Source organism: Podarcis cretensis (assembly GCF_951804945.1).
Source record: "Podarcis cretensis genome assembly, chromosome: 11".
In the NCBI taxonomy this organism is placed as follows: Eukaryota; Metazoa; Chordata; class Lepidosauria; order Squamata; family Lacertidae; genus Podarcis; species Podarcis cretensis.
In genome coordinates, this window is record NC_137180.1 from 45784776 (window position 1) to 45856864 (window position 72089).

The 72089-nt window shown below is 43.2% G+C and overlaps 1 protein-coding gene across 1 annotated transcript; it reads right to left on the minus strand.

Annotated features, from left to right (window-relative positions):
- Positions 1-21909: 21909 nt before the first annotated feature.
- MRPS30 (mitochondrial ribosomal protein S30) lies at positions 21910-28721 on the minus strand. The gene is made up of 5 exons (XM_079995006.1): positions 28112-28721; positions 26765-26910; positions 25066-25171; positions 23734-23910; positions 21910-22410 (listed from the first exon to the last, which is right to left on the minus strand). Exons 1-5 carry the CDS (start codon positions 28704-28706, stop codon positions 22142-22144), a joined length of 1293 nt encoding a protein of 430 aa, XP_079851132.1. The 5' UTR covers positions 28707-28721; the 3' UTR covers positions 21910-22141.
- Positions 28722-72089: the final 43368 nt, after the last annotated feature.

The window sequence follows — 72089 nt, forward strand, 5'->3', positions numbered from 1 at the left end:
GGAAAAAATACAGTGATTACCAGAAAAAGCAATGTCCACATATTACTACTTGGACTTGTTTTAATTAACTTTTGCAAACTGATTTATAGTTAGAACAAAATAACCAAAAAGAAATATAAAGGGAGTTAAAAAGACGATAAAAGGAAGCAGATTGCTATGGTTGTTATTAGACCCGAGTAGAGGATGAGGGAAGTCAACAAAGAAAATGGATTTGAAATTTGGTTAAAATATATTGCCCATTAGAGTATTTTTGAGGTATGTTTTTATTTTTGCTTTGGTTCTTTTTGTTAATATTGTTATTCCTTTTTTGTTCCTTTCCTTTTTTTATTTGTCATAAAATGTATGTCTGTATGCTATGTTTGTCTGTCAGCACATAAAAAAAATAAAAATATTGTGACACATCCCGAAAGTCTGCTGGTTGCCACTGAAACGTGTAACTGCGGTTATCAGGGAGAACTTGTTGGACAAGGAACATCAAAGCAACCTGGACCTGAGCTGACGGGAGGGAAAACTGGATCTGAACTGAAATTCTTCATAGTAATGTGGAAGAGGGTGGTGATGACCCCCAACTTAGATGGCTTTCACAGAGACATAGACATATTAATGGAGGATAAGACTGCCAATGTCTACCAGAGACAAAGACTATGTTCTTCCTCCATCACCTGAGGCCGTGTGCCTCCAAACACCAGTTGCTAGAAATCCACAGGTGGAGTGAGTGCTGTTGTGCTTGCAGGCTTCCTATGGACATCTGGATGGCCACTTTGAGAACAGGATGATAGACTATTATTTTCATATTATTTGTTAAATTTCTATACAGTGGTACCTCAGGTTAAGAACTTAATTCGTTCTGGAGGCCCGTTCTTAACCTGAGTTACCACTTTCGCTAATGGGGCCTCCCGCTGCCGTCGCGCCGCCGGCAGACAATTTCTGTTCTTATCCTGAGGTAAAGTTCTTAACCTGAGGTACTATTTCTGGGTTAGTAGAGTCTGTAACCTGAAGCGTCTGTAACCTGAGGTACCACTGTACCCCCCTTCATGCGAGGATCCACGTTCGAAACTCCCATTGTTCCAGGCGCATTTTGCGACAGGGAATGTCATTAGTGTGAGCAGTTTCTGAGCTCTGGGTGCAGTATTTACTCCTAAGATTTCAGATTAAAACTGCAGAGTGAAAGGAAAGGAGGACCTTTTTCTGTCTCCCCACTTCCAGCTACTCTCTGAAGACAGGGTCTGAAGAGACCCTCTTAAGAATATTAGGGTGGTGGGCAGGGGAAGGACTAGACCATGTGAAAAATGAACATAATATTTTAGCTGCAGTTCATTCATTTTCAGCTTTGTTATAAAAATGTGCGCCTAGACACTCCATTGTTGTGCCCATAACCTAGATTTAAGGTGCCATTAGGCTCCTAGCTTTCATATCTCAGTTTCTAACACTGTCAAGGATCACAGGACGGTTTACAATATAAAAACACAAAAATACATACCATAGTAACAAACAAAAACAATAGCCCCAAATGAGCTCTATGACCTGAGCCAGGAGAGCTCCTTAATCATTAGGTGAGCTGCAGTCATAATGGCATCTTCTCATGCACCTCTAGTCTCTACTCCTCCACGGAGTGGATCTGTGATTGGTGGACAGTGGTGTTTTTCTACTCCTGTCCCCACAGTATGAGAAAGTTTGCTTTAAAAATCTGAAACTTGCTTTGGAGGATCTTGCCATATGGGATGAACTTGGGGTGCCTCAGGTGACAAATTTGTGTCCACTAGGAAGTTCTCTTTTATAAGCCTCATTGAAATACAGTGGTACTTTGGGTTACATACACTTCAGGTTACAGACGCTTCAGGTTACAGACTCCGCTAACCCAGAAATAGTACCTCGGGTTAAGAACTTTGCTTCAGGATGAGAACAGAAATCATGCTCCGGTGGCGCAGCAGCAGCTGGAGGCCCCATTAGCTAAAGTGATGCTTCAGGCTAAGAACAGTTTCAGGTTAAGAACGGACCTCCAGAACAAATTAAGTACTTAACCCAAGGTACCACTGTAACAGGAAACTGTGCCAGAGCAGCAGTGTGTTCTCGAGCAGCTTCCACTTATTTCAAAGAGCCTTACGCAGGATAACATCCTGGGAAACCATGTCCCATCTTGCTTAGCATGTGCACATGTGGAGGATACCGTGCAAATTTTCTGCTCCAGGAACCAAAATGTCTCAGACTAGCCAGCCCTGACTTTCCCTTTTTCACGTGTGCTACAGGTATTGTAACATGTTCAAAGGTGTACCTGCTTTTGTCACGAGCCTGAAGCGTCACCCTCAGAATGTTTGCCCCATATGTGCAGACAAGCTCCTCTCTGTGTGTGTTCTATGGTCAGTGTACTCTAAGCATCTTTTAATAATAATAATAATAATAATAATAATAATAATATGCACTTTGAAGTTTGTCCCTGACACCCTTTCCACATTGTATGCTCCTGAGGAAATGGGCGCATAAAAATGTATATTAGCTTAGGAGATGTGACTTGGAGAAAGCACCAGTGCCAAATGGAAGCACTAATCTCCTACTCTATCAATCTCATCTTGCTAAAACCTGATAAATCCCTTTGCTTCTGCTCTTCTAATCAAGAGGTTTAGAGGGTGCAAAGGTTGCTTTTCACTTCATTACAATTTCCTTCTAATCTTTTATAATCTCTTAGCACGGTGCACAGACACCCATCAGAAGCTTATTTCTTCTCATTTAGCAAAAGGGGAGAGTTTTGCTGTGCATCCCATAATTGTTGTAATCTGTGCCAGACCATGACAAAAGGAGATTCTAAAAGACTGGTGGTGGCGATGAGGAGGGAAACCTAAATATCTAATTTAAATAATGCAGTTTCTGTTCTGATTCTCCATCCATGTTTATTTTCGTACAAACAAGTATGGCATATCCTATCTTCTTTATGCAAATAAATACTACTAAATTAGCCATTTGCAAACGGTTCCTTTGAATTGCACTTCTGACCGCTTTCGATCAGGGTGAGTCTATCTAATTCACAATTTCTCAGTTGCCATACTCTACATAGAATATGTGGTCGTCTCATGTACGTTAACCTGAGCTCCTTGGCAAAATAGTGGGATTGAAATAAAGGATAAATATTTGTTTTATGGTTAACCTCATTACAGAGGCATTGAAAATATATCTGGAATGTATTTGATCCTAGTGGGTGAAAGAAATGAGAGTCGCTTCCCATCCTTAGTCTACTACAGTGTCTCAAGTACCTAATCCTAGTCACATTTCATGGGATTCAGTTCCATACTTAGAATTGAACATAGCAACATAGGGTCATAGAATTGGTTCCAGAACAGAATAGCGTTGGAAGGGACCACAAGGATAATCTCATACAACCCCCTGCAATACACTGCAGGAATCTTTTGCCCAGCGACCCTGAGATTAAGAGTCTCATGCTCTACCGACTGGTGTGTTTACGATCAAATTGCAAACCAGTTTAAAATCCAAGTATTTTCACTTATCTGATTTGAGCATCACAAAGCAATAGGCACGAAGCCCTTCTGCCTCAGCAGTACAGAATGAGTCTAAATGCTGTCTTTATGAGTTCCCTGAAAGATAAATAAATTATAGGTGGCTCCTACCCATTGTTTCATTGCATGTTTCTTTCATTATCAAAATGACTTTTTCATGACTTGGCTGCAGATATCATAATGTCTTGCATTCCACATGGCTGTGCTGTTGAATTCCCTACTGCTTCATTCATGTTCATTAAATTCTCATTACGGACTACATCACATGGATGGTGCTCTTTGAGAGGAAGGCAAGGCTGTAGATGGTCCATTTCCTCCACTGGGATACACTGCAATGCTGTTGTTTTGGCTCCTGCACCTATAACAGAAGACTCTTGTCCCAAGCCCTGTGCTTTGAGGGTTCTCGTGTATGCTTGCCACATTTTAACCAAAGCCCCCATGTCACTGGTTGAGATGCGCTTGTTCCAACAAAGTGTGGTAACAGCAAGACTTTCCTTGATCAGACTTCTCAAGTCTACCCTCTCCCAGACTATCTCTGTACAGCAAAAAACGGGAACCTGCAGCCCAGTTTCATAGAGAATATACATACAGTAATACCTCTGGTTATGAACCATCCTCCTTGCGAACGCTTTGGGTTATGAGCTCTGCTAACCCAGAAGTAGGTCTCCTGGTTGCGAACTTTGCCCCAGGATGCGAGCAGAGGTGCACGCGCAGTAGGAAACTCCATTAGCGAAAGCGCGCCTCAGGTTAAGAATGGTTTCAAGTTGAGAATGGACCTCCGGAACAAATTAAGTTCATAACCAGAGGTACCACCGTATACTTGTGATATTTCAACTGGGTTTGGCTATAATCATAGCACTTGTTTTCTTGTATGACTTCAAGGGCTTCCATTCCAATATTTTCCAGGTAGATCTTCTGGTTATGGCTTTAACAATTGTAAAAATGTCCCATTTTAGTAATCAAAGTGCTTTGGAATGCATGTGTAGTGAATTTCAGCTCTTTGTCTATTTCCTTTACCCTTGGTTTACTTCTTCTTTTTAACGTATTTTTTATTAAAGATTTCCTGGTTTACAAAAGTATGTGCAGTGTCTCTTTTATCAAGTTACATTTTCTACAGATCAGTTTCATTTGTTGAGACATTAATGATACATTAGGAAGAAAAGGGGGGAAGAGGTGGAGGGGGCCATGGTGAGTGGGGGGGTGGGTTCGGGTGGCGATGTTTCTATTTTACTTAATGTATGTGTGAGGTTTTGTGTTAGCGTCATTTGTGCAGGTTCTCTTTGTTATTCGCTTGTGATCCTTTGGTGATGAGAGAGGTTGGGGTTGGCTTAGGGTGTGGTGGTTAGTTTGTGATTGGCTGTGGCAAACTTTGTTTATATGTGTGAGTGGCGTGGGTGGGTGTTTTTGAATCAGGTTAGCCATATTGATTTGTATGCTGTTGGTGGATTCTTGTCGTTGTCTTGTTGGGCTTTATATGTGATAAAGGGGAGCTATACAGGGGCGAAGGCATCTTCTTCTATTTGCCCCCGTGTCAGTTTCATGGGACATGGGTGGTGCTGTGGGTTAAACCACAGAGCCTAGGACTTGCTGATCAGAAGGTCGGTGGTTCGAATCCCCGCGAAGGGGTGAGCCCCCGTTGCTCGGTTCCTGCTCCTGCCAACCTAGCAGTTCGAAAGCACATCAAAGTACAAGTAGATAAATAGGTACCACTCCGGTGGGAAGATAAACGGCGTTTCCATGTGCTGCTCTGGTTCGCCAGAAGCTGCTTAGTTATGCTGGCCACATGACCCGGAAGCTGTACACCGGCTCCCTTGGCCAATAAAGCGAGATGAGCGCCACAACCCCAGAGTCGGTCACGACCGGACCTAATGGTCAGGGGTCCCTTTACCTTTACAGTTTCAGTTTATTGGTTAATTTTTCTAATAGGGCTGTTTCCCATACTATTTGGTACCACTGGTCCATGCCTACTCCTGACAGGTCTCTCCAGTGTATGCCTATGATGTTTCTGACTGCTAAGAGTAGGCTGCTTATGAGTAATTTGTGATGTGAGTGGGCATTATTATCTTGGAATATGTTTAATAGGGCCAGTTCTGGGGTGACTTCTAAGCATTGGTTTACTTCTGTGAGTAAATGAGTCAATCGGTCAAATCAAAGCAACTTTCTATATGCTGTGATGACTTTGGTCACCTTATGCTGAAGTTTAAGCTTAACAATTCTTCCTCCCTCAGCCTTGTAAAATCTTGCACTTGATTTCCTTTCCTGAGATGAATGGTTGTGACTTCCGCTGCCCCCTTCACCGCTGTTCCCTTAAACCAATCTGCTGTCGGGGTGTTTGCCGAGGTGTTTCTGCTTCTCCTTGTCCTGTTCATCCTCCGGTCATAGTGATTGCATGCACAAAGGCAAAATGTCACCATCATACTCTTGACATTTAAACCTTCTGCTCCAACTGCTTCCAGCCATTTGAAAATGATGGGGGGGGGGAGAGAGAGTGGAGAGAGAAGAACTAAAAAACAAACAAACCCCAAGAAGACTATCTGAGCTGGGATATTCCAAGTTCTTACTGTCTGCACTCCTGATGACATTTCCTTTTTTAAAAAGTCTGACAGAAGAATCTTTTTGGAAGGCAAAAGTCCACTAGCCCTGTCATTTTGCTTGAAGAAAAAGATGAACTGTTCTGGCCATGTGTTAGATCAGTCCATATCTGGGGAACTGCACTCTGAAGTGACAAACAGGAAAAATTTGGGGATGATTCACTGGGCCTGGGTGGTGGCAGCGAGAAATAAAGTGGTGGCACAGGGATCAATAGACGGTGAAACGTCCAGGGACCCTGTGTGATCACCACAGCAGTCTCCACCATTTTTCCTCTGCCCAGTCTCTGACAGACGCCAAAGCTGACAGACTGGCCCTCCCTGCTTTTGAATGAACAAGTGTAAGGCTGGACTTGCCTTTCACTTATGGATTCACTTCAAACAGTATGAAGCTCCAGATGAGTGAGACTGGAAGGTGCGCTGAGTGCCTCTGAGCCAGAAGACTCGGGAGGGTGAACCCTCCCTACCAGTTAGACTTGGGGACACTTGTTCCTAATGCCAACTTTGAAAGAGTTACAGGGTTTAATAACAGAACCGGCTTCCTCAAACTGCGACATCAACAATTTCACGTGAGGAAAGCAATGTGCAGTTTGTGTTGCTTTTTTCTGGCCTAATTATTAAGGGAATGAAAAGGGAGGGAGGGAAGGCTTATGAGTACACACCTGACTTTTCCCTGACCTTGAACACGTCTTTACACCTGGACAGCACAAGGTGCTTAGAAGTGATATCCTAATCAATTCATGTATTTAGGGTATTTTTAGCCCCCTGTTCAATCCTGTCAGATTCCCAAAGTGGGACGCAATTAAAAGATTTTGAGAATGCAAAAAAATAAAAATAAAACCAAAACAAAGATGACGCAAATGCTTCCTTCTAGAACAGGTTTTGCCTTCGCTTTGCATATTTGAGCTATGTTGTGATGGCCTGGGAATCTGATTCAGAGGCTGAACCTGAAGAATCCCAGCCTGCACAGGAGTCTCCGCCTCCAGGGCCAGTTGAGCCAGGGCAGGGGCTTGAATCTGAAGGGCCCGCACCTATGCCGGATCTTCAGGAGCAGACACCAGATGAATCCACTCTGGCTCCGGAGGTGATTGAGAACCCGTTGCCTGCAGGTGCTCTTCTCCCAGCCCTGTCAGGGGAAGGTGAGGCTGCCTCTGGGTCCAGTAACCCTCCAGCCTCTCCTGAGCTGCAGAAGCTCAGGGCAGAGAAGCGGGGGGAACTAAGTTCTCTCAGGAGGAGTGCTCACCTTAAGGCCAGGAGAGGCGAATCACCTGTGGGCCGGGACCACCCTAGGCCCCAGAGGAGATAAAGGCCAGTCAGCCCAGTCCCAGGTTGCAGGAGCAACATCGCTGGAAACCTGTTCCTGCCAGCACCCAGACCTGCTCTTCCGGAGTTCCTGACCACGCCCAGCTCCTTGCCTTGGACCCCGCTTCGCCCTTGACAGACAGCCTCCAGACCCTCGACCCAGGACCGGACTCAGACCACGCCGGGCGGTAACCCCCCCCCCCCCCCCCGGGACCAGCACATATGTGTACACAAAGCTTGCATGTGGGAAAGCAGATGGTTTGCATTCAGAAGGTCCCAGGTTCAGTCCCTGGCATCCCAAGGCAGGGCTGGGAGAGGCCCATCTCTGAAACTCTGAAGAGGTACTGCTACTCATTGTAGACAGTGCTGAGCTGGATGGACCAATGGTCTTAGTATAATGCAACTTGTATGCTCCAATGTTGTGTAAAGTGCATGGAGAGTTGATCTGTGTCCACATTTGACCAAAATGTCCACATCAGGGTCTGCAATACAGGGTTGCAACTAAAATCCAGTGACCACATCATGTGCTTCTCCTACATTTGTAATGCATATCCAAAATGAAATATTCATTTTATAAGAGAGGAAAGCGAGTTATCATATTATGCCACCTTTCCTGAAATTGATACTTCCTATGTTTTTGTGGGCTTTGCAAATCAACATTAAAAAGCTAGCCGCACATAATGAATAAAAAAGGATAGAAGAGAGCAATGTCACTGTTAAGATTCTTTATGGATTTTTGAGTTGAGTTCCTAAACAAATATTTGAAGTGGTCAATAATAATAATAATAATAATAATAATAATAATGGCAATAAAGCATGCAAAGGATCAAACAGGTGAATAACAAAGAGTTTGAAATTTTGGGAGGCTGGATAGTTACAATGAATAGTGGTCTCGGAGGTGGGGTGCACTTATTTTATTTTATTTTTACTTGTATTATTATTACTTTGTTTAAAATAAAAAAAAATAGTTATAGCCAGCTAATGTTTACTCAGAGCAGACAATGGAAACTGATGTGCCTAAATTAGTCATGTCCATTCATTTCATTGGCAGGTTTCTGTTGCCACATTACCAGGTGAAAGGGGCCGAATGTATATGTAGTTACCAGAGTGTAGGGATTTTAAAAAGGGAGCGATTGTCACCTTCACACCCTCCTTGTGAACTTCCAGAGTTAACAAGCCAGCCACTGTTGAAGTCATAATGCTGGACTTTGCGGACACTTGATCCATAAGGACTAGAGAGAACACAGAGAGAGCACCCCGTCCTCTTGGTCAATCCTTGTGGGAGCCATGCAGCCACTAGTAGCTTGTAATGCTAGGTAGTCCCTCACTGAGCTCAGTGATGCAGCAGTATGACCATATATGGAGTTGTGTTCCCTCTCGGAAGTAATCACCTTTTATGGTGATGGTGTCGTAAAACCATGATCGGGCGATGTAACGTGAGACATTGGCATGATGACCATGCTGGCTGTGAGACAAAGGATAATAAAAAAAGTTACCGGAGAGGGGAGAAGGAGAAATGAGCTGCTCTCCACCCCTGAAGATACGTTGCTGTCTTTCTGTGTCTTTTTTCTATGCTATGCACCATTTTTATGACGGCTGGTCTCCGTCAAATCCTGACCACATTTTCTCCTATGCAAGCTTCCTGGGGTGCCACATGCCAGTGTTGGAGGCAAAAGTGAGCAAAGCCATGAATGTGAATTTTACTTTTGCAAAGTAGGCTACATTCTACACACCCTCACACAACCCTCACAACCCTCCAAGCGTTATTATCAGAGTTCAATGACACATTCACTCCAGGGGGGGAAAATGTTCAAGGAGGGTGTGAGCTCAGTAAAGGGGAGAGGGTATGTGGTGTGGGGAGGTGCCCATGTCCAGATAGTCACATTTGGTCCTTAGGCCTGAGATTCTCCACCCCTCCAATAGGAGGGTAGATACTGGAGACTTGACCCACTACCCACCATTCCTTTTTCACTGTAATCCACCTGCCAGGACTGTTAGCTGACAAGAGTTGTCTATATATGTTAAACATGGCCTTTGTCAGCATTTGCCAGACACAAGACACACAGACAGTAACTGCTATGTCTTCATGTATATTAGACTCCAGCCAATACAGCCAGGAGTTCAGTCAGCTGCTCTTCTAAGTGGACCAAACTGCAGTAGCAAATTGGGTTTGCTGCTTGAAATCCATCACCCGGCTGGAAATTACAGTATTTAAACAGCAGGCCGTAACTATATTCTACCCACCACAAACTATTTGGAAACCGGCAACAACAAAAAAGAGAAACGCAAAGTGTATCAGAAAATAACAGACACACAGAGCAGTTCCCCCTCTAATGGGTCTGCTCTGCCACAGCCTGTTGTCAAAGCAGTTGCTTTTCACCACCGAACCATTTTTAACTGCATGGATGAAGATGCCAGTCTATTAGAGTTTGAGAAGAAGAGCTATTTGTGGCAAAAACAACGATGACAAAAGCTGACCTCTGCTCTTCTCTTGTGCTGTGTGTGTTTTTGTCTACCTGGAGCTGCATGGGAGAGAGAAAGTGGTACATAACTGGCTTTTTAATATTCAGCTTTGCACTAAAATGGCCAGAAGGATCTTCTGCTGGAAAATGGGAGGGCAAACCTAGAATCCTTTCCTGCCCATCGAAAAAACAAAAACAAAAGACCCCGAAAGGAGAGCATGAAGCCGATCAGCATTCTTTGTGGTCGCAGGTAGAACAAAGGATATGGCACTTCAGAACAGTGGCGTAGCGTGGGTTGTCAGCACCCGGGGCAAGGCAAGTAATTTGCGCCCCCTAACCCGTGGATTTGCACCCCCTAACCTGTGAATTTGCACCCCCTAACCCTAACCCCCAGATGTTGCGCCCAGTGCGGCTGGCCCCCCCTGCACCCCCCACGCTACGCCACTGCTTCAGAAGGGTAACATTTCTAAGCAGTTGTGGGAAAGAAACAGCAGGGGAGAGCTTTGATTCTGGGCTTCCTAGAAGAACCTGGATGGCCACTCTGGGATGCTGAAAACAGCTCTGGGCACCACAGTTTAAGAAGGGTGTTGACAAGCTGGAGTATGTGGAAAGGAGGGAAACCAAGATGATCAAAGGTCTGGAAACCAAGCCTTATGAGGAAAGGTTGAAGGAGCTGGGTATGTTTAGCCTGGTGAAGAGGAGACTGCGAGGAGGTATGATAGCCATCTTCAAATATCTCAAGGGCTGTCGCATGTTTTCTCCTGCTCCAGTCGGTAGAACTTGAACCAATGGATTCAAGTTACAAGAAAGGAGATTCTGAATAAACATCAGGAATAACTTTCTGGCAGTAAGAGTTGTTTGATGGTGGAACAGACTCCCTTGGAAGGTGGTGGACTATTCTTCATTGGAGGTTTAAGCAGAGGTTGGGTGTCCATCTATCTGGGTTTCTTTAGCTGTGATTCTTGCATTGCAGTGGACTAGATGACCCTTGGAGTCCCTCTACAATCCCGTGATTCTGTGATTACATGGACCTTTGGTCTGATCCAGCTGACTTTTCATCTGCTTCCCTTTTAAGCAGGAAACTGGGAGAGTGGCACATCATTGTCATAGAATCATAGGGTCCAACCCCTTGCAATGCAATGCTAAAGCATCCATGTTTTAAGGCAATGCTGCTTATTCTCATTTTCCTGCAAATCCTGGGTCTACGGTAACGAAATCCAAATTCTGAGCTCAGAGTCAAGTACATGAAGGGAGGGTTAGATTAATTTATTGGTAAGGGTCAGGGCAATCAATGTAAAAAGGGATAAAAAGAGAGACATTAGTAACTTGGAAAATGGGTAGCCAAAAACAAGTGGGGGGAGGGTTTTTTTACTAGCAGAAAGGGGGTTAAATTTTGGGATAAAAGCTACAGCCCAAGCCACTGGAAAAACTTGCCCAAGTATCATGAACTTCCTATGATTTCACAAGTTAAATCTCCCATAACTCCATTGCCATACCCAAAGCTGTAAGGGTGATGAAAAGAGGAAATGGAAGAAGTTAATGATGAAGACTTCTGCAGAGGGCTTCTATAGCGCTGTGCCAAGTGTCAGATGATGTTCTTGTTAGAGAGATGAGCAAATTCCCCCTTGTCCAATTTGGAAATAGTTCAGATAGACCAGACTGTTTACTCAGCTGTCCGAGCTAGGCCTGAATTGGCACTGAACCCAGCACTGCAGTTTGTAAGAAATGTGCCCCAAAGCCTACTCTAGTGTATACACAGAGGATGCTGGAAGCACATATCTCAAGTCAATTGCTGCTTCAGTGTGGTCCAAGCATTGCACCCCATCATGTTCTCAAAGCCACTCCTATTCGCTTCTGCTGCCCTGGCTCTGGAGGCTGCAAAGTGTCTTGGGTCAGCTGTGATACTAGGATGGAAGCAGCAGATACGAAGAAGATTCTGATTATGTTGATGGTGCTGTTGCAAGCTGGAACAAGCGGTATGTATCAACTAAGATGGAAAAATAGGAGTCTCACATAGAACTTAAAGCACTTCTTTGTTGCCACTGGCATGAGGAAACCAGTGGAGTAGAGTGGTCGACATTGTAGGCAGCCTGGGAAGTCCTGAGTTCAAAACTCTAATCAGCCACAAAAGCTCTCTCTTGACCAAACCTATGTCACAAGCTTATTGTAATGATAACCTGGGAGTTGTCATATAGCTCTTTAGCTATGAAGGCTGGAATTTTAAAAATCATTTTAGCAATTTTTTAATTTTTTTTTTTTTTTTACTGTTAGGAAGAATGAGAGAAAACTAATATGACCTAATATGGCCTAATATGTCCTAATATGACAGGCCTGGACAAGAGGAGACTGAGAGGATATCTTCAAATATCTTAAGGGCTGTCACGTGATTGAGCAAGCTTGTTTTCTCCTGCTCTGGAGGGTAGGACTCGAATCAATGGCTTCAAGTTAGAAGAAAGGAGATTCTGACTAAACATCAGGAAAAACTTTCTGACAGTAAGAGCTGTTCAACAGTGGAACAGTCTCCCTCAGGAGACCGTGAACTCTCCTTCCTTGAAAGTTTTTAAGCAGAGGCTGGATGGCAATCTGTAAGGTATGCTTTAGTTGAAATTATGATTCTATGATTCTAGACCCTAGAAACTGAGGTACTACGTACACAGTTCCTATATCTCTACCCCATGATTGGGTTAATGCCAGGGCAGCCAGTTTGTCTGGGTCAAATGAGTTGTGGTAGGAGGCATCAGGAATATGTGTGGGAACTTGAAAGGGGAAAAGCTGACACAAAAGAAACTGTGGGGGTATCTGTTATTTCCCAAGGGTACTTCCCCTTTCAGCTAGTGCACTAAAGCATCAGCTGAAAAGAGCCTGATGCTTTTTCATGTGGCTAGACTTTGAAGAACGTTAATGAATTTTCAATTAAAAACCCAAGACAAGAAAATGTTGCTTAGTCAAACGACTTCTGGGAGAAGAGGCCACCAGTACATTGTTGTCCTGTTTTGTTTATTATAACTGCTTGATATATGAGAGCCCTGCAGGTGCATTCCTGCTGCGCAAGTATTTTCCACTTCTATCGTCAGGTGGCCAGAAATGCAACCCTGCTTGCCTCATTGTGCAAAGCATGGCAGAGAGGACAGGAAGAATATTTCAGTGCTCTGGATATTTCAGCACTTTAAGTTTTTGAACGAACACTTTGCATCTTTGGTAGCTTTGCCAAAGAATCAATTTCAAGTACTTTTCAAAAAAGCAATTTGGTGGCACTTCAAAATAAATAAGTACGTTCCTGGGCTTTATTCCAATCATAAATGCAGTTAATTTGGGGGTTAACAACCTCAACTTCAGCATCACTGGGCTTGAAACTGTGTCCCAAACTTGTGAACAACCCAAATCTTCTTAAAGGCAGCAAGATCATGACCAGAGCATGATTTCATTTACAAGTCCTAACATAAACTGGAACGTCTCTACAAACACCAAGCAAAAATACTTTTATTTGAACGAACTGGGTTTTTAATTTATGCTCATAGTTTTTAACCACACAGATTTCTTTGGTTTAATGTCATAGGAACATCAGAAGTTGCCTTATCCCAGGTCACAGAATCATGGAATTCTAGAGTTGGAAGGGTCCCTGAGGATTATATAGTCCAGTTTTTCAACCTTTTTGAGTCTATGTATCCCTTGACCAACTGCATTCTTCCTGTGGCACTCTTGTGGGGCTCAGGAGCCCAGTGATGTCACCCCTTGCCTGCAGAGCTGGCAGCCTCGCCAATATGGCGATTGAGACTGCAACCTTGGTGTTATCAGCACCACGCTCTAACCAACTGAGCTACCATCCATCTAGTCCAGTACTGACTAGCAGTGGCTTTCCAGGATTACAGACAAGGTTCTCTCCCTGCCTATCTGTAGATGCCAGGGGGTTGAAATTGGGGCCTTTCTGCATGCAAGGCAGATGTCCTACCACTAAGGTACAGTCTTTCCCTAATGTCACTTTGCTACAAGTTTCTTGAAATACAAGTATTTCAGTGGCAGCGGTGGGAAATCATGTCTATATTGCTCTTAAGTGCAGGCACCTAGGGCAAAACAGATGTGCAAGTGAGCACTGCAAGTAAATCTTGATACCGAAGCGCTTTCAGAGTAGTGTTTGATGCCCTCATATTTCCATTTCTGCAATACAACCACGGAACAAGTTGTACAGAGGCAATTCCGACTGAACCCAACCATAAGGCATCTCCCAACTAGTCATGCAAGGTGGTTGCTTCAGGCAGAAGTACACTGTTCCCACATCATCACAAGCTCACCTAAGCAGAGGCTGGAGGTGCTGCATTCTGTGCTGTGGCAAGCAGTTACTTTGCAGAGATTGTCATGAGCTGCTGCAGGCTCAAAATGAAGAGGCCATTGCCTATTCAGGTTGTCTTTGTGCACACATCTGTATTACAAGTAGGTTATGCTGTTTCAAGTTAGAGTCCCTTCAGGGATAAGGCAGTAAATATTTACTCTTGTTCATCTTGCAACTAGTAGCAAGGCACAACTTTATCCCTAGTATGTCTTGTCGGATGAAGTCCATGGAAGATACAGTGTGAAGAGGAAAGGCTGAAATACTACCCATAGGATAGTAAGTTTAAAGCATGTAGGGCCTCACTTGAAGCTCAATTTAACAGAATTGCATAATAGTTGGAGGGTTTTAATGCTGCAATTCTCCTTTGTTATTCCCCAGTGTATGATTGGGAACCAGCAGCAAGGATTATACTGAAAGCAATTCATTTATACCTGCCAACCTAACCCAGTGCTCTCGATGTTTTGAGACTACAGCTCAAACCGGCATAGGAAGGCTGGTTTATATGGCTTGTTGAAAGGCAATTGCCCACCTCAAAGTAGCAAGGCTTTTGAAAGGGGAGTTCCGAACAGTTTCTTATATGGCTCTTGGAGTGGCAAGTTGCAGTTCAAAGTGCAAAGTGTCAAAACCTTTGGGATTTAAGTAGCTTGCTGGATCCTAGTCATATTAATGAGATTAAGAGTCAACTACTGAAAATTGCCCAAATCACATGTACTCTTTATCTTTCACTCTTTAAGACTATAGGAGCACCGCAACCAGCCATTAAGCATCTCTTTACCATTGCAAGGAGAATCATAGCGCTGCTGCATTTATCAAACTGGGTTGGCATCTGAACTATAGCATGCTTTGGTTCTCACTATGAAAAGTGGCAAATTAAGGAGGGCAATGCACACTGAAGGACTTTTCACTCTTTGAAAAATACACTGTGCAGCTTTAAAAAAACCCTGTGTATTTTCATCAGAGCTTCAGTGTGCAGTATGTGCTTTCTTCTGTGGGAGAAATAATGGAAGATGATAATAATAAGTCTACAAAAGCATTAACTGAAGTACCCATTCTATTTTCATAATGAAAATACTGAAGAGACTGCAAGTTAATTAGATAAGTGTTAAATATGCATAAACAGAAATCCTCCCTAAACGCCATTTCCCAAACAAAGTATTTATCATGGGAGCTCTCAATTTGAAGTCATTTTTCTATGGAAAACAACAGAATGGTAATTTTGCAGTTTTAAAAAGCAAGCCATTTTAACACCAGGCAGACACACTGATGTATTTCATACAAAATTGTAAACAGTGCCATCTGCTGGTTAGCCTTTCCGTTCGTTTAATCTTCTACCTACCAAAATCATGTCTGATATCAAATTAAGTTTTAATATGTTTGTGGCCAGAACCCAAAGAGCACCTGAAGTTAATGAAAGGGGTTTTTACTACAATGGTGGAATTTTTTTACTTTCCCCCTTCACAGATGCCTAATCTGCAAGTCAGGGGTTCCCAAACTGTGGTTCATGGACCACAAGGAATCATAAAATTGTAGTCACCTTCATTCTGGTAGTCCATTGTGTGTCAGTGAACTTGTAATAATGCCTTACAATACATTAGAAATTTTCCCAAGACAAATTAAAGAGAGTAGAGGTCAATAATTGTGGCAGCACAATCTGTGTACCACAGCGAAAATGCACATGCTTGAGACGTATTGCTTTAAATTGTAGGTAGGGGAGCCTCCCATACAAAAAAACCCACAACCAGTTTGCCAGTTTGTCCACAACACCCAGCATAAACATATCACAACTCAAACCAGTGTAAGTCATCTTTACCTGAAAGCAAATACCACACTGGCAACACCTGAACACTGCTTCCCAGCCACAGAACTGTTGATTTGTAGCATCCAAGTGCACAGCGGAATGATGAGGAATACGTGCCAACATGCTCTGTATTGCTTTATTTACATTTCATAGCTGGTAGATTACAGAAAACCATCTTGTCTCTGCCGAAGCAGAAAAATGCATCCTCTCTCCTCTGAAGCACAGAGAGAATCACACTGAACAGTGAAAAACAGGAAACCAGTGTACGTCACATCCAGTCTCCTTTTCCCGTGGGAAAACTCCAACAGTAACTCTGTGGAATGTAAACATTGTCTTGTGACAAGCCTTTCGCTGCACAGTGAAGAGAGCAGAAACCAACATCCTCCCCCTTTCTGTGAACACCACTGGGCAGCGTGTTCGTACAATATCAGTACAAACCCAACTTCTGCACATAGGTACAGTGTTGATCCCTTGATACAATCTTGGACAATACATCAGCAGGAATTTCATTACCTGGCATATAGGACACCGTTACGAGTCCCTTCTGAATGCGTTCCCTAGCATGTTGCAACTTCAATTGCAAGTGCTTCGTGCTTTGCTTACAACCTTCAGAATTCAGCAAAGCCAAACATGCTTTGTTGTCCTGGTAAACCTGGATTGGACATTTGACAGGAATTTTCATGTCTTTGCACAATTGTAACAACCATTCACAATCCTTAAGTGAATAAGACAGTGCATTCAGTTCAGCTTCACAAGTACTTAAGCTAACTGTTGTTTGCTTCTTGCATGACCAATCAAATAGACCCTGATTGTACATGTAGCAAACTCCAGACGTGCTTTTCCTGTCTGTAGTGTCACTTCCAAAACTTGCATCTGCAAATATCTCAAGACCACCAGACTTCTGATTGTTAAATCTCAGTCTGTAATGCATAGTGCCTTTCAAATACCGCGCTATGCGTTTCAGAGCTTTCCAATCCTTAACAGTAGGACTGTTGACTTGTCTGCTTAGCAAATTACAGCTAACAGCAATGTCAGGTCTTGAACATCTGGCAATGAAGTTTAGCTTGCCTAGCACACTTCTGTACAGTGTAGTGTCAGAAAATGCTTCTTCAGTGTCATCTACCTGATAACCTGTTGTCATCGGTGTGTCTACAGGGTTAGCATCCATCAGGTTTAATTTGCCTAACACATCAGCAATTTTCCGCGACTGGTGTACTAGAATGTTACCATTTTGATCTCTCTCTATTTCCAGAGACAGGTAGTTGTTTACCTCACCAAGATCTTTCATGTCAAAGTGTTCTTTCAGTTGAGCTAGGGCGTTATTGTACATTGTGACATCTTTCCAAAAGAATAAAAGATCATCAACATAAAACAAACAATACAGTTTCTTTTGCCCCTCCTCTTTGACAAATACACATGGATCAGCTTTCCCTTGCTTAAAACCTAGAGAAAACAATACTTCAGTGAGTTTTGTGTGCCAACACCGTGCACTTTGTTTGAGACCATAAAGGGACTTTTTCAGAGCACAAACAAATCCCTGTTTTACCTGTACGCCATCAGGTGGAAGCATATAAAGTGATTCATCTAGAGATCCGTACAGAAAAGCTGTATTCACATCATGGTGACTAATGTGTAGATTCTCCTCTGCAGCTAGCTTGAGCATAAGCCTAATGCTCTCATACCTCACTGTGGGTGAGTAGGTCTCGTGATAGTCTTCACCTGGTACCTGTGCAAAACCTCTGGCTACCAATCTGGCTTTGTGTCTGACTATCTTGCCATTTTGATCAGTCTTCGCTTTGAAGACCCATTTGCTTCCAAGCAGTTTCATTCCTGGAACTACTGGAACAAGTTCCCATGTTTTGTTCCTTTCCAAGGAATCAAGCTCAGCCTTCATGGCATTTAACCATGGCTCAGCTTCCTTTGAATCCAAATCCTGGATTTCTTGGAAACTTGAAGGTTCAAATACCTTCTTGGAGCTTTTAACAGTTGTTACTGCTATCTTAGCAAACTCATCAGCAAATCTCTTTGGAGGTCTGCCTTTTGTTGCTCTCTGTGACCTGCGAATTAGCCTTAAGTCTTCAACACTCTCCTCTTCCTTCTTAGGAGAAAAGCGACCTATTGTGAACAATGGTTCCTCCAATTCCTGATCAGAGCTTTCAGAGGGTCGCATAGAGGCTTTCGCACTCTTGAAATCCTCTGAATCACCTGATTCAGTTTCAGAATCAGAATCAGAACTTTCATCAGTGGGTGTGGGTTGTTGTGGTTGCTTTTGACTATCCTCAGTCTCATCACTGTCATCAGGATAACATTGGAAAATTCCCACATTCTCCCCCCACTTGGCATTGTACTCAACACTTCTTGTGAGCTTAATAGTCTTAGAGTCAGTCATCCTTATTCTATAAGAACCTTTCTCATAACCTAGAAAGATACCATGCAAACCACGCTTGTCTAACTTGGAGTTTTGTGGTGAGTGAACCCACATGTCAGAACCAAAAATTTTCATGTGTTTGATGTATGGCTTCTTGCCAAACATCTTCTCATAGGGGGTACAACCAATCGCTGAAGATAACCTGCGATTATAACTGTAAGTGAAACATGAGAGAGCTTCGGCCCAATAACTCTCTGGAAGATTTGCATCATATAGCAAGGTTTTTAACCCTTGAAGCAACGTCTGATTTGCTCGTTCCGCAAGTCCATTCTGCCATGGCGAGCGAGGACTAGACAAATCGTGTTGAATTCCTTTCTCAGTCAGAAAAGCTTCAAACTGCTGAGAAGTGAATTCTCCCCCGCGATCAGTGAAAAGAATTTTTATCTTCTTACCATGCACATTTCCCAACCAAGCACAGAATTCCTTGAACCTAGGAAAAGCCTCTGATTTCTGCTTGAGATTGTACACATGAATATACCTGGAAAATGCATCAATGAGAACCATGAAGTACCTATTTCCTCCCAAAGAGGGCGCTAGTGGTCCAACCAAATCAGCATGAACAATTTGGTATGGTTCTGTAGCTTGCCTACTAGACACCTTACCTTTCGCAGCCATTTTCACCTTGTTTGCTGCGCATGCCTTGCACTTCATGTGGTACCTGCAGGGTTTAATAGTCATACCTTCAACCAAGGCAGGCATTTTAGATACTGCCTCAAAACCCAAATGACCAAATTTTCGATGAAAATCATGAATGCATTCTGCATGCAAACATTTGTTAGAACCTGCAATGCAACAAGTGTCATCCTGCACAACATCATCATAATACAAAACATACAAACGATCAACATATTCAGCATACAATACATAATCATTTTTCTTTGTGATGATGCACCTTTTGTTCTTAAAGGAAACGTCAATGTTCCGCTCATTCAGCTGTCCAACGCTGAGCAAATTATGTTTGGCATCTGGCACATAAAGTACATTCTGTATCGATAAGTCCAAACTGTGAAGAACAACAGTTCCGTAGCCTTTACTGGGAATTGTGTGGTCATCCGCCTGGTGAATCGCACCTTCCTGCGGTGTAAAAGACACGAACAGTCGCTTATCGTTGCACATGTGGTGGGTTGCCGCTGAATCAACAACGAAGAAAGATCTAGACGTCTTCTGGACCTCTGCAACTTTTGGAGTGAAGCGTGAGACCATTGCTTTGGGCTGCGTTGTCCTGGACACCGGACCTTTGCCTCTGCTTTGGCCTTTTCCACGCGATGAGCTTTCGCTGCGCTGCTCTGTCTTGGCCCTGGGATATTTGCATTCCCTCTTCATATGGCCTAGACGTCCACACGAGTAGCATTTCACTGCCTTCAAAGCTTTGGCGCCATCTGGTGGTTCCACTGCACTCTGGGATGACGTCTGTGAAGACTCCCCCTTTCCCATGCAGCCAGCACCCCGGCGATCTGCTTCATTTTGAATCACGGCAGTAACATAATCCACTGTCAGCTGAGCGGTAGGCTGTACAGCAATCTGAGTCGCAACAGACTCCCAACCTGAACCCAAAGATTGTAGTATCATGAAGGAATACACAGCCTCTGGAAAGTTGAGTCCTCTCTGTTGCAGCTCATGTCTCAGATTCTGCATCTCCATCAGATGTGTACGCACATCTCCACCTTCAGCAAGAGCCATATTATGCAGCTTGTTAAAATAAAACATAGTAGATCCAGCTTCTGTCCTCATGTGAGCCTCCCTCAAAGCGTGCCAAATTTCTCTGGCTGAGGTCTTATCACGCAATAGACAGAGCTCTTCTGGGGATACTATCAACGTAAGAGTTCCCCTTGCTTTGGAATCCTTAGCTTTCCATGCATCTGTAACTGGAGCTGGGGGGGGGTGTCTGTAATAACTTCAAACAGACCCTCTTTCCGCAGAATAGCCTCTGCATAGATAACCCAGTCCGTATAATTTTTCTTATTGAGCTTGGGAACCCCACAAGCATCCTGAAGGGCCATCATGACTCTGGCATTAGCCTTCTGCGTCATCTCTGCTGCTTTAAACAAGCTGCTTTATACAAGCTGCATCTCTGCTGCTTCAAGCCTCATTCCAAAGGCAAGTTCAAAAGTGCTTTCTCTCTGCTGCCTTTAAAACAAGCTGCGTCACAGTTATCAGCAGCTGCTTCAGCCCAAAAGTTACTTTCGATTTCCCCAGCATAGGCATAGCCGCTGCCTGTAACCGGCAAACGGACATAAAAGTTCAAAGTCCAGCCATAAAGCCATTAATTAGATGCTGGCAGGCTGCCCGGAGCAGTAGCACATACCTCATCAATCATCTTGACGCGCAGATACCGTCCGATCCGTCCCTCTGCATTCCGATCCTTTTGCCGGCATGACTGCGTCTTCTGGGCCCATAACCAAAATGTTGATTTGTAGCATCCAAGTGCACAGCGGAATGATGAGGAATACGTGCCAACATGCTCTGTATTGCTTTATTTACATTTCATAGCTGGTAGATTACAGAAAACCATCTTGTCTCTGCCGAAGCAGAAAAATGCATCCTCTCTCCTCTGAAGCACAGAGAGAATCACACTGAACAGTGAAAAACAGGAAACCAGTGTACGTCACATCCAGTCTCCTTTTCCCGTGGGAAAACTCCAACAGTAACTCTGTGGAATGTAAACATTGTCTTGTGACAAGCCTTTCGCTGCACAGTGAAGAGAGCAGAAACCAACAAGAACAACAGACCAAGTCTGTTGCAGGGAAACTACTGTGCAGAAACTTGGGAGCAAGGCAAATGATCAAGTACATATGGAACATTTCAGTCAATTCGTATCTTAATGCAAGTACAGGGTGAGTCCTTTAAAAGAGGCCTCGTGGATACAGAGTACACATGTTCTATGGGGCCTCTTTTAAAAGACTCGCCCTAACAAGGCAATTCACTCAAACACATTGCCCTTGCCTTATTAGAGGTTGTATTCAAGAACGTATGAGAGATTTGTGTATGTATGTGCTTGTATTACTTATCGGGGGGTGGGTGGGGGTCAACCTGCAATATACTGCCTGTATTTTAAAACACTTGTATACGGTTTTGCCTTTTAAACACCAATTAAAGCTCTGTAGCACTGCTCTGCTTTGATAAATTTTCTGTTTTTATATTTATTCTCAAGTTTTAGCACACAAATTCTTAGGAAAATGTAACCTCTGGCTGCAGATTGCATAACCTGGAACATGGAAAAGCAGGACTAAGACTATGGAAAAGCAAAGAAAATATATATGTTTGTATGCATGTGTGTGATCGCTCTGTCTGGGAGCAGGGGTATGGCTCAGGAGAGCAAAGAGAACAACAACAAGAGGGTGATATCCATGGCACTCTCTGAAAATGCTATTTAACTAGAGAAGATACAATGTAACAAAGTATCTGGAGTGAAATCTCCAGCTAGTTTCTAATGGTTGTGGATTTAATCTGCGTCCTCCTTTGAGGACAGAACATTTTAACACAACACACACAGAAGAAGTCGGTCTTGCTATTTCATTTAAATAGCAACGTAAATGTGTTTATTGCCATACAAATAAATCAGCCAAAGCATTTAAAAGCACCAGCATTGCTCTTGTACAGCTCTCACTGACCCAAAGAGCCAAACATAGGAATAGCGCTTACGATTGATTGCACTTTTGACAGTCCAGACAAAATTTCACTTTAGGCATTGGAGTATCTTGAGAGGATTCAGGTGTACCTGAATTTCATGTTATACTTCCTTTGGTCTGTTTAAGAGAAATTTAACCAGTTGAACTAGAATTTCATCATTAAATCCTTTCACATTGTTTTCTTCGATTGCTTCGTACAGCGGCCTACTTTCAGTTCCCCAGCAAATATTCTTTCTTGGGTTATTTTTATCAGAATCAGCAGATAGAGCCAAGGTATTCAACTGGTAACAAAAGAAGCTGAAGTATCTTCCGTCGGTAATCACAGCCTGCGATACAAAAGGCCGGGTCACATCTGCTTCACTCCAGAATCCTGGGAGAGAGGGGAGGAAAAAAGCAGCAGCTAAACAAAAGCATTTTCCTATCAACAACAACAAAAAAAGCAGCAAGCCTTTAAAAGCCAAGTCATTGCAGATACATTGTAAAAGGTTGCATATTTTAATAGCTTACTAGCTTTTCCCATCCTGGTGCCTTCTGGATGTCCTGGACAGCTTCTGCCATCTACTGGTCTTTGCTGGCTGGGGCTGATGAGAACTGCAGTGCAAAACATCTGGAGGGCACCAGGTTGAGGAAGGCTGGTTTAGAGCTCCAACTTTGCAGTCAGTCATGCAACTTACAACAAAGAGGAAGGGCCCCTAGAGGGGAAATAGCCTGAATAAAACACCTTATGTCTGGCAAGAACTAAGAGTCAGCCAGCGGCAAAAGCACAAACTAAGAGCTATACAGGTAAGGAAAAGGTAAAGGACCCCTGGACGGTTAAGTCCAGTCAAAGGTGACTATGGGGTGCAGTGCTTATCTCGCTTTTAGGCCAAGGGAGCTGGAGTTTGTCCTCAGACAGCTTTCCAGGTAATGTGGCCAGCATGACTAAACTGCTTCTGGTGCAACAGAACACTGTGACGGAAGCCAGAATGCAAAGAAACGCAGTTTACCTTCCCATCACAGTGGTATCTATTTATCTACTTGCACTGGCATGCTTTCAAACTGCTAGGTTGGCAGGAGCTGGGACAGAGCAATGGGAGCTCACCCCGTCACAGGGATTCGAACTGCCAACCTTCTGATCGGCAAGCCTAAGAGGCTCACTGGTTTAAACCACAGCGCTATACAAGATATTCCCCATTCTACAAGGGGTCATAGCTGCTCACAGTTCAACACCCTTTACCTCCTCAAGCTACAAGACCATGCCAACAACATTTTCATGGATTTCAAGTGCAGATACTAGTCCCACCTCACTTCCCCACACACACTGGGTTTATCTGTTCCACCCCAGCCTTTCTGTATTGAGTGGAAAGGCCTGAAGGCAGTTTGCAAACATGTTCAGCTAAGCACATATACAATATCCCAAGCAAGCATGAACCATGTATGATTAGAGGTCCTAATTACACTGAGACTTGCTACCATGTTCATCAGAAGTATTTACAAGCCTCTTTCAGATCTTCCAGTTCAAGATGAGAAGGCCAAGTGCAGAGTGGACATGCCTAATTCTCACATACTCACTCCACATTCACATATTCTTTAGAATGCATTAATAAGGCTAAGATAAATCACATGGCTGTATCATCTTCTAAAAGTTATATTTGTGAGCTTGCTATTTACCTTATCTTGCAACACTGGCTATCATCTTTAACTATTGACCTACCTTGGTACATTGCTTGGGCTCCAGTCCAAGCAAAAAGACTTGCAATTGCGTTAGCACGGCAAGGAACTTCAACCTGATCGAAGAGATTCATTTTTATAAGCCTGTCCCTTTTCAGCCTGTCGGGAATTAAATGAAACTGCGTATGTCCATAGGCACATGGATCTGCTACATTTGATCCTAAATCCCGCAAGAGAAAGAATTGTTTTAGATTTTAGCATGTAGAATGCTTAGATAAATGTACCAATTCATCCAATAACAGATTTCTTAGCTGTTTTAACTTCAAATTTCTTAACAATATAGTGATGCTGACAGGTATGTTTTTTAAAAAATTAATTTAAATATGAACACAATGCCATACAAAATGCAACTGTTTTATATCCCTTGCAGAGAAATACAGTATGTATAGATGGTCAGGTCATGCATCCATAGCCGAGACCAGAGGACGAATGACAGCTGGAAGGAGCGCAGAGACAAAACTCCATGGTGCATCTGCAACAGCACAACAGGATGCCTTTATCTGCCCCAGCTGCAATAAAACAGGTCTCTCCCATATCAGTCTCTACAGCCACAGCAGGTGCTATAACCTTCCAACCGTCTGACTTCACTCCCAAAGGTGCACTCCTCCATTGTCTCCCCAAGACAGACTGATGCCAACTAACAAGCCTTTTAGATAAAGATTGTGAACCTTTAGAAATATCTAACATCTACTTCAAACAAGGAGTAAATTTAAAGTGCATAGGCCATTCTGAAATCAGGAGTGCACTGGCTTAGCACACTATGCCAATATAACAGTGTCACAGCTATAAATTTGTTCCAAAAAAACCCACAAGATTAGGCATCCTAATCCAACAAAGTATAAAACTTATCAGGAAAGTATTTTACCATAGTAGCAAAGTGAACTACACAATGAACTGCATGCTGGAAAATTCATAGTTTAAATGCCAACTCAACTTCAACATTGCTATGTGTATTAAGAAAGCCAGTTATTTCAGCCAGTTAACCCCAATGCATAATGTCATGATAACAGTGGCCCACTTGAGAGATTGACCATAAGGTTTAATACAATATATGGAAAGCAACTTGAAAGGTTATCTGCAAATGCCTAATATCATGAGTTGCTAATATAATGAGTTGCTGAAGTCCTCTTGCAAAGTGATTTATTTTGTTAAAAAAATAAACATGAAAACACTGAGAAGAATGGCATGAATTATATTTTGTTCATACTGAATTACAGCATCAAGACATGTTAAAGTATTTTGCATCTGAAGTATATGTCTACAAATTCATTGAGTAGAGACTTTAGAGATTAGCATTCTGATGTGGCAGTCTTACCTATAAATATTTTATTATCATACTGTCGTTTGAACATTGGAAGCTTGTCAGGCAAGACATTAATAACAGGAATATCTCCAGGAGCCACATAGTCCAGGGGCACAAACTTAAGGGGAGAAAAAAGAAAACCATTCAATAAACTGATATACAATCACCCAGTATTATGCATTTATTTTAAAAAATAATGCCCTGCTTTACACCACTTCTGCCTACAAAAAATAAAAACATACAAAATTTAAAACATACATTAAACCATTATTTTAAAAAAACAATTATAACATAATTATTATTAATGATAAGAGGGTGCTCTCACTATTGACCTCTTAAATATTTGACCTAAATTACAATGCAATCTGTAATTTACCACTAGCATGATTGTCTAACGGGAGATGTAATTCTCCCAAATGATTTCACAATGCTATGACGACAGGAGACATAGTGGGTTACTACTGTGTCCAAACCAGGCTCATGGTTTGCCTTGCTCCAAACCAACCATGAACTGTAGCCAAGGTTTGTTCTTGGCCTACCGTTCACAGCTTGTTTAGGGGAGACAAACCACGGCATAGACCTTCACCCACGCTTTCCCCTACCTTTTAATTCCCTTGTTCTCCCTGTCTGAGGTGCTGCTACTGCTTCAGTGTTAGAAACTGAGATATGAAAGCTAGAAGTTAAATGACACCTTAAACATAGGTTATGGACGCAACAACAGAATATCTAGGTGCACTTTTTAATAACAAGAATACAAAACTGAAAATGAATGAATTGCAGCTAAAATATTAGGCTCATTTTCACATGGTCTAGTCCTTCCCATGCCCACCCCCCTAATATTCTTAAGAAGGTCTCTTCTCCAGTCTTCAGAAAATAGCTGGAAGTGGGGAGGCAGAAAAAAGTCCTCCTTTTCTTCCACTCTGGAGTTTTAATCTGAAATCTTAGCTGCAGTACTGTGCCCAGAGTTCAGAAGCTGCTCGTGCTAATGACATTCCCTGTCGCAAAATGCACCTAGACCAATGAGAGTTTTGAACACTGTACTGCTTCATACCACTCAACTCACTTTACAACAGGTTTCGCTACCTAGCCAATCAATGGCTTGAAAATAAAAAAGGCTCCTATGAATCCCAAGGGGAGGTTATCCATAGTTTATCAACATTTCATTCATTCTGGATTCCCCCTCTCTCTCGCAGTCCTCTGAGTACCCATAAAATATTTTCTGGAGGGTTGGGGAAGCTTTGCAGCAGATTTGGGAGGCATGAGGAAGGTGCATGGGAGAAAGGGAGAGTTCGCTTGTATAATGTTGAATGTTGCCAAAGTACCAGCCCTCGGGGGGGGGGGGGTTGCACAATGTATCTTTGCATGAGCCATCAATTTCCTTCTATTCAGATGACACACCCACATCAATGAGTTATGAAAAAACATAGGGGATGAGGTTTTCTGAGGATAAGTCGTTATTACTGCTATACACTTTCCAGTTTAAATTCAGAAAAATAATGTGCCTTAGTTATCAAGCATTTCAGGAAAACTCTGCTATAGTCTAATTTCTTCATAACAAGGGCTATTTCAACCAATACATATTCAATTTAATTAAACTGTAGACTTCAAAATGTGGTATATAATAGAAGAGATCTATTTAGGGGTCAATACTCACCCCTGAAGTAACCAGAAATAGCAAATCCATTAATCTTTATGAAATTGGACTTCATACCTCTGAAAGCTGTTTTCGTATACGAATCTGACAGTGAGGCTTATCATCAATCTGAAATCTCAGTGGGTCAATTCTACCCTTTCGATGTCCACGAGGAACCACTGTCTCACCACGCAGCCAATAGAAATTTACTTCTGGTTTGAGGTCTGAAATAACAAGAGTGTCTTTAATGCCTCCTGCAGTCAAGAGCCCACCAGAGATATTAAACATGCCTGTAGTCAAGGATGTATGCATGACGACATAGCAATTTTTGTGCACACATACATGCTGAATATCTGTGCACACTTCTGAACCTTAATATGTGAAAAATCACAGTAAATCAGTTAAATGAGGAACAAGTACAACTGATGTAAGCTGTAGGAGACGTACTTTCAACACTAGAAGCACCTATACTAGACAATGCTAGATAAATGTCGCCAACGAAACAGAAGCTACTTGGAATTATGTATGGCGTCCATCTCTGATCTGTACAAGAAGGGGATTTTATGCATCTCTATGCTTCACAAATTATTTGCTATGCATGTGTGTAACTGATTAAAAGTATAACACCTCCCCCCCCCCAACACACATTCCTCCTTAGTGCACACATTGCTAGGGATCATGACTAGATTATTATTATTACATTTGTGAGTCACTTTATCTTACCCAATGCAACTTACAACCAAACAAATGATAAAACCCTGCATGGGTACATTAAAACCAAGGAGGGAAAGAAATACATTGATGGGATATACCCGGAAGCTGTAAACCGGCTCCCTCGGCCAATAAAGCGAGATGAGCGCCGCAACCCCAGTCGGTCATGACTGGACCTAATGGTCAGGGGTCCTTTTACCTTTAATAGCTATTAATGATAAATTAACATGTGCCATTAAGGTAAGACGGGGAATATGCAGGAGAAATGACTTTGTGGAGATATGGAAGGTGTTTGTAGAATGGAAAGAGGTCAAACCATCACAAGAGATGTTAAAATTTTGGAAGGTTGGATAGCTACAATGGAATTGTTTCGGTGGTGGGGTGCACATTCTTATTCTTATTTATTTATTATTATTGTCAAAAGGAAAAGGAAAGAAATGCATTGAATACATCTCTCCCACTTCTAAAAGGACAAAAATGGTTAAAGGCAAAAGGCCTGGTTCTATAGGAAAGGTTTTTGCCTGGCACCTATATAAAGAAATTGACAGAAACCCCCTTCCTTTTATTTTGATTCCTGGAAGCCAACAGCTCAGACTACTCGAATACCTTCCTCTCACCCCTCTTTCTTTCTATCTCTCTCTCTCTCTCTCTCTCACACACACACACATGCACACGTGTCCCACTGCCCACCGCCTCGCGCTTACACACACGCACCCAGGGCCGAGGAGGAGCCGAGCACCGGGTTGGCGCTGGCCAGTCGTGTCGTCAGGCCGAGCGCCAGCTGCGTGAGGAAAGGCGCCGGCCCCTGCTCGATGGCGCGGAAGAGAAAGGGGCGCCGCTTGCGCTGGTAGAAGTGCTCCTGGAGCAGCGCGTCGCACACCGCGGAGCGCAGCTCGGCCAGGTCCCAGCCACCTCCTTCCCCTTCTGCTCCTCCTGCCGCCGCCGCCGCCACGGGGCCGGGCAGCCCCGGCACGAAGACGGTCTTGGTGTAGTCCTGGTACCAGCGGTCCGCGTTCACGGCCCACGTCTGCGGGTAGACCACGTACTTGCGCCGCTGCCGCTTCCCGTAGATGCGCAGCTTCTCCTCCACCGAGGGCGCGTCGTGGATCTCCTGGTAGAAGCGCTCCCGGCGGCGCTGCTTGGCCGCCTTGCTCTTCGCCGTCAGCGACGCCACCACCGGAGGGTAAAGCGACGGGGCGGCGGCGGCTGGGAGAGGATTCGGCACCGGCAACGCCCCCGAGGGGCCCGCGTGGAGCCACCGCCGCGGCCGGCCGTCGCGCAGAAACCGCAGCCCCCTGGACGCCGCCATCTTGCCCGCGAGAAACCGGAAAAGGGGAAAGGAGCGGGGAGGGCCGCTTCCGGGCGCGTCGGGAGCAGCCGTTGGCTGAGCGCCCCTCACGTGATCCGCAAAGAAAAGGGCAACCTGCGCGCTGCCCCGAGGCTCGGCGGGAGAGAGAGGAGCGACGTCCGGCAACTGCGCATGCTCGTTGTCCTTATACGGAAGCGTCTGGGATTGGAGCCTTAGCGGCGCCTTGCAATTCCATCGGCGATATACTTGTATGCCGCATTTTCCATTTCTATGACTACGCTCGAGGTGGCTTGCAGCATGTCATTAAAAAACTGATCAAATTTAATAAACGATACATTATTTAGATGTGTTTGTGGAGAAGGGAGGGTTTTTTATTGTATTACTCTTGTTTTTATTATGTATGCTGTGTCCTCGTTTTTGTATTTTTATGTTGTGGGTCGCCCTGTGGTCTCCTGGGGAAGGGCAGTTTGCAAATTTGTAAATTTGTAAATGGAAGAAATGGAGGCAGTGAGAGATTTTACTTTCTTGGGCTCCATGATCACTGCAGATGGTGACAGCAGCCACGAAATTAAAAGACGCCTGCTTCTTGGGAGAAGGGCAATGACAGGCCTAGACAGCATCTTGAGAAGTAGAGACATCACCTTGCCAACAAAGGTCCATATAGTTAAAGCTATGGTTTTCCCAGTAGTGATGTATGGAAGTGAGAGCTGGACCATAAAGAAGGCTGATCGCCGAAGAATTGATGCTTTTGAATTATGGTGCTGGAGGAGACTCTTGAGAGTCCCATGGACTGCAAGAAGATCAAACCTCTCCATTCTGAAGGAAATCAGCCCTGAGTGCTCACTGGAAGGACAGATTGTGAAGCTGAGGCTCCAGTACTTTGGCCACCTCATGAGAAGAGAAGACTCCCTGGAGAAGACCCTGATGTTGGGAAAGATGGAGGGCACAAGGAGAAGGGGGCGACAGAGGACGAGATGGTTGGATAGTGTTTTCGAGGTTACCAGCATGAGTCTGACCAAGCTGTGGGGGGCAGTGGAGGACAGGAGTGCCTGGCGTTCTCTGGTCCATGGGGTCACGAAGAGTCGGACACGACTAAACGACTAAGCAACAACAACAACAACAAATAATAATAAAACAACCACCACCATCGATTTACACAGCTGCAAACTGTAACAAAATTAGCCATAAACAAAGAAAACACATCAAAAAGAGTATGCAAGAAAAACAAACCGATTTCCACGTAAATCATTAAAAAAAATGTACAAAGGGAAAATGCCCCACTCCAGACCTGCACCAGTGGTTGCTGTGGCATTACCAGTAGCTAGAGGCAAGTGCTAGGAAAATACGTAGAATTGGTAGGAGGAGTTGGGTGCAGGTGAGGCGAGACCAGCTATGTGACTAGAAGTAGCACCAGACAGGACACCGAAGGCTTTGCACAATTTTCTGCAGAAGTAGAATCCAGACAAAGTGTCCATCTGTCCAGTGGAAGGTCAATCCTTGAGTTCACAAAGTGATTAATAGATCATGCCTATGAAGTGACTCAGAATATCCTGCCAAGGGGCTGAAGTAAATTGAGGTTTCTGCTCCAGAGGATCCAATCCCATTGCATTTCTTGAGGATTTTAGATGCTACGATCATTTCCAAAGTTAGCTATTCAGGTAACGGTTTTGTTTTTGCATTTGCTAGGTCTGTGTCAGTGGTATCCAGCACTGTGGCATCCAACTTTATCCCCTCTTGAAAATTTGCCAAAGGCGTTACATATGGTATATTATTGCATCACTATTTGAATTCAAAGTGTAGTGCAATAAAATACAGGATAATAAATAAAAGAAGCAATGGAAAGACAATTAAAAATCAGTACAGTTCTCAAACTTAATCCGTTCCGGAAGTCTTTCCAAAACCAATGCGTTCCAAAACCAGGGCGCGCTTTCCCATAGAAAGTAATGCAAAATGGATTAATCCGTTCCAGACTTTTAAAAACAACCCCTAAAACAGCAATTTAACATGAATTTTACTATCTTACGAGACCATTGATCCATAAAATGAAAACAATAAAAAATGTACTGTACTATAAAATAAATTAAAAGTATTGTAGATGATAAAAATTAAAATCTCTTACCTGCACTGATGATAGTCATTGTTTGGATGGGGGGATTTTATCCATTTCCGTAGTCACACAATCAATCAATCAGCAGCTGAACTGGGATCCACACAGTCACAAAAACAAATAAACTGAAAAAGCCTCAAAACAAAAAACTCAAAAGAAATAGCAAAAACAAAAGCACCAAATATAAGCTGCAAATATCACCTCAGAGAACTGCAATTGGAAATGGAAGGCTTGAATTACAGGGGGGGGGGGGCGATGCAAATTAGCAGTGCAACGGGAAGCACGGGGATGCAAATCAGCAGTGCAACAGGAAACATAAGGGGACTCAAAATGGAGCACATACTGCTTCCGAAAAAGAGTTCCAAAACCGGAACACCTACTTCCAGTTTTGCAGCGTTCAGGTTCCAAGTTGTTTGTGAACTAAGCTGTTCGAAAACGAAGGTACCACTGTATGGATGTTGAATGCAGCAGACATGCCATCTCCCATCCTTGATCACAAATTTATAGCCGTGTTGTGGACCCCCTGAATAAAGCTTGCAGACCATAGTTTGGAAATACTGGTCTATATTTTATATACACACAGTATATGTCATCTAATGTGGAGTAGTGCTTAGTGTGCTGGACCAGGACATGAGAGATTAGGGTTCAAATTCCCACTAAGCCATGAAGCCCACTAACTGATTTGGTACAAATGACTCTCAGCTTAACCTATCTCACAGAGCTGTGAGGATAAAATGGTGGGGGGTGAATTACCTTGAGCTCTTCTTTGGAGAAAAGGCAAAATATAAATGTAATAATAATGTAATTGTAGAGTTGGAAGGGACCACAGTGATCATGTAGTCCAACCCCCTGTGATGTACGAATCTTTTGCTCAATGTGGGATTCAAACCCATGACCTTGAGATTAAGAGTCTCATGCTCTACCGACTGAGCTGTTAAACACACACACATATATATGAATGAAATCTAAGCAAAGACTTATGTACACTGTCAGTCATACTCAGAGCAGATCTTTCAAAATCAACGGATTTAAGTACTGTAACTTAAATCCATTGATTTCAATTGGCCTACTCTGAGAATGACTTAGTTGGAGATCATCCAAAGTATTTTAGATGGATTGTAAACCAGTGACCTGAAACACCATCAATTTATATGCCTGGCAGGGGGCCATTTCCTTTTTGTCATTTCAGTTTGTCACGTTCCCAAACTGAATTATTGCAAATTTAGCAGCAAGTCAACCTCCAGACGATAATTTAGAATTGTATCTCCTTTCAGCAGGGAAAACTCATTATCTGCTCAAGAAGGGGCTTTGCCATATGAAACCCATGTGGAAAACCCACAATTTTCTTGCACTTGTCCAAATATATTTCACAGGCATATAAAACATGTCTGACAGGCTCCTATTCCCGTACAGCATATATCAAAACTATAACAAGAAAAAAGAAAAAGAAAAATCATTCCATGTGGTATTATTATATAGAGACCAGGCATCACGGAGTCAGACAAGCTGCAATTTTAATTACACTTATTTGGAAGCAAGTTTCACTGAAACGGATGGGATTTATTTGTTTATTTAGCTCTGGTGTGTGTGTTGAGTTCCAATAGGCGCTCCTGCAAAGACTCTCCTCCCTGAAAGAGAGGGGAGTGGTTGTGGGCGGGAGCCTGAACACCGCCCCTAGCAGGGGGCGTAGCCCCCTGCCTCCAGCTCACCTGGCTGGCGCTCACGCCCCCCCCCCCCGGTGGCCGTCCAACCAGGTGCCATGGGGGGGGGCGTGTCCAGCAGCTTTGATGCTGCAGCGTCAGCCTCTCCCCGGCCTCATTTCTCTTCGTCGTCCTGTGCGAGTCACCCACCCTCCACTCCCATTGAGTTAGGGCTTAGGTCATTGGCCTTGCTATGGACCTTAGGTTGGTCGCCCCGGTTGCACGGGGGGCCTGGTAGGAGTTTTTCCATTTAGCATTAGGCTTTTTGGTTTTTTCGCCTACCTCGTAGCAATCGTCACAACTTTTGTGGTATTGGTGGGTAGGTTAGGCATTGGAATAATGTGCTGTGGTGTGTCGAAGTGCTAGGTGTGGCCATCGCCTATGCCTTCAATGTTTAGGGGTATTCCGTTAAAGGAATCTGGCGGTCGTGTATTCTGTCCGATGCCTGCTTGGCGGGAGGCCATGGCACGACCCTCGGTGACAGCAGGGGTGAGCCTATAGTTGGATTAGCATTAACAGGTGATGAACCCCTGGTGAATAAACCCACTTGTTTCGCGATCCAATGCCTAAGCCAATACCTTTTCATTGCTGTAATCAATAAAGTTGTGGCCTTTTCTAGCCCATTAACCTTATATCACGTGTCCCTGTGTCTTCTTTTCACGTCGCGGTGGTCGGGTCCTCGAACCACAACCTGCCTTTATGACTTGCTTAGACAGCAAATGTGTGACATGCCCAGGGTTTTTTTCAGCCAGAACTCACTGGAACTCAGTTCCAGCACCTCTCAGGTGGGCACCTCTGCCATTCTAAGAGAATGAGGGAGTTGTTCATGGTGAGTTCGGGCACCACTTTTTCTAGAAAAAGAAAGGCACTGGGTGTGCCCTTTGCCACTCCCACTGCAATTTCACAAATGAATGTTACTTTGGCATTGCAGGTAGATATACCATTACCATGGTTTAGCAACTAGTATCACTAGCTCATTTTGGGTGGGGAGGGCTGCAAAGCTGATGTCCCCCTCAGAAAATGCACAGTTGCCAAGGACATTGGCTTGGATTCTGAGCGCAAGAAATCTTGGGGGAAGAGGATTTTCCTGTCTTTGTCTCTACTGCACCTCACTTTCTGGAGGATGGCTGCAGAATATAAGAGCTGGCTGAATCAAGCCAATGGCCCGTCGAGTTCTCAAAGTGGCCAGCCAGATGCCTGTGGGATACCCACAAGCAGCGGAATTTCTTTATTTGGGGAGTAGAAACCCATCTCATTCCTTGAGGATGAACTGGGTGAGGCAAAGCAGAACTTTAAAAGTAAATAGAACCCCCATGAAATTAAAAGATGCCTGCTTCTTGGAAGAAAAGCAATGACAAACCTAGAGATCATCTTAAAAAGCAGAGACATCACCTTGCCAACAAAGGTCCGTATAGTAAAAGCTATGGTTTTCCCTCTAGTGATGTATGGAAGTGAGAGCTGGATCATAAAGAAGGCTGATCGCTAAAGAATTGATGCTTTTGAATTATGGTGCAGGAGGAGACTCTTGAGAGTCCCCTGGACTGCAAGAAGTTCAAACGCATCCATTCTGAAGGAAATCAGCCCTGAGTGCTCACTGGAAGGACAGATCGTGAAGCTGAGGCTCCAATACTTTGGCCACCTCAAGAGAAGAGAAGACTCTCTGGAAAAGACCCTGATGTTGGGAAAGATGGAGGGCACAAGCAGAAGGGGACAACAGAGGACGAGGTGGTTGGACCGTGTTCTCAAGGCTACCAGCATGAGTTTGACCAAGCTGCGGGAGGCGGTGGAGGACAGGGGTGCCTGGCATGCTCTGGTCCATGGGGTCACGAAGAGTCGGACACAACTAAACAACTAAATAACAACAAGAACCCCCCAAACAACAGGCTACTGTTGTAGGAAGTTAATCAGAAGGAGAAGTCCATGGAAAAATATAGGATCACTTTTGTACCAGGAAATGGTTTAACCAGTGTTGAAGCAATGATTCTTCAACATCAACTTCGTTGGACCGGTCATGTTGTGCAGATGCCTGTTGATCATCTTCCAAAGCAACTACTCTATTCCGAACTTAAAAATGAAAAGCATAATGCTGGTGGTCAACAAAAGAGGTTTAAAGACAGTCTCAAGGCAAATCTTTAAAAATGTAGTATAAACACTGACAACTGGGAAACACTGGCCTGCGAGCGCTCCAATTGGAGAACAGCCTTTATCAAAGGTGTCATGGGCTTTGAAGAACTCAGGACGCAAGGGAGAAACGTGCTAAGAGGAAGGCACGCTTGGCAAATCCACACCGTGATCAACTTCCACCCGGAAACCAATGTCCCCACTGTGGAAGGACGTGTGGATCCAGAACTGGCCTCCACAGTCACTTACGGACTCATTGCTAAAACGGTGTTTATGGAAAACAATCTTACTCGGCTATGAGGGATTGCCAAAGAAGAAGACACTTTTTGACCCATTGCAAAGAACAGAAAACAAATATGCAGATCTAAGGCACTAGGTGTCACTGTCTTACCATTTTATAGCAAATAAGTTATCATTATGGTTCTATGTTGCTACCTACGTTTGTGTCTCTGTGTGTGTATAACTGTGACGCTGACAATGGGCAATGGATTATGCTCACTGATGATTTATGTGACAAAATATAAAGCCATGTTTCCTTATTTTGCAGAAGTTGCACTGCCCACAATGCCCTCCAGTCCTCTGCAGCCTCCATGACTGAGCAGATGAGGTACTAGGCTGAAGCCTTTCACACATGTTCAGAATAATGTTCCCAGCAAATCTGCAGTTATCCTACTGTGCAGGCACAAATGTGCTACAACAAGATGCACTATGAAAGAGCCAATGTTAACCACTAGCTTGGGCCAAGAGTCACTAAGCAAATTTACCCAGCACCTGGTCTATCAATAGCCACCAACCATGCCAGATAAATGCAACTTCCATATAAAGGTAAAGGGACCCCTGACCATTAGGTCCAGTTGTGGCTGACTCTGGGGTTGCGGCGCTCATCTCGCTTTATTGGCCGAGGGAGCCGGCATACAGTTCTGGTCATGTGGCCAGCATGACTAAGCCGCTTCTGGTGAACCAGAGCAGCACACGGAAACGCCTTTAACCTTCCCGCCGGAGCGGTACCTATTTATCTACTTGCACTTTGGTGTGCTTTCGAACTGCTAGGTGGGCAAGAGCAGGGACCGAACAACAGGAGCTCACCCCGTCGCGGGGATTCGAACTGCCGACCTTCTGATTGGCAAGTCCTAGGCTCTGTGGTTTAACCCACAGCGCCACCCACATCCCAACTTCCATATACCATGGCATATAAATGAATACTAAACTAGGCTGGTGGGGCTGGTGGTCAACTGAATGAAGAACTCTTTGCCATCTTCATATCTTGTTTATCAGTGGTTTCCACTAGTATAAATGGACACCATGTGCTAGCTTACTCCCTGCAAGCTACCCCAACCATACAACAAAGTCACATGCAAAAAATATGATGGACTGCATATAAAAGCCAGTTTGTTGTTGATAATTCCCTGGTGTTGGAAGCACGACACTGAACTATTTAGAGCAGGGATGGAGAACTTTTGGCCCTCCAAATGTTGCTGGACTGTAACTCCCATCAGCCCTTGTGAGCATGACCAATGGTTCAAGATAAAGTGCAACAAATAAGCAACAATTGTATATTTGTTGTTCTGTAACATGACAGGTTGAAATCCAGTACTCCCATTGAATTTAGGCTTACTTCTGAGGATTGCCCTGTCAGTCTCATCTTAAGCATTCTCCTAGCTGTGTCAACATGGGTGTTGGCAAAAAATCTGACTGCAGAACTGCTTGGTTGAGATCCTTTTCTCACGGGATGGGCGAGAAAGGAGCCACAATTGATATAATAAAAATACCTACAATCTCATTGTCTTTCAATTAAAATAATGGACAATGTGCATTAATCCCTGCTTTCAATCACACCTTCCATCATGCATGTTTTTGCATATACTCATATTTTCTGATCTTATATGTTTGAAACTGGCCAACAGTTGATTGCTTATACAGTGGACATATGATCCGTGCGGGAGGCATGTTTGCAACCCGCAGCATTCGCAACTTGCAGCGCTGCGTCTGCGCATGCGCAGGGCACGATTCAGCACTTCTGCACATGTGCAAAGTGCGATTTAGCGTTTCTGTGCATATGCGAGTGCTGAAACCCGGAAGTAACTCAAAAATGTGCAACCCAAAGCGTCTGTAACCCGAGGTATGACAGTAACCCATTTTTGGCTTCATCACATTTCTTCTATCTATAAACACACAAAGAACCGACTTTTTAAAAAGCATTGGAAAGTTAACTCAGTATTTCCTGGTGCTTGGTTATCCTTCACAGCACATGTATGCGGACTTCAAGCTTTGCATTCTTTTACTAGACCTCCAAGATTTACCAACCACCGGCAGGTGTAAAAGACGCAAAGGATTAATAATAATAATAATCTGAGCACATTTTGATATAATCGGCATGTAACACCAAGCTAAGGTGTGAAGCCTTTTACCAAAGTTGCCTTTTCAGCTGTTCTATAGTGATAATGTCATCACGGCAGTGAACAAAACCAAACTGAAAAGGCCTCTTCAGAGTCTGGCACATAGAGAGTAGTCAGGCTGCAGATGTTCAGATGGGTACTTGATGCCTATCAGGGTAACCCTCTGTGGGAATGTTGTGGATAGTAGGAAAAGATATACTGATTAAATATTATCCTTCCTCATTCACGCTAGTGAGCTAGTAGCAGAGTACATTCCCCTGTATATTGCAGGAAGCTAGTTGGTAGATTCATTTGAAACTCTTGAGTTAAGCAATCCAGTCTGGGTTGTCCAGATTGGATTGTTCCTGGTAAATTCCCCTTTAATTCCCTTTTTAAAAGAATAAAGATGCAACAATCTTCTATTAAAAGTAATAAGAAGTTTACTTACATTCAGTTCACAGTATGATTCTGAAGGCAGGCTTTAGCATGTAGTTACAGAAGAGAGAGTGGGTTCATTCCATATGGGGAATGAGCTCATGTACTGCTGGCTGAGAGCCAGCAGACAGCAAAAGAGCATCAACAGCAGCATCAAGAGAAGGGAAGATGGCTGCGTGACCAGCCCTTTTATGAGGTCTCCCAGGGCCACAACCACCTACCTGGTCACACACCGGGGGTGGATGCTCCAAACAGGCGTGACAGGAAGTCCCCCTGGCTGGAGTAACATCCCCCTGTGTGTCCACTCTGGGCAAACAGGAAATGCTGTATTTGATGGCTATACTCTCTACCTCTACAGTTGGAGGCAGTTATGCTTACGAATACCAGTTGCTGGAAACCACAAGATCAAAGAGTGCTCTTGTGCTCATGTTCTGCTCACTGGTTTCCCATAGGCATCTGATTGGCCACTGTGAGAACAGGATGCTGCCATAGATGGGCCCATTGGCCAGATCTAGCAGGCTGTTCTTATTTGAAAAAGTGACCATGCCCTAAGTCATACAGACAACACAGGAGGGAAGGATTGGTTGCACAGTTCTTCCACACTACAGTTACTTTAGACCTTAGTCCCACTGGAACAAGGTAGTTGCAACTAATATTACATTGCTTTTTGGGACTTCCAGTGCAACCCTATGTATGTCTACTCAAAAGCAAGTTCTTTTTTAGTATGGTGCACCTTATTCTCTGGTTAGTGTGTCTAGGATTGCAGCATTAGTTACCATTAAGTGTGACTAGATTGGGGTATTGTCTTTAGAATGAAGTGAGTGCTTTGTAGCTATATTAAATAGGATCAGTTGGCAGAATGGGGAAGAAAATGTTACATCTATGAGGAAATTCACTCTCTGCCAGAAACTAACTTTCCTCAGAGCTTTACAATCTAAAACTGCTCCAAAAATTGTCCCTGGAGTTATACTGTAGTGCATTTTGGTTCCAGAAACAGTTCTGCAGAGAAAACAGAATGCAAGCCCAACAGCTGATTTCTATTAATAAGTTCCTTTTAAAAAGAAAAAGAAAAACCAAAAAAACTACTTTTATAGTGATTGTTAAAAAAATAAAACCCAAAGCCTATCAAGTATGTAAAACCAGAAACTTCACATAGATACGCTTCTGCTTACAAACATATGTTAAATTTTCAGGAAGATGAGCAGTCTGGGACATCCCATGGAGCTAAGACATGTGTATGCAATTACAGCTGATCTGTCTTCTACAGATAAAGGTATGGGAACATGATACAATGTACCCATGAGCTCCCGGTAAGAGATCAAATGACCAAACTAGCCTAGAGTGAGCTCAGTATCAGACTCAGGTGAAAGTAATTTGCTGCCGATCCAGCAAATTGCTGCTGTGGACAGAGGTAGGCAGTAAAGTCCAAGGTAGGCAAGGGTCAAGTCCCATAGCTGGCAATTGAAAATCAGAAGGGTCAGGAACAAGGAGAACAAGGGTGGAGAACCTCAGTCCTGGGGACAAATGCAGCCCTCAGAACATCTCGATCTGGACCTCAGGTCACACTCATCACTTGCCCTGTTTTTACTTGGTTGGACTATGTCCTTGAACTCTGATAAGGCTTCCTGCTTGTCTGGATGGAAGATAGAGACACAACAGGATTTGCACCCCCATGCCCTCCCCATATCTACATTGGAGGGTTGGGAGACACACACACTGAACAGCACATGTGGGGCAGCAAGACATTGAATTCCACCCAATGTTTCTAGTTTGGGTGGGGGGTTATGCTTTAAATCTGAGCTGACTTGGAAGAGCCTTGGGCCCTGAAAAGTGGTGTCAAAATACCTAAATAAATAAATCCAAAGGGACTTACATCCCTGTGGTTGCCTGCTGCAAAACGTTGTCAGGCTCTTTAACTTCATCTTATAGAGAGACCCCAACATAAGCTTGGGATGGGGGGGTGGGGTGGGAATGAATTTGATTCCGTTCACATTTCAAGTCAAACCTACCTAATTTTCACTTTCTGAACCAATAAACAAACCCATTGTTCAAAATTTGCACTTCTCAGAATTATACAATGCAGTTCTCCAGCCAAGGAATGTGTACAAAACTTCATGTGCAGGGTTGTGCCTTAAAATGCATACGCTGTATTAGTGAAAATAACTGTTTTTGCAAAAGAAGATATGTATATTAGGGGGAATTCATACAAAAATATTGTTGAATTTTCATAAGGACTTTTTAAAAAGCAAAAACAAATCACAAACTGATGCAGAAATGTAGAGAACTGAACTTAAGAATGTAAAAATCAGAAAGTGAGAGATAACTGAAATTGTCAGATTCAACCCTTCAGCTCATCAGTTGCCACTGGGAAGCTCACTGCTGCGACTGTGGGATCTTTTTGACACAATCCTGCTCCCCATTCTTTTTATACACCTCTGTTGACAAGTCCGTTAAAATAAAATAAAAAAACTGGATACAGTGTGAAATCTGGAATTGTTTATGAAACCCTGATGCTACTTACAGTAATTTGAGAAATTGATAACATATTGCTTGAAATGCCAGGATAGAATTTGGCTGTCCGAAAAAAAAGAAGTGGCTTGGGCATCGTGGAGCGGAGAATCCTCCAGTTTATATTTAAAAGGACTGTATAAATTTTAGGTTGGCTTAAAAAAAAAAAAAAAAAGATCTGTCCCTGGGAACTAAATGTATAGTGATTAAAAGCACATGTTGCTAAATTGATGCCCTGGAAAAATCCCAACTTCCTTAATGTCATGCAGCCTAATTTAATTCTCACTAATCGTAGTGTTTGCCAAAAACCAGGATGGTTGTGTGAGGTTTGGTGGCAGCGACTGAGAGGCCTGCGGCTTCACCTCAGCCTCTTAAATATGATGTGCAATTGCCCCTTCTCCAAATGATTCAGAGGAAGTATCTTATCACCAGCAGAGACATCTTCATCCCTTACAAGAAACAATTAGACATGTGTCGCAGTTGTAATAGCTTTTTTACATCGTTTGATGCTTTTATTTCATTTCATGAACTAAGATGAATCATAATGGGGGGGGGGGCTTATAAGCAGACAACTTCATCTCTTGTCATGAATACCGAGTCAGCATTCAGGAAATGAATATGGTGTAGTCATCCCACTAATGTGACAGACGACATGTATGAATGTCACAGGTGAGAGTAGGTTACACCTCTACCATGTCTCCTCTTATCTTTTTTGCTGACCTGAAAAGCCACAAACGCTGTAACGTTTCCTCACCAGGGAGTTGCTCCATCTCTTTGATCATTTTGTTTGCACTTTTCTGAACCCATCCCAGCTCTACAACCAAGTTTTACAGGGTTTATTTGCTAGACAAGAATACTAAACAATGCGTAGAAAATCAGATATATTTCAGTTACTGAGAAAGCCCCTCCAGAGCAGCTAAGGTAAAGATAAAGGACCCCTGGATGGTTAAGTCCAGTAAAAGGCGACTATGGGGTTGCGGTGCTTATCTCACTTTCAGGCTGAGGGAGCTGGCGTTTGTCCACAGACAGCTTTCCAGGTCATGTGGCCAGCATGACTAAACCGCTTCTGGTGCAACAGAACACCATGACGGAAACCAGAGCACACAGAAATGCCGTTTACCTTCCCGCCACAGTGGTACCTATTTATCTACTTGCACTGGCATGCTTTCCACCTGCTAGGTTGGCAGGATCTGGGACAGAGCAACGGGAGCTCACTCCGTCACAGGGATTCAAACCACTGACCTTCTGATCAGCAAACCCAAGAGGCTCAGTGGTTTAGACCACAGCGCCACCCATGCCCCTTTCCCTCCAGAGCACTCCCACTCCAGTCTATGGCTGGCACTGGGATCTTCAACTAAGCAGGGACACTACTTAGTTTCTATACTTTTAAAGTCTCAAGATGAAGTCAGAAAAAAACATTTCTACTCTTCTGGTTGTTGACAGCAATGCCAGGTGGTGACTTCAAGGTACCGGTTAGTGCTAAGGATGAAGGCTTATTACTCCTTCGCTAACCTTGTTCATTAATGATGCCTCTGGGGTTATCCAGTGCCTTATCTTGATAGCTTTTAAGGGAAGCACACCAACCTTATTTTTTTTTTAAAAAAATACATTTTTATTAAAGTTTTGCATAAACAGATATACATCAAAAGGAAAAATACACAAAAGGTCATAACAGTATGGGTACATAGGCTAACATTTCCTTTCTCCCAACTATATATAAGAAAGAATAAAGTAAAATGAAATCGTCAAAAAGGAAAAAAGAAAGAAAAAAAGAAAAAAGAGAAAAGAGAAAAAAGGAAAAAACAAAAAAACCCCCACAATGTTTTGGGCTCAACCGAGCCCTAGACTCCCTTCCACCCTTTTGGTAAGTATCAAATATTTTCCTCTGTTACGTACTTGATTTTTAATCTTTAAGTCTTAAATTCACTCGCTGATAGAATTGTTCTAACCCCGCCAGTTCACTTTATGAATTTGTTCCAATATAATTCCAATATTTACTCCAATTTTTCTGGAATTTCTGTTCATCTTGATCTCGTATTCTGCCTGTTAGTCTATCAAGTTCAGCATAGTTTACCATTTTAATCTGCCAATCATTTATGCTGGGAATGGTTTCCACTTTCCAGTATTGTGCCCACATAATTCTTGCTGCCGTGGTGGCATAAAGAAATATCGTCCTGTCTTCTTTTTTGATTTCTTTACCCATCATTCCCAGCAAAAAGGCTTCAGGTCTTTTGGGAAAGGCATATTTAAATATTTTTTTGAGCTCATTGTAGATTGATTCCCAAAAGCCTTTCGCCTTTTTACATGTCCACCACATATGGTAGAGGTCACCCTCCACCTCACCGCATTTCCAGCATTTCTTATCCTTTAATCTATACATTTTGGCCAATTTCACCGGTGTATGGTACCATCTGTATAGCATCTTCCAAACATTCTCTCTCAGTGTCATACAGGCCGTAAACTTTATATTGCTATTCCACAATTCCGACCACCTTTCAAAGTCAATATTATAGCCAAAGTCAATTGCCCATTTAATCATCGCCTCCTTCACCTCCTCGTCTTTTGTATGCCACTCTAGTAACATATCATAGATTCTGGACAATATTTTGTTTTTACCTTCTATTATCTCTATGTTAAATTTCGATTTTTTATCTTCAAAATCTAGGTTCTTTTTATCCTCTTTTAACAAATCATTCACCTGGTGATATTGCAACCAACCAGTGAATGAACTTTTTATCTCTTCATAGGGTCTAAGTTTAGGCCCTTGTTCTGTTTTTCTTAGAAGTTCTTCATAGGTGGCGTTCTTCTCCTCTGAATTTGTTTTCTTGATCGTTAAGACCTCTATTGGGGATATCCACCAGGGGGTCTTTTTTTCCAGGAGATTTTTATTCCTTTCCCATACCTGGTATATTGGTCCCCTGAAAATATGGTTCATAAAGCTCCTGTGGACCTTCACTTTCCCAAACCAAAGGTACGAATGCCATCCGTACCAATTATTAAAACCCTCCAGGTCCAGTAAGTCTTTATTCTCCAGTTTTATCCAGTCTTTTAACCAAAGTATGCACACCGCTTCATAATACAAACTCAAATCCGGAAAAGAAAAACCCCCTCTTTCCTTTTTATCTGCCAAAATTTTCATTTTTATCCGTGGTCTTTTCCCCTGCCAGATATATTTCGCCAGGTCTCTCTGCCACTCTTTACACTGTTTTAATCCTTTAAGTATGGGGATAGTTTGAAATAGAAACAGCATTCTAGGTAGAATATTCATTTTAACAACTGCTATCCTCCCCAAAAAGGAGAATTTCATCCTCCCCCAAATTTCCATGTCTTTCTTTATATTCCTCCAGGTGACCTCATAATTATCCTTATACAAATTTAAGTTTTTAGCCGTAACCCACACTCCAAGATATTTCACTTTCTTAACTACCGTAATTTCCGCCCTTCGTTCCAAATCTATCGCTTCTTCCTTAGTTAGATTTTTAACCAGCATTTTGGTTTTATTTTTATTTACCTTAAATCCTGCCACAGCTCCAAATTCGTCAATTTTTTGTAAGGCTTCTTTTACACTATGTTTTGGATCTTCTAGGGTTAATACGATGTCATCTGCGAAAGCTTTGATTTTATATTCCCTCATTCCTACCTTGACTCCTTTGACTTCTGTTGCCCCTCTCAGTCTCTCGTTAAGTATTTCTAATACTGTTATAAATAGTAAAGGAGACAGGGGGCAACCCTGTCTAGTTCCTTTATGTATACTGAAGTATTCTGTTGTGGTATTATTTATTACCAATTTTGCCTTCTGTTCCTTATATATTGCTTCTATGCATTTTCTGAACTTTTCTCCCAGTCCCATCATTTCCAAACTTTTCTTTAGAAAGTCCCACGAGATATTATCAAATGCCTTTTTGGCGTCTATAAACACCAAGGCCGCTTGTCTATCTATTCTCATATCCAGGTATTCAATAATATCTATCAAATTCCTTACATTGTCCCTTAATTGTCTCCCTGGTAGGAAGCCCGTTTGATCTTTATGTATTTTATTATTCAAGACCTTTTTTAATCTTTCTGCCATTACATCTGCGAATAACTTATAATCATTATTTAATAATGAAATTGGCCTGTAATTCTTCACATCCAAAGTATCTCTATCTTTTTTAGGAATTAATGTAATATATGCTTCCTTCCAGGTATTCGGGATCCTTCCTTCTTTTAATATATTATTCATCACTTCTCCTAGCACTGGGGATACTTGATTGCTTAGTATTTTATAGTATTTGGCCGGAAGGCCATCCGGCCCCGGCGGGGAAGCACACCAACCTTAAGACTGTATGTCATCATGCTGTGGTCTTAGCAGAGAACCACAACCCTTTCTCTCTGGTTTTTTTTTTTAAATGTTTTATTGATTTTCAATTAACCACAAAATCCAAGAAACAGTTCCCCTCCACCACCTTCTCCCAATGGAACAGAACCTTAAGGGAAAATGTCATGCCAAAGCTGTACACATTATTCCAGAGGATGCCAAAGATCAGAATTCATAATTGAAAAATTCTATAAAAAGGTGCCAATTTTTAAAAAATCATCTAGATCTCATTTGCTTTCTAAAGCTCTCACTTACTGTTGTGCATACATTTTGTTGCCATGTGGAAATATATAAAAGTTCCAGTCTTTTGTAATTTGGGGTTATAAGCTTATATATCACTTACAAAGGGAAGCTTATTACCTCTTTGTGATGAAGATTTCCTGGTTCTTCCAGAAAAAAAGTCAATAAAGCTAATCTTGGTGCACACTATACATACTATCTTGTGATGTGGCTAATTTCTTCGAATATCCTTTCCCAAAATGGTTATATTTGATTGCATGTCCAACACATGTGCAATGTAGTTCCCATGGCGTTGCACGATGAAAAGTCCTTTCACTATGACTGCCTCTCTATGGTGTTAAATACCATCTATGCAGTAATTTTAAAGCAATTTCTTTGATAGGTATGGACACCGATTTTAGTGGTTTTTAAGCTCAAGGATTATGCATATCCACTGTTTAAAGTGCCATGATACTGTTTTAAATGTGCAGTGCAGATGGGCCCTTACTCTGGATGCAACCCACTCTGCACATATTTAAAAGCACTGTGTTGTATCTACTGGTGGTTTTACATGAGTGGTGAAATGATTACATTCATACAAGGTAGGGCATCCAGTTTCCACCAGTTTCCACACCACACACACACACACAGCAACCTTCTGTGCCATATTCTATACTTTAAGGGACACAAAGAGCTCTAATGGATCAAATATCAGGTGCTTGTTTATGCAAACACTTCCCATTATTATTATTATTATTATTATTATTATTATTATTATCATCATTATTTCACAAGGCCAAGGGAACTGACTGAAGGACTGTCTCCACTCCCATCGTTCAGCCCAGACACTGAGGTCCAGCGCCGAGGGCCTTCTGGCAGTTCCCTCACTGTGTGAACCAGGCAGAGGGCCTTCTCGGTAGTGGCGCCTGCCCTGTGGAACACCCTCCCATCAGTTGTCAAGGCAATAAGCAACTATCTTACTTTTAAAAGACATCTGAAGGCAGCCTTGTTTAGGGAAGTTTTTAATTTTTACTGATGTATCATTATTATTATATTGTTAGTGTTTGACCGTAACCCAGTGCTTGTCTTGCTACATGTCAGTGGGTTCTGATCTTTATGAGAGCCTTTTCAACATGTGTAGGCAATGAATGAAAAAAACTACTGACTATGAAGGGAATTGGGCTGAGAATCAGTGGTCTGATTCCACCCTTTTTTATATGTTCAAGTCCTGAGAAACTTTGAGCTCTACTATTTTGTTCTTTTACAAGAAATGGAAACTAAATAATACATTATGCATTTTTAGTTGTATTCCTATCCCCCTCCCCAATCCACACCCATCAGCAGTGGAAGTTGGAGACAAAGAGATGGGTGAGAAACGAGGAGATGTTTTCATTAGGTGGTGGGTCTTACACAAAAACAGAATAATCCTGGTGGGTCACCTCTGTCTGGGAAGCACAGTTATACAACATTAGTAGGTCCAGGGATTTCAAGAAAACCCCTTTGTCTTGATTTCCAGTAAATAGGATATAATAGCCACTTCGGTTACCCTCTTAAAATATTTTAAGAGTCCCTTGTGAGATGCTGAAAGCACTGATGTTGCATCGTTAAATTAAGCCCTGGCATCTGTTTGACATCTGCACCTCTTTGTCTAATGTGTTTAATTTGCAAGCAATCTTGAGAATGTTACAGTAGCATCATCTCTTAAATTGGTCTACTGGAACTGAGGCGGATGAGCAGGTTTCAGTGAATTGGTTAATATGAGAAATGCAATTCTTTGCATGATTTGCCATGGCGTCCACACCCAAGGTCAGTTGCTTAACCTGGAAATGAGCCTGAACTACAGCTAGAGAAATGCACTGTTCTCTTAACCATGCAAAATTGGAGGTCTGACCTCTATAAGTTCTCCCATACTTCGTTGGTCCACAGCATGGACATGGAACCTGTTGCACATGAAATGTTGTTGGAGTGCAACTACCATTATCCCTGACCAATGGCCATGTTGGCTGGGGCTGATGGGAGTTGGAGTCCAACAACCTCTTGAGGATCATATGTTCCTCATCCTTCATTCAGCAGCAGACATTGGATAGCTTGGAGCTCTTCAAATGGAGAACACCATTTGAGGACTATCCTGTGACTGGCCTTTATAAGAGTAATGATATCAGTAAAGTGGGACACATAACTACCCTGTCTCTAGTGTAGATGCGCACACAGGCACGAGCATTATGTGCACAAAAGCACACATATTTTTGAAGACCACTTTGATGTGTTTTATATAAATTGTATGAAATAGATAACTAAATAAAAATAAACAGCCAGACAAATAAAAGTAAAAAGAGAGAGAAAAGGGACCCACTGTAGAATGTGGAAGAGGTAGCAATTTGAAGGGCATAGCTATGGAGGATCATGGAAGCAGCTCACTTGTAGGAATAGAACTATTTCAAACGAATGTGCATAGACTTGTTTTTGTCTCTGGAAAGTTGGAGGGTTAGGTGTGATATCTTGAATCTTTGTTGGATGAGCTCCTCATTTAGAAAGGTCTAAAATTGTCTCGCTTCCTCCTTTGGAAGCAGCTGGTTGGCTCTGCTACCTGATTAATCTGTAAATCATCACAGGTTGATTGTTATAATTAACTTAGGACATACATCAGGCTTCCTCAACCTCATCCCTCCAGATGTTTCAAGACTACAATTCCCACCATCCCTGACCTCTGGTCCTGCTAGCTAGGGATCATGGAAGTTGTAGGCCAAAAACATCTGGAGGGCCAAGATTAAGGAAGCCTGACATACATCCTCAATATCAGAGGCCTAAGCAGCCAGGTTGACTTCAGCAAGGCTGTGTGGGTGTGAGAACAGAATGCAACCTTTTAATCCAAGAACACAACTCAACCAATTAAATCCAACCACAGTGTAATTAAAGGTTATCCCTCTACTGGTCTGCAGGGTAAAATTCAATTGGGTTTAATTTAATGGAAATTGTTTCCATGGCCAAAAGAATGGAAACCCTCAATAGCACATCTAATAGCTATCTTCCCTTTAACTAAGTAAAAGAGTGTTTAATTTTATAACCTCTTAGTCTTATAATTAGCAGTCTATGGCAATCATGTTTTATTTCCCTGAAACCCTTTATTGATGTGATAATAACAGTGTCTGTGCCGTGACTGATCAAAGTGTAGATTTCAAAGAACATGCAATTTTTATGTATAGAATAACACACCATGCTCTATTTTAAGGGGATCCCCTATGATTTTAAGTAATGTGGAATAATATTTTTTTTTCCTTTTTTAAAAAAATAATATTTATTACTTTTCCAACAATTTAAACACTACAAAAAAGAAAAACAATACAATACAATACAAAAACACTACACAACACCAACACATTAAACCAACAAAACAAAAACAAAAACAGTTTAAAACACATCAAATAATTTCAGTATCTTATCTTTCATTCACTTATTTCTGCGACCTCCTCACACCTCCCTTTTTGTATTCCACTTCTGTTAATTGTTTCAGCAATTCCTTTCCATCTTCCTCTGTTTTCTTTTTTTTTATAAATATTTTATTAAATTTTCAAAATACATAATAGAAAAGAAAAAAGAGAAAAATATAACCAACCATTCAATAAAGCGTTTGAAACAAAAACAACATCTTTGGCAATACATTCATCTTTATAGCTGCAATTCGACCCAGCAAGGAAAGTTTCAGTCTTGACCAAATTTCTAAATCCTTTTTAATTTCTGACCAACATTTATCATAATTATCTTTAAATAAATTCAAATTTTTAGCAGTCAAATTAACCCCTAGGTACTTCACTTTTTTAACCACATTTAACTCTGTCTCATTCTGAAACCTTTCTGCTTCCAAAGATGTCAGATTTTTTACCAAAACCTTAGTTTTTTGCTTATTCAATTTGTGGAATAATTTAAATTCTATATGATAAGCGGCCTTTTTACTAGCTCAGAATAACTATGGACCACACATGGATCGCTTGGTGCGATTTTAAATATCAGGAATATAAGCAAAGGGTTGCAGCACAAATGGCCATGATTCACTCAACCACTTTGGGCAGATCCACACCATACATTTAAAGGACATTCAGCACACATCCAGTGCACATTAGTTCACAGACACCACACACACACACACCAGAATCCTGGAAACTGTAGCTTCACATTCACAGATATTTCATCCTTAAGCCACACTTCCTGGGATTCTTGGCTTCATACAACCAGCTCTCTGTCTCCATATTCTAAACTCCTTCTGATATTTTTTAAAAAAATTTTTGGTTCTGCTAAGCCAGTTTCTAAGGTCCGTATAGTTAAAGCTATAGTTTTCCCAGTAGTGATGTATGGAAGTGAGAGCTGGACCGTAAAGAAGGCTGATCACCGAAGAATTGATGCTTTTGAATTATGGTGCTGGAGGAGACTCTTGAGAGTCCCATGGACTGCAAGAAGATCAAACCTCTCCATTCTTAAGGAAATCAGCCCTGAGTGCTCACTGGAAGGACAGATCCTGAAGCTGAGGCTCCGGTACTTTGGCCACCTCATGAGAAGAGAAGACTCTCTGGAAAAGACCCTGATGTTGGGAAAGATGGAGGGCACAAGGAGAAGGGGACGACAGAGGACGAGATGGTTGGACAGTGTTCTTGAAGCTACCAGCATGAGTTTGACCAAACTGTGGGAGGCAGTGGAAGACGGGAGTGCCTGGCATGCTCTGGTCCATGGGGTCATGAAGAGTCGGACACCACTAAATGACTAAAGAACAACAACAAGCCACTTTCTGCAGGACCTTAATATTTGCTGTGGAATAATGCAACTGTCCTGTTCTCACTGCGTTCTTGAGTACGCAGGGTACTTGCCAGCAGCAACCTCAAGCAAGAAGAAACCAAATCAGTATCTAGGTCCCATCCAACATCAGCAAACAGAGTCCACAACAAGTGGACTCAGGTGAGAGGCAGTGAAAGCAGGTTTGGCATAGGCGGGCAGGTTCCAGTGCTGCTACACAGATGTTGTTCCAGCAGCTCTTCCAGCTCAGCACTGGGAGTTTTGAGCTGGAGCTGCTGGAACCACACCCCAACCTGAGTTGACTCCTATCAACTCCCTTCTCTCCAGAGGTCTCCTTGGGAGGCGGGTCTTACTCCTTGCCTAGGGTTGCCATATTCCAAGGAGCAAAACAGAGGATGGATTTGTAGGTGGGCCGGCAGGTAGGGGGGAAGGAAGAAAAGTAGAAGTAATAGTGTATGCGCAGTAAAAGATAAAAGGTGTGTTGACATATTTAATAATGGTAATGAAAATGAAAGTAAAAAATAAAAGGGGGGACAATAATTAAGAGATGCCAGTGAAAGTAGAGTAGAAAAAGAAGGGGAGATATAGTTAAAAGAAGAAGGGGATTCTCACTCCCCCGGAGAAAAGGAAGAAAATGACTAAAAATACAGGAATACGGTGAGTCCTGAAAATACGTGTGTGGTGTTAAAGGCCAGGGTAAAGAGGTGTGTCTTCAGCATTCACCAAAAGCTTGATGGTGAAGAAGCCAGAAGTATCTCTGTGGGGAGGAAAGTCCACAGCTTATGGGCTGCCATACAGAATGCCAGTGGGGTGCCACCACCCCAAAATTCTGAAGGTGGCAGAACTACCAAGGGGGCCCTCTCCCTGATCTTAACACCCAGGAGTGTCTGTAACTTTTGCTTCCTTGGGTTTCTTTGGGATGAAAGGCAGGTATAGAAATTTAAGAAGTCAAACAATTTGATTTCGATTTATCTCAGTACACCGGCAGCCATGACACTTTCTCAGTCTCCAAGGACAGAGTTAGGACGCAACTGGCTCTCTGCTTTCTGGAGCCAGGCTTCAGCTGATCCCAGCTTGCTTTCTCAGCAAAGTGATGCAATTATAGCTCCTCATCTGTGACCCTGTCTGTGAAAGGAAGGAAACTTCTGGTGTGCTTTTAAGGGTGAGTGAATGAATGAAATGACTCGGGCAGAGACCAGCTCTATGGGTTGTGATGAATGCTTCAGTGGAACGACTTTGAAAGTCTAAACTCTTGAACTGAGCCTCGAAATTCTTTTTGCTGTGATTTGTATAAACATTTTACATCCTGCGAACGCCTGCTCCTACCAGGTTGAGATAAGATTAACTTATGGGGCTTGGAAGTGTGCAGAAATAGTTTCACATATAACCTTCCAGCATGTTTTCACTCCTTTTCAACAGACCATTTTACATTTTATCTGGAGAAAAGCAATATCCTGTTGTAACATTAAAGGCTTGTTGGGAAATTTAATAAAGCCAATATAGCACGCTGGCACAGACTTCAACTTATAATGTGGCATTTTATTGGCTCAGCCCCGTGGTAATGGGAACAAAGTTATTTCTGTTGATCTCTGACCATTATTTTCTCTAGCAAAGCGAAGATGGTATTCGGCGCAATATTCCCATTCCGTCTTCTTATTTCATTTCAGGTCCCGATTTACCACATGCATTAAAAGTGATGTTCACCTGAGGCCTCAGGTGAGATTGGAGAAGGCTTCCTGAGCATGGAGACATGTGCGTGGACATCAGAGGTCACGGGAGTTTATCTGAGTTTCTACAAGGGGAAGCAATGGTGGAGGAAGAACATGCCCTCCTCTGCTTGGAAGCGCTTCACTGGGGCTAATCTGCAGTCAGGGTTAGGCTACAGGGAAACATCACTGTCACATTGAACTGCAGGGAAGACTTGTGTACAGTAGAAAGGGTTGACCTCTTAATAATACAAGGTAGGGCTTGCTGCTAGGCTGGCAGGAAGATAGACGAACAGGTAGATGGACAGGCAACCATTCTAACTAGGGACAAGATGAGGAGATCACAGAAAGTCTGGCATTCAACAAAACAAAGATCCAGACCTTCTCTGGACATATTTATATCTCAAGGGGAGCCAATCTGTAGTGAGCGTGCCCTATAAGAGACATGCCTGGTATGTAATAGAAACTCTCCTCCCCAAACTGGGTTCCCTCTGTAGTTAACTGGAAACCAGTTAGAACCTTAAGTCTTGCCTGCATAGCAAGCTCTAGCTATTAATCTGCTCACATATGAATAGACAGAAGCATATATTAATTAGATAAAAGTATACACTGGAATGCATATATTAGTGAAAATAGCATGCTGTATTTGTGGGCAAAATGCTTGTAAAATGAGCCTCTTAGGTTAAAATTGTAAAGGTACCCCTGCCCGTACGGGCCAGTCTTGCCAGACTCTAGGGTTGTGCACTCATCTCATTCTATAGGCCGGGAGCCAGCGCTGTCCACAGACACTTCCGGGTCACGTGGCCAGCATGACAAGCTGCATCTGGCGAGCCAGCGCAGCACATGGAAATGCTGTTTACCTTCCCGCTGGTAAGCGGTCCCTATTTATCTACTTGCACCCGGGGGTGCTTTCGAACTGCTAGGTTGGCAGGCGCTGGGACCGAACGATGGGAGCGCACCCCGCCGCAGGGATTCGAACTGCCGACCATGCGATCGGCAAGTCCTAGGTGCTGAGGTTTTACCCACAGCGCCACCCACGTCCCACTAGGTTAAAATTGTAAACATACACAAATGAGTATATTCAGATGTACATGAAAATGCATATGAATTTTTATTTATTGAAAAAGTTCAGAAACTGTGATGGAAATGGAGTGGCTGGTCCAAACACAGAACTTATTTCTGCTTGGGGTACTTGCAATTATAATTTGATTTATGTAGCATCAACTGGAAGGATCAATGCATACAGCAGCTCCCTTGTTCTGGCTGGGGCAGATGGAAGTTGAAGCCCAAAATATCTAAAGGGTACCATGGTAGGAAATGATAATGTGCAACATCTTCCCTTAGGACAAGGTGTTAGACTTGATGGGTTCAGGCTCGGTACCATTTCTGTAGCTCTAGATAGAGTTCCAGGGTGAGTATTTCTTTGGAAAAGCAAATGAAAAGAAACCATTTAGCTCCACTGCTTCATTCTTATCATCCATGCTGGCTTCTCCTGATTTATCTTATCTTCTGCTCTGCGGGTTTCTCACTTAATCCTTCTGTTAATGAACCTCAGTTTTAGTGAGCCAGACACCAGGCTTCTTAGCCTTCTGAGAAAAGGAAACAAACATTACTCCCTCCTTCTCCCCAGAGATCAATTCCTTCTGACGAGTTGGCTGCTCTCTCTTCTCAAATAATAGTAGCACATCAGTCAAGCTGATTAAAACAACAAAATAAAAAAAAAGGATTCCGAGCAAGGTAAAGCATGACTCTGGACTCTTTAAAATGTCATGGCTGTATTTTCTTTAGTGTTTGAAATGTTCCAAAACTTGCATTATCTCTTTCCAGATCTGTTAAAGGCAGTTGCTGAATCCCAACCCAACATTCACATAGATTGATGTTTGAGGCAGAACTCTAAGGTTTTCTCCAGTTCCAAAGAAGACAGGGGCAAGTCCATTAGGGGAGGGGAGGGGTGGGAAAGAAGGTTATTAGGGGAGGCAAGAATTTCATCCATGCTATAGAGAACCTAAAAATATGGTGACCGCTTACATGTTGCCAAAAAAAGAACAAAAGGGACACATTTGCATACACTTTCAACATGCTAATTTATATGTACGCTAAGAGGCCTTTTGTTTCCATAAGCAGCATATAAGGTAAAGATAAAGGGACCCCTGACCATTAGGTCCAGCTGTGAACTCTGGGGTTGCGGCACTCATCTCGCTTTACTGGCCAAGGGAGCCGGTGTACAGCTTCCGGGTCATGTGGCCAGCATGACTAAGCTGCTTCTGGCGAACCAGAGCAGCACACGGAAACGCTGTTTACCTTCCCGCCAGAACGGTACCTATTTATCTACTTGCACTTTGGCGTGCTTTTGAACTGCTAGGTTGGCAGGAGCAGGGAACGAGCAATGGGAGCTCACCCCATTGCGGGGATTCGAACCGCCAACCTTCTGATCGGCAAGTCCTAGGCTCTGTGGTTTAACCCACAGCGTCACCCGCATCCCTTAAGCAGCATATACATTTTGTCAAATAAATAAAGTAAGCAGATGGAGAGATCTGCATTTAGAAATAAAGATTAAAATGTAAACAGAGCTATATGTCACAGTAGTGGGGCAAGACTGACCTGTGTGACTGCTCAGTCTTATAACTGTTGGCAGGCAACTTCGATGCCCCCCTTGCTCTCCCTTCATAGGGTATTCCCCCACACACACACACACACAACCAGTCCCAGCTCTTTAGATAGAGGACCCTTCTCTGTAAAGCAGGTCACATGGCCACAGCTACGTGGCAGTTTAATTGGTTATTTGCCACCCTGAGATCTCATGAAGAAGAGGGGAAGATAAATATTTCAATGAAACAATACAATCAATCAATCATTGGCAGGCAGAAAAGAGACAGGTGAACATTTCTCTTATCATTACATCTTTGCGCAGGGGAAAAGTGGAAATCTTTCTATTATTTCCTCATTATGCAGCTGCTAAAGGCCTATAATAATAATAATTATTATTATTTATTATTTGTACCCCGCCCATCTGGCTGGGTTTCCCCAGCCACTCTGGGCAGCTTTCAACAAAGATGAAAAATATGAGCCCTCTAAGTTGCAGTGTATACACAAGAGAACATATGACAAACATACGATTGGAGGTTGCCTGGTGTGGTTGGACCTGATAATTGCTATGCCACAGTAGGGGCGTGGGCATTTTTGACTGGAGTATTTGAGTTCCTGCTGCTGATGCTTTCCACCCACTTACTTCCCTGTGCTCCACCTCTGTGCTGTGTCCAGTCCTAACCTGACAGAGTCCTCAGAGGACAAAGCAGACCTACCACACAAGTTGAGGACCTTGAAGAATAGGCAGGGTCCCTTCGAACCAGTGCTGAAAGGTCCATCGAAGAGAGACCTGCTGAAGCTGGAGCTGTTAGAAGAGGAGGTGGAACCACCGCCACCTCCAGTCCTGGAGAACGCTGGTCCAGGTCAAAGAGCGGTGACATAACATGAGTCTGTGGACCCAGAGCCATCCCATGGCATGTGTCAGGAGTGCATGCATGAGCCAGGCCCTGTGACCAGTAGGGCTTCGCAGGACTGGGGCCTTCCTAAGTTTGTTCTGGAGAGGCAAGGCACGGCCGCACAGGTGAGTCCGCTTGGTAACTCACTGCACCTGGTGGCCAGAGCCGGAAGGGATATAAGGTCAGCATTTCCCTTCAGCTCTTTGCCACAGCAACACATTTCCTGCCTCACTGCATTTAGTTTCTTGCTTCCCTGATCTTCAGACCTCAGCTTCTTGACTTCTTGCTTCTCGACCCTCGGACCCTTGACTTCGTGACTCCCTGCTTCCTGACCCTCAGACCCCTGGCTTCTGGACTCTCGTTCCTGCTCCCACCCCACCATCTTGCCCCCGGTCCCGACGTCCTCAGCCGGGACTTCGCTCGCCTGTAGACCGGACCGTGACAGGATGTGAATAATGGGCCTTTTCATGAAACACCTTTGCTCCTAGGAGGCCAGGGTACATACCATCTTCCTCTTAATTCTTTTAGTTGCTAAAAACAAAACACATCTCTGCCTCCTTGCTCCTGAGACTAGCGTCCCTTCCTTGCTTCACCTGAACTCCATGTGATATTGACCTATCACGTTTGGAACAGAGACTGATTTCTGCCCTCGTTGGTGAGTGTTTTTGTCCAGCTCCCCTTGCACCATATGCATGGAGATGTCAGGTTTGATGTCTGGTTAGGGATAAACACTGGCACTCAGGGACACACTGCCAACTGACGGTCACTTATCTAAGAGCTGCCCAAAATGTAGAGCTGCTAGGTAGAGGGAATGACACTTAAATGAAAGAATATTGTTTGCACTGGAGAGCGCAGATATACACTGGTTGTTAAGCTGAGTGAACAGAGACATTCAACAACTTCCACACAATTCATATGTGCAAACAGAGACATAATATAGCTCAATTAATAGCATTGTCACCAACCAGCAGTGAATTATGTATCTGTATTGGAGGTGATGATCCACAAAAATATATCCAACCGTGAAAGCAACAGTATGTTGCTCAAAAAAGTAGAACTTCTTGGAAAAGTTTAGTAATCTTCCAAAATAGAGAACAGCCACATTCAGTTTTTTGGGATCATGGTGTATCCTGATGGATTTGTACTAGGGCAGCCTATGCCAGCCTTGTGCCCTCCAGATGTAAAAAAAAAACAGCCAGGGGATGGGTCCCAGAGTCCCCTTTCTTCATACAAAGAACTGCAGTACAAAAAAATGGATATATTAATCCAAATCACCAAGCCCAGGATTTGCAATTCTGTAGTCTCCAGCTTTTATCCACAAGTCCTTCATTGCTTCAGTGACGGAGCATGGGTGCCAGGAGCAATAACTGATATGGCTTCACTGTCCTCTTAAATTGAATTTTCAGAGAATCCTAGAACACACCCTCCAACATTTCTCTGACAAAAATAGAGACATCCTATTCTATTATTATTATTATTATTATTATTATTATTATTATTATTATTATTATCACCCCACTCATCTGACTGGATTGCCACTCTGGGTGGATCCCAACATATAATATATATATAATAAAGCATTTAAAAACTTCCCTATACAGGGCTGCCTTCAAATGGCTTGTGGGTCGGATAACCCCATACCCTCCCATGTTGCTCTGATGATAATAGGGATGTCCTAAGGCAGCAGTTCTCAACCTGTGGGTCCCCAGATGTTGTTGGACTATAACTCCCATCATCCCTGAGCTCTGGCCTTTCTAGCTAGGGGTGATGGGAGTTGTAGTCCAACAACATCTGGGGACCCACGGGTTGAGAAAGGCTGTCCTAAGGAAAAGCGGGACATTTTGGAATCAAACCAGAAACCGGGGCAGCTTCTGTAAATCTGGGACATCCCTGGAAAGCAGGGACACTTGGAGGGTGTGCTAGAATCATATGGTTCACCAGCTACAGTCCCCTTTTGGGCAGAGATCAATTAGCCATGGTCTTCCATGGTTCTGTAACTTCCAGGCTGGACTATTGCAATGCACACTATGTGGAGTTCCCCTCAAAAACTACCTGGAAATATCAACTGGTCCAAAAAGCAGAGCCCAGGTCAGTGGCTGGGGTTGCCTTTATAATTCCTATAACCCTTGTTCTAAAGCAGCTGCATTGGCTGCCAGTCTGGTTCTGGCCCAGTTAAAGATGATCACGCTTGACAGTCAGGTTGCGTATCCACAGCAGTAACCAGAGGAGGAATAAGTGCTGGGAGGAGTGCAGAGAGAAGAAACACCATGGTGCAGCACCACCAGATGTCTTCATCGGCCCCACCTGTGATAAAATATGCCTCTCCCATATCTACAGCAGGCATTGTAACTCTCCAACAGTTTGACTTTATCCCCAAAAGTACACTCTCCCATTGCCTCCCAAGACAGATGGGTAACAGCGGCAGCAACGACAACAACAGCAAAAACAAATGAAGATGTTGTTGTTGATGATGATTGCACTGGTCACAATTCTTTTTCCCATATTCACACAAAACCAGTCACATCATGGACTGGTTTTAAGTTTAATTAGACATCTATTGAGCATTGTTACTTCAATGAGGATACATTTTGTGGATGCATTTTCATCTGCAGTAGAAATTAAATTGCTTCCACATGGGCTGTTTGCTTAACAAATGTATCACAGGGTTGTCTTGTCACTTTAAATTACCATGCAATTAGAGTAAACAATACAAATTATGTAATTATTACTTCTCCTCTCCCCCCCTTTTCCTTTTTGTCAACTGCACTGTTTCTCACTGTTCTTTCTGGTATTGTTTTCCTTGAAGAACTTATTCTCCTTTTTCCAGCTGGGCTACAGTTTTCTGCCAAGCAGGAAAATGCCTTCTCCCAAATAATGAGGAGTTAACAGAGTGTGCCATTATGCAGTCCTTCATAATAATATTTTCTGTTTATATAGAACTTCAGCACGTTCACTTCACACATGATCTTAGTAACTCTCACAACAACCACAACCTTGTAAGGTAGGTTAGCATTACTATTGTGGTGGTGATGGGGAGGGCAGTTTACTTACATCAGATATTCAGTGGCTTAACATGATGTCAACTTTTTCCCTGAGACCACCTAGTGAGCTTGTAGCTGAAATAAGATTTAACCTAGGGCTGAGGTGGATTTTGTATATATGTGCAGAATTAAGGCCTCATCTGATGGAAGGCCTACTGCAGATATTTTACTCCTCTTGGAATAAAAATGGTCCAGACCCAAAATATGGTCTCAAAGTTTTACTAACAGAACTTCCTTCATAACAGACACAAGAGAAATAATGATATATCCAAATAGTTGTATAATATAAAATGCATGTTCAGCACAGGTTTATCTTCTTTCAAATTTGAAAAAAGCTCCAAACAGATCTAAAATCAGAGGTCTGTCTCTCCCCACAGTCCCCATTAGCCTGGAGCTGTTTTCTGCTCAGGAGATACTTGAGACTTCATCATCTCATCTTTTGTTCTCTGTAGCTTCCAGAGAAAGACTCCAAGACCAACTCCCCAAGATGGCGATTTGCAACAGAATAACGCTGTGGCCTAAACCACAGAGCCTAGGGCTTGCTGATCAGAAGGTCGGTGGTTTGAATCCCTGCAACAGGGTGAGCACACGTTGTTTGGTCCCAGCTCCTGCCCACCTAGCAGTTCGAAAACATGTCAAAGTGCAAGTAGATAAATAGGTACTGCTCCAGCTGGAAGGTAAACGGCATTTCCGTGTGCTGCTCTGGATCACCAGAAGTGGCTTAGTCATGCTGGCCACATGACCTGGAAGCTGTCTACGGACAAATGCCGGCTCCCTCGGCCTATAGAGTGAGATGAGTGCGCAACCCCAGAGTCCTCTGCAACTGGACCTAACGGTCAGGGGTACCTTTACCTTTACCTTTAACCTCTCACAGGACACAGCAGAGAACATCAACAGTTAATTATCAACCCATTTAGGTGCTCGGAGAGCTATTCTTTCCTTTAGTATAGCCCAATGGAATTTTCCAACATTAAACCTTCAGCTATACACATTCAAACCCATAGAGAGTTGTTTTCCACTTCAGTGTCAGTTAAACAATTTTACTTAGCAGGGCCCTCCAGGTTATTTGTATACACTGGTAACTGAGACGACACCTTTGAAAAGTGATTACAAACCATTAATTGCCATTATTGAATTCTAGTATTTTAGCTTGTTCTGTGGTTTCCTAATTGCATTTCTCTAATGCCCTGATTAAAATCAGCTGAGGCTGGTTCCTTGGGGCAACCAGGGTTTAGCCCTTTCAAGTGAAATGTAAATGATATTGTTTTTAAGTGTTCCAAAGCCACACTCTTTCCTGTTCCACACATCCTTCCATAATCCTTCCATAAAGGCTCAGTGACAGTGACAGATTTATAGCTAGGCACACAGTACTCAGAAAACAGCCCCATGCGACTGAGGGGCTCCCATGCCTGCATCTCCCTGCTTCACTTGAGCTTGCTGTTCAGGTTGAGGGCTCCCATCCCAGTACAGTGCCCTGTGGGCTGATCACTACCCCAATGAAGAGCTCAGAACTTTCATCCCAGAGTGCTAGTTTTCTACCTGCAAGGAGATTGGGTAACCCCTTTATACAGAGCAACAATGAGTGGCAATCCCCACTCAAACCTTGAGCCACGAAGTCTACAGACAAATTCTGGCAGTTGCCTGTATGGCTGTGTGCAGCACCCGATCTGTGTGGTTCTGGGTAAGGTAAAGGTAAAGGTACCCCTGACCATTAGGTCTAGTCGCGGACGACTCCGGGGTTGTAGCACTCATCTCACTCTATAGGCTGAGGGAGCCAGCGTTTGTCCGCAGGCAGCTTCCGGGTCATGTGGCCAGCATGACTAAGCCGCTTCTGGTGAACCAGAGCAGTGCACGGAAACGCCGTTTACCTTCCCGCTGGAGCGGTACCTATTTATCTACTTGCACTTTGACGTGCTTTCGAACTGCTAAGTTGGCAGGAGCTGGGACCGAACAATGGGAGCTCACCCCGTTGTGGGGATTCGAACCACCGACCTTCCGAACCGCAAGCCCTAGGCTCTGTGGTTTAGGCCACAGCACCACCTGCATCCCTGTGGTTCTGGGTACCTCTGGCCAATCCATGAGCTTGTGGAGGGACCCTCCCTGAAAAGCCCTGGCGCAGAAAACAGCAGCAGCCACAACAGCAAGAGCACAATCGGAGCCCAGGCTAGACCAAAACTTTCCTCCCTCCGAGACACAGCCTTACCACCTCTGCCATTTGCTTTGAAACAAAAGAGTTGGCTTGCAGATCTCCAAGTGACTTACATTTTTAAAAGCGGATGTACAAAATGTGTTATAAACACATTTACACGAAGGCACATGCAATTCATTGAATAATTAACAATAATAATAATAATACACAAAGCATCTCCTTAATAGCATCAGAAAGCATTGGGACAAAAATAATTTATTATTTAACTCATTTATTGCAAGTTTGGGCTTTTTGTGATTTTTTTCGTTTGCCCTTGAGGCTGCTGCTGCTTTTATAAAAGTTTGGCTGTTTAAATGATGGATACTTGCAGTTTCACTGTGGCGTCTGTTTTTGTATAATAAGTCATCAATCAGCACAGAGTTGTCGTTTCTTTGAACAAGATGGCGGTTGATTTCCTCATTGTCAGCATCCAGTAATTCTGCCGCCCAAGGCGAGAAACTACAATAATTCCACATCCCTGATATAACTCTTACGGTTTTCAGAATGGCAATTGACAGCAATTTTCATTTTCCTGGGATTTACAGACTGCTGTTTCCTTCCCCTCCACCCTTTCTATTTGTTTTAATTATGCACATGTTTTATCTTTACAGTCATGACCACCCTCATTTGTCTCATACATTGCAGGTGGGGTCCTCCCCCCTTTAATTTTATTTTTGGAATGACATGGTGCGAAACAGCCAATATGGCCCATTTCAAACAAAACAGATGAAAGTTCAGCTGCCGCAGATATTTAGTGGCTTGGTCCATCTGCCACCAGACACATGCAGGCAGGAGGATGCCTGTTTCTTGTCATCTGCTAATTGGAGGAACAGCAGGATTTAGGAGCTGCTTAGGTATCAAGGGGAAAGTGCACACCACACACCATTCACATCAAACCTGTGATTGGATCCAGACTCCTTTATCCCTTGCATCTGGGGAAATAAGTACCCTCCATGCTGTTTAGCATCAGATACAATCTCGCTTAGAGCATAGGGGGAAATAGATGGAGGTGTAGTCACTGGCGCTAACTCACGGCTATGAGAAAACTAGATATACTAACAGCAACCTCAGCTCTCTGAGCACCACCCCTCGTGTAACCAAAACAACAACACCCGTGCACAAGATGGAGGCATCCACAGGCTTTGGGGAAACTCCCAAGTTTTGCAGAAGTACAAAAGAACTTTGAAGAGGAAGCCCTAAGGGGAGGAACCCCAAAACAGTTTAATGAAGGCTGAGTGTGCTCCCCTCTCTCTTTCATAGCATGGGCATCCAATGAAGCTGAAAGTTGGAAGATTCAGAATAGGCAAAAGAAAGTACATTTTCACACCGTGTGTAGTTAAACTATGGCATTTATTTCCCAGAGAGGCAATGACGGCCACTAAGTTGGATGGCTTTAAAAGATTAGACAAATTCATGGAGGTAAAGGCTGCTTTGGCCACCTCATGAGAAGAGAAGACTCCCTGGAAAAGACCCTGATGTTGGGAAAGATGGAGGGCACAAGGAGAAGGGGACGACAGAGGACAAGATAATTGGACAGTATTTTCTAAGCTACCAGCATGAGTTTGACCAAACTGCGGGAGGCAGTGGAAGACAGGAGTGCCTGGCATGCTCTGGTCCATGGGGTCATGAAGAGTCGGAAACGACTAAACAACAACAAAGACTCCTAACCTTGATGGCAATGCTTCGCCCTCAATAGTCGGAAGCAGTATGTTCCTGAATGCTAGTTGCTGGAAGCTGCAGGAGGAGAGAGTGGTTTTGCTCTTGTTTTATATGCGGTAAAACAGTTATGTGACTGTACGTATTTCATTAATTAATCTTGGACCAGCAAAACAGCATTCAGTGCATCACCAGGCGCAGGGCCGGACTTTGCTAATCTTTCATAATATGGCTCTCCTTCTGCAAGGCCAAAATTTGATGCTCCCAAATGGATCCTCTCAATTATGGGTCTTCTCATTTGGCGCCTTCATGTTGACACCCTGTGTGGGGGAGGGGGAAAACATTAGTACTGCCCTAAATCTGGCAATGTCAGATGTGGTATTTCAGATTTTTATTTGGTGTGTGTGTACAAGGTGTCAAAAGAGATTTATTGCAACCAAGGTTCAATTGCCCATGCTTGGGTAAATTCAAGGTTAAATTGTTTAGAAGCACACCATGCATTCAAAGCGCATTTGTTGTGGTTATGTAGTTATAAGTCATAACAGCAAGGTTATCAGCATAGGTCAAATGACCACCCTTCTCTCTCTCTCTTTTTCAAGGAAAAGGGGATTTGAGTCTTTGAAATGAACATGCATTTGTGTGTTTAAAGCACTGGTGACCACCCATCCCAAGAGCCCCTCACTCTTGAGCTGGCGTCTAACAACATCTCAAGGGCCACAGGTTCCACACCTCTGACCTAGAGTCTTATAATTCCATGGATGTGGCACTGCCATGTTTATTTAAAAGCACTTATAAAGCACTTATATGAAGCATCCCTAATGGTTCTTGGAAAGGTGCCTATGCTTGGGGCACCATTGTGTGACTTCCCTTCAGCACGACATTTTGTAGTATGTCACAGGAAGAGCCACTGTCAAAGGGAGTTATGATGGCTGAGCAACTAGAATGTGCTGGCCCGTGTGTCGTTGTGAATAAACTGCTTTTAGAATCACATTAACAATAATTAGAATTGCTTTCTGGTAGGCAACTCAATTTACAGTTGCAATACTTCCTTTTAAATGTTACTACTGAAAGGGCCGTATAGTGGTTTCAGATCAAAGCTGGGAGATTCATCATCGTATTATTCATCTGGGAATTTTTTTAAATCCTCTATATGACCAGAAGGGAGCATTGTCTGCTTAAATTTAATCACTCAAAATTGTTAGGACACGAAGGCGGGTAAAGGTCCGATGACTGGATAGAGTTTCAGCAAATGCATAATTCCAGTGTTGAAACATTGTCATAAAATACCCTTATTGTGAGCGATTCTTCTAATAGTACAAACGTCCCATGTGAACGGCATTCTTTACACTCTAGTCATTAATTAGACGATATTTCAATGATGCTATATATATATGTTTGTGTGTGTGTGTGTGTGTGTGTGTGTGTGTGTGTGTGTGTGTATATATACACACAGCATTTCAGGAACCTCAAACTCCAGACCTGACCCCAGATGTTTGTGGCTCTTTTAGGAACACAGCTGAAGTCACAATAGTGCCCAGGTGTTTCTCATTCATTTGTATGGCTTCTACACTTGTTCTTTCAGGACTCTAGGAGTACAATGATTCCCCCCCCCCACTAGGGTTGCCAACATTTGAGCTGATCCCTGTAGCTGCACCACAGAGAGCAATTTGTTCCGATGCACTTAGCAGGTGGTGATGTTCATCTCCATGCTGTAATAATATTAATAAAAGCATCATCTATTGATGAAGCAAAGAAACTGCAGTTAAGCACACAGGAGCAGGCCATGGTCTTTCTTTTCTGGGTCAGTTGGCAACTCCATCTTACAATGCATGAAAATGGTAAGCACAAATAATATTTACATTGTCGCACATGCAGGGGTACATAGCCATTTTTAGAATATTTTCTTACTAGTTTTTAATTGCATTAGATAGTTATATGGTTCACATTGCCATGGTAGAGTAGGAACCTTCTATTTCTTTGTGGGTTTGGAGGGGCCAAACAGGCTTTGGTTCTTATATCGGGGCTACCCTCCCTTTTATGTTTTTATTGATCTTTTCCAATCACTTCCCAACTGGAGCTATCTAGCAGAAGTGTAGTGCTAAGCAGAATGGAATCCCCATTGTCTCCCCCCACAAAGAGATTTATCTGCACAAGTCATAAGAAGGTCATCATATAATTGTGAACTCACATAAGAAACATGATCTGCAATTGAGCAAGCAGCCTCAGAACTCTATCGCCTCTCTCATGGTGAAGAATTGTGATATATAACACTTCTGGAAGTTACTAAACTCCTCCTGTCATGAACCACAAACCAGATGAACTTACTGGAATACATGGATTTATGCTGATGAATAGCCGTTTAAAAGCAAGCAGGATTAGTTTGGTTTAAAACTAATTTCCCTGGCTTCTCTGACTTGTGGATCAGGCTATTTTTTCTCAAGGCAATTTATATATTTTAAAAAATAAGCCATCCTTTCTCTGCAACCATGCCTATAAGTTCTAGTAAGCTTGAGGCGACTTCTTTTCCACCTCCTCCTCCTCCCCCCTTCTTCTTCTTTTTCTTTGTATTATTTTGTAAAATATACATGGGGTATAATTCAGCAAGTGTGAAGCATTTCCCTGTGTGCTGTGGTTCCATTCATTTCAATCAGAGTACACACACTAAACTTTTGCAAGATTGGTCCCATTCATTATGCTCTGCCATGCAAAGCACTACTGCAGATTTTTAGAGTGGGCAGGGGCTATGGTTGTGAGATCTCAGTCTTTACACCTGAGACTCAGGTTTTCAGGGGGTTTTATTCTCCAGTTGCTAGGATTCATAAGTGAGAATAGTGCTGTTGCACTCAGGTTCCCCTCTTAGTCTTCCCACGGGCATCTGGTTGGCCACAGTGAGAACAGGATGCTGACCCAATAGGCTCTTGTAAAGGGAACACCGGCATCAATGTGCTCCCCTCCTTTCCTATGCTCACATTCCCTCTTCTATTTCAAATGGAGCAACTGCTTGCTTGCTTGCTTTAAGCAGGACAAATAGACATTTCTAAATAAAGCTTTTAAAACATGGAAACAATTCTAATGCTTCAGCACTTGGCAGGCAGCATCACTTAAGGATGCTTAATCACTGTTGCTAAGCAACCAGGGGAAGGGATGTTGACCATCCCCACCTGAGACTCCAGAGGGGTCCCTCCCAGAGCAGCAGAAAAAACCGAGAAACTGGGTGGAAGAGGATATTAATAACGCAAACCTATCATGTGCACCCCTTGGCCAACTGAGAGTTGATTAGGAAATAATGATTTCGATTGCATTGAGCTTTGGGGTTCCCTGTCCTCTTGGGATCCCCAAAGACAGCAGTAGCCAATGTGGTGCTTTCCATATGGTGTTGGATTGAAACTCCCGTTGGCCATGCTGGAGAGCATCACACTGACTGCTGCTGCCACCAAGGAGCTATGGATTGGATTCCTGACAAATCTTCTCACCATCACAAGTATGATTTTACAAAGTCCTTTAAAATTCACTCTCATGCTTCTTCCTGTTTGTCACTGTGCACCTTTAATTTATTAGAATTTTAACTCCTCAACCCTTATCCCATATCCCTTTCAAATCAAGAATTTTAGAATATGGAGTCCAAGTTTCCAATATCACAAGCAGAAAGCTGGAAAACAGGCAACTCTCTCACCTCATTGCTCCTTTCCCTAAGCATGTATAGGTCAGTACATTCAAGTGTGCCCTGGAGTCTTTTAATCAAGCAACATGAAGGAGGAAGTTCAGGTTGCTGAACTAGCGATTTCCTCAACAATCTAAGACTTACAATTGATATCCTTCCAACACAAGAACTTCTAACAAAACATAATCCTGATCCTAGAAGGTCATAACAAAAATAAACCCAACTAGTATTTAGCTGACATAATCCAGTGTCACTTTTAATTTGTATATCTTCAGGAAGAGGGGGGAGAATGATTAGAAGGATATATCTGACCATAGTAGGAGCCTGAGGAAGCCTTAAGCATGAATTGAGACAAAGGAGTTATTAGGACATTGGAGATATTTACGCATTATTCCTCTGCCCCGGGCATGTTCTTTCCCTTTTTTTGGCATCTGTTGCAGAATAGTGTCACTGGATGCAAAGGCTTGGATGTAAATCTCCCTTTTCTGTCTAGCTGATGACGTCCTTGATCATTTTATTTACTGATTCACTTTCCAGGTTGCCCTGTCTCATTTGGCCCAAAGCAGATAACAATAAAAATGCAGAACCCAATAAAAAAAATTCTCATATAAAACATACAGCTAAAATGACCCAACTCCCCTCATTCTCTAGAACAGTGTTTCCCAAGCTTGGGTCTCCAGCTGTTTTTGGACTACAACTCCCATCATCCCTAGCTGGCAGGACCAATGGTCAGAGATGATGGGAACTGTAGTCCAAAAACAGCTGGAGACCCAAGCTTGGGAAACACTGCTCTAGAAGATGCTGGCAGATAATCCACTGAGCATTCTGCTCCACAAACTGTATAATTTGCTCCAAGCAGAGAGTGCTGATGTGATGGAAGAACAGGGCGGAAGAACAGCTTTAGGAACCATTGAGAGCTGCCTAAAATGATGTTGGGACCACATGTAACCCACCTGTGACATAAGGGAACAGGACTTTGTAATGCCAGCCTCTTGCAAATGGCATCCTGGTTGAAATTCCTGGTTTGGGCAGGTGTGACCTTTTTCCTTTGCTTAGTCAGCAAAATAGTGTTTCCTGTGTATGTCACACTTCCTTGAGTCACCTCCTCAGTTCATTGATATTGGAGATTCTGAGCAGGTCTGGATTTGGATATGGCTACTCAGAGCCCCAATCTGGCAAGATCCCTGATCTCTGAATTAGGAGTTATGATATTGCATTTGATTATTTCGTCCCTGAAGTATACCTGAAATCAACAATTCATAATATTAACAAATATCCATTAATTGCCCTTAATCAGAGATTGCTCTTAATCAGAGATATCTAAGAATTTTACAACAAAATTATACAGAATAACATACATCATAGATAAATCCACAGAGTATTAAAAGTGACCAGATAAAACTTAACATTCCAGAAATGCTTGCTGGGGTAGGAATTTTTCATGGCATGACCATGTTGGTTTTTGCTTCACTTCCACTGAGAGGATGCCTTCTTCTTAGTATAGAGAGATTTGACTTTTGGGACATGATACACCTACGAAAACGCACACCCGGACAATCTCAGCGAGACACTCTTTCCAAATACCTGGTCCCCAAATATCTATAGTGTTTTTCACTAGTTCCAAAATCTTAAAACTGGCCTGGTAGCATATGGGAGGCTAGCACAGTCCCTGTGGGGCAGGTATTATATGCTGTTGGGAGGTTATTCCCATCAGTAATTGAGCTGTTCCACTCAACACCAGCTGAAGCTTCTGGACCATATCCAAGAGGAGCCCCTCCCCTCCCAGCACATGGACTACTATGTGCAACCTATCACCATCCAGAAATAACTATAGCTGTCTCGCCAGCCCCAACTGCTATGCAATTGGCTAACTGGAGCCTACTGTGATGCAAGATTTTGATCCATTGTAAGATGCTTTCGGATGAAGACGGAAAGTATGTCCCCCTTAACTACTGATAAGTTGGTAGTCCTTCCCTGTACCTTTTGCATTAGCTCTGACTCAGTCAGCACTGGTGTTTCCTGATGAAAAGGACAGCAGTACCTAGTGTGGTGGGGCAGTGCTGTGGAGCTAACTTGGATGGCCAAGTGTGGCAGCAAGGTTGAGTCTGCACTGGTGCACTGGTGGGAATACTGGATTGGCCCCAACTTCAGCATCACCCTGACCCACCCCTACAATATCCAGGCAAGCAGAAAAGAGCAGGCCATGTGAGAGTGGTCATTGCACCTCCCTACTGTTAAAAAAAAAAAAGCTAATTTACTATCACCTGCAAATAGAGAGGTAAGAAGGCATCATTTTCTGTTCTAACCTGTGTTTGTCACATGCACCACTGTTTCTGTTCCTCTGCAGTCCGTCTTCTGCTAAAAGCTACATTATTTGTCTCACTGTCTGCTGTGGCGAAACTACGTAACTTACACAGTTAAAATTACTTGAGTAACGTTGTTATTATGCTATTTCATCCCGTTCATTTCAATGCAGAGGAAACACAATGCCATTGGAGGCGAGGCCTGTAATCAAGTACATATCATTTGCTCCCGGAAGCTACAACATTGACTACTGATCGTATTCACTGGATTGATTTCCAATTTGGGCATGGGACAAATAAGCCAACAGCTATACTTTTTGCTTCACACTGCGAAAAGGTATACCTGCTCAGCTTGCTAGATGCCTGCTTGCCACTGGAAATAATACTTTCCCATGAAGTTTTGACTGCTGTTGTAATTATACTGTTGTTTTTATAAAATGGATGGATTGGGGTTTGGGGTCCTGTGTAAGGATGATGTTCAGAGTTGGGTGGAGAAAGCATGAAGCTCAATCTCAGCTCCAGGCACCTCATTCCCTCAAATTGGCTTTGCTTCAATTACTAGCCCTTTTTACTACTCAGTGCATACAATACCCTTGTTCAAATTTATACTGCTTTTACTTTGTGGCAATAAAACCTTGCATGCACAAGTGTAAGAACAGAGCCCTGGAGGACGAGTCCTCCCAGGAAACATTCCAATGAGAAACAGATGCAATGCCATCCACCATCATGTTAGCATGTACAGGGTAGCCAGCCATTGCAGAGCAGATCATGAATATGTTTCATATTACTTGTCACTTGGCTTCTTTATATTTCAGTGCCCCGTTTTGCATTACATCCAGTCCTCTAAATGACCGACTTATGCAATTTCATTTTTATTTTTACAAAAGAATACATACAAACAGGATATTCCTGACCTGAACTCAATTCTATTCCCGTTTAAGACAATGGCAAAACATCCATGGTCTCCTGGCTTTAGCTATTCTTGGATGAAGGCAATGGCACAGCAACAGAAGTTTTCACGGTCTAGCTTGGATTCCCTGCTATTCATTCTATGTTGCATGTTCTCAGACTTTGTACTATTGAACCCTGTTCAATGCTTCCCTAGAGCCAACCAGATTAAATTTGAAGATACCATCACTAGTTCAGTTTCCTCTGCTGCTGATGTGAGCTCCATGCTTACACCTCTGCTGAATTTTGAGCATTGCAAATGAAAATACCTAAGATCCATTTTATCCCCAACTCAGTGGGACCTGTTTGGGGATAGTAGCCTTTTTCTTCCTCTCCACTGTTTTATGAAGATGTAATATCAGTTCCCATTGTAGTTGCTCAGAATTTACATTGACCTTTTCTCCCTGACATGTAGCTTGGTGGGCAGTTCCTGGCTTTAATTGGACATGGTTATTTGGCAGGCAAATTAGGCTTCCACCACAGAGTCAGCATGACTCCCTATCTAACACACAGCCTTGTCACTCAAATTACATCTTTAATTTTGGTACTTGAAGATGACTATCATATCTAAACATACCCAACTCCCTTAACTGTTCCTCATAAGGCTTGGTTTCCAGACCCTTGTCTATCTTGGTATCTCTCCTCTGTACACGTTCCAGCTTGTCAATTCCCTTCTTAAACTGTGGTGCCCAGGACTGAATAGAGCACTCCAGTTGTAGTATAAGGCAGAATAGAGTGATACTATTACTTCCCTAGTGGGACGCAGGTGGCGCTGTGGGTTAAAGCCTCAGCGCCTAGGACTTGCCGATTGAAAGGTCGGCGGTTCGAATCCCTGCGGCGGGGTGCGCTCCCACTGCTCGGTCCCAGCGCCTGCCAACCTAGCAGTTCGAAAGCACCTCCGGGTGCAAGTAGATAAATAGGGACCGCTTACCAGCGGGAAGGTAAACGGCGTTTCCGTGTGCGGCTCTGGCTCTGGCCAGAGCAGCGATGTCACGCTGGCCACGTGACCCGGAAGTGTCTCCGGACAGCGCTGGCCCCTGGCCTCTTAAGTGAGATGGGCGCACAACCCCAGAGTCTGTCAAGACTGGCCCGTACGGGCAGGGGTACCTTTACCTTTACCTTTACCTTTATTACTTCCCTTGATCTGGACACTATGTTGTCTTGGCCTTCTTCTTCATGACATGAAGAGCACCCTTATCCAACACTGATTTACATTTGACGTTCCCATCTTGATGATGGCACATCTTTAAAACAAACCTTCAAAAAGATGTGTGTGTATTAGTAAAATGGGGTGAAGGTGGAGCAAGTCTCAAAGAACCCAACTGTTTTTACTCAAGCATTCTGTAGGCTCTCACCTTTAGACAGAGATGGCAATCAAGTCAAATTCCTCAGTGGCTGAAAAATATTGTAGCCGAGCAGCTAAGGAATGACGAATGGAGAGGGCAAAAGTTGGAACCGAGTTTAAACTTAGGCGAGGTGTCGATTTAAATGAACACCACGTTCTCAAGGCGGTAAACTTGCCGACTGATTTCCAGCCGGCCGTCATGCCTTCTGAATGACGTAAACCACACCGACTTTGATTGAATTACTCCTGATTTACATCAGGGAAGGCAAGATCAAAATCAAGCTGTTAGGACTACGTCTGGTATGCAAAAGTAGCCCCTCCAACAGCCCGGCTTGTCTGTTTGACAAGAAACGTCTGCTTTCTTGTCCCCAGTAATCACAGCAATGAGCTACTGCGGTTAAGTTGCGGCCCTCTTTTTTATCTGTATAAAACAACATTATCTTTTCTAGGGCTTTATTGGAGTCTGTGGAATGTATGCCTCCCATTTTGTTTAAACATATAATTTGGAAGTAGTCTCGAGTCGAATGTTGAATGTATAGGCCAACCAACACCCTATCTTTAGGTGTACGAGCCAGTAAAAGGAGCATTCAAAGTTGAGATAAAGCTTGACATACAGTAAACAGAGTGCCCTGTTTAATATTGACCAGGTATGAAACTGGAGAGGTGGGAGGAAAGGCAAACTTTGGAAAGACCCAGATCTCCTAGGAAAAGGAAGACTCTTCTGCCAAATATCAGATACTGTAAGACTGAAACGCACTGGGTGTGGGAGGGGGCAGGTGGTTGGGATTAAAGAGAATCAAGGAATTGACTCCCCCGCAAAAAGGCCTTCTGTCTTGACTCACTTTCCTGCTCCCTTTCCAGGAAACTAGTTGTTTGGTGCTGCAGGTGAAAAGAGCTAGCATATGCAACCTAATAAGGCCATGGGGGCATTTTTAAAAAACGAAGTTGCTAGAGCAATCTATTGGCCCAGTTCAGTTCTAGCCCAGGGACGAAGAAACAACATAGGGGAGAGAAGAAAAGCAGAGGGGAAAGAACCTTGGTGCATCTCACTGCTGCTACAACTATGAACGCAAGGCTGTAACCTAGTGGTAGAGAATCTGCCTTGAAACAGAGGGTCCCAGGTTCTGAAATCCTGGAGAGCAGCTGCCAGCAAGTGTGGATGGGACTGGGTCTCCACCCCCATCGTTCTGCCCAGATGCTGAGGTCCAGTGCTGAGGGCCTTCTGGCGGTTCCCTCACTGTGAGAAGCAAAGCTACAGGGAACCAGGCAGAGGGCCTTCTCGGTAGTGGCGCTCGCCCTGTGCAACAGCAGCGCGAAGCAGGAGCTTGGCACACGTCGCGCTGCCGCTTTTATACTTTCCTCCACAATCACCCTTCGACATGATTGGGCAATAGCCCTGGATGATTGTGGTGCCACCCTGGCATGAGGGTGATAACTCCACCCACGCCAGGGTGGGGGAACCAGGTTGAGAGCCTGCCCTCAACCAGGACCATCTATTAAGATGATCCCATTTGCAGAGTCCTTACGGAAGGCCTTATTCACAAGCCCTGTTGAAAGTGCTTTTTTTAAATTAAAAAAATAATGTTTAGGGGTACTCTCATTTTCCTACTCATATTGAAATACTGTCTCTCAATGAGGCCAAACTTAGTTTCACAAAATGTTTAGGGGTATGTGTACCCCCAGAAAAAAAAGCACTGCCTGTTGATGTAAATGTGAGTTTTCCATGGATATTGACATCATTTTAGCAGGGCTCGCTGGAGGGAATTTCTGGATGGGTTGTCCTCTTCAGCTGCTTTTATGGCTTACGTCAGCTTTCATCAAGTTGGTGCCCTCCATCTGTTTTGTGGTACAACTCTCATAAGCTTCAGCCAACACTGCTGGTCAGTCTACAGACATGGACAAACTTACACTCCTGGTTTGGCTCTGTGGTGCAGGAAATAGCCTGTGGAAAGGCTGGTCCAATAATTTGTGCACTTCAGATGTTGCCTTGTTCCAACATTTGGAACAGCCTTGCCCCGTCAAACATATGGATCACTGGGAGTCTGGCAGAGAATAAGGTACCGTTCCCTTTTTGAGGGGACAAGTGATGGATTATCAGGTGTGCTATAAATTAAAGCTGGCTGCTCTTACGTCCTACCAGCCTTGACACATGGTTAGTGGATCTCGTATACATATATTTCCAGTTTTTTTCTCCTCCCTTCCAACCCAAATAACTCTGGTTGCTCTTTCCCCCTTCTTCACATGCCTCCATTATGCGCTCTTAACAAGTTGTCACCCTGATGTCCTTCCTTCCTTTTTCTTTTTTTTGCTTTGCCTTGTTATGATTTATTGTTATAATTTCATTCCAATTGTTTTAACAGACAGCAGATATTTCCAGGTGTTTTTGTTCCTACACACTTTCTTCATAGAAAAATATGACCATGGTCTTGTTGCCAAGGTCAGTGAGGTT

Excerpts from the sequence above, each read along its gene's own strand:
- MRPS30 (XM_079995006.1), bottom strand. The coding sequence starts at position 28,706 with ATGGCGGCGTCCAGGGGGCTGCGGTTTCTGCGCGACGGCCGGCCGCGG. Across the intron at positions 26,911-28,111 it reads CGGCTCCTCCTCGGCCCTGG|ACCTCAAACCAGAAGTAAAT; the intron begins GTGCGTGTGTGT and ends TTGTTATTTCAG. Across the intron at positions 23,911-25,065 it reads TGATAATAAAATATTTATAG|GATCAAATGTAGCAGATCCA; the intron begins GTAAGACTGCCA and ends TGCGGGATTTAG.